The sequence below is a fragment of the Narcine bancroftii genome, chromosome 11, assembly GCF_036971445.1.
Source record: "Narcine bancroftii isolate sNarBan1 chromosome 11, sNarBan1.hap1, whole genome shotgun sequence".
Classification (NCBI taxonomy): Eukaryota; Metazoa; Chordata; class Chondrichthyes; order Torpediniformes; family Narcinidae; genus Narcine; species Narcine bancroftii.
Window position 1 is genome coordinate 51,063,458 of NC_091479.1, and position 72,089 is coordinate 51,135,546.

The window sequence follows — 72,089 nt, forward strand, 5'->3', positions numbered from 1 at the left end:
CTGTGACACCAGGTTCACAGTGGGGACAAGGTTTAACAGTGATGAACAGTGTCAGATACTGTTACACCAGGTTCACAGTGGGGAGAAGGTTTAACAGTGATGAACAGTGTCAGATACAGTGACACCAGGTTCACAGTGGGGACAAGGTTTAACAGTGATGAACAGTGTCAGATACTGTGACACCAGGATCACAGTGGGGAGAAGGTTTAACAGTGATGAACTGTGTCAGATACTGTGACACCAGGTTCACAGTGGGGAGAAGGTTTAACAGTGATGAACTGTGTCAGATACTGTGACACCAGGATCACAGTGGGGAGAAGGTTTAACGGTGATGAACTGTGTCAGATACTGTGACACCAGGTTCACAGTGGGGAGAAGGTTTAACAGTGATGAACAGTGTCAGATACTGTGACACCAGGATCACAGTGGGGAGAAGGTTTAACAGTGATGAACTGTGTCAGATACTGTGACACCAGGTTCACAGTGAGGAGAAGGTTTAACAGTGATGAACTGTGTCAGATACTGTGACACCAGGATCACAGTGGGGAGAAGGTTTAACGGTGATGAACTGTGTCAGATACTGTGACACCAGGTTCACAGTGGGGAGAAGGTTTAACAGTGATGAACAGTGTCAGATACTGTGACACCAGGATCACAGTGGGGAGAAGGTTTAACGGTGATGAACTGTGTCAGATACTGTGACACCAGGTTCACAGTGGGGAGAAGGTTTAACAGTGATGAACTGTGTCAGATACTGTGACACCAGGTTCACAGTGGGGACAAGGTTTAACAGTGATGAACTGTGTCAGATACTGTGACACCAGGTTCACAGTGGGGAGAAGGTTTAACGGTGATGAACTGTGTCAGATACTGTGACACCAGGTTCACAGTGGGGAGAAGGTTTAACAGTGATGAACAGTGTCAGATACTGTTACACCAGGTTCACAGTGGGGAGAAGGTTTAACAGTGATGAACTGTGTCGGATATTGTGACACCAGGTTCACAGTGGGGAGAAGGTTTAACAGTGATGAACTGTGTCAGATACTGTGACACCAGGTTCACAGTGGGGAGAAGGTTTAACAGTGATGAACAGTGTCAGATACTGTGACACCAGGTTCACAGTGAGGAGAAGGTTTAACAGTGTGAACTGTGTCAGATACTGTTACACCAGGTTCACAGTGGGGAGAAGGTTTAACAGTGATGAACTGTGTCAGATACTGTGACACCAGGTTCACAGTGGGGAGAAGGTTTAACAGTGTGAACTGTGTCAGATACTGTTACACCAGGTTCACAGTGGGGAGAAGGTTTAACAGTGATGAACAGTGTCAGATACTGTGACACCAGGTTCACAGTGAGGAGAAGGTTTAACAGTGTGAACTGTGTCAGATACTGTTACACCAGGTTCACAGTGGGGAGAAGGTTTAACAGTGATGAACAGTGTCAGATACTGTGACACCAGGATCACAGTGAGGAGAAGGTTTAACAGTGTGAACTGTGTCAGATACTGTGACACCAGGTTCACAGTGAGGAGAAGGTTTAACAGTGATGAACTGTGTCAGATACTGTGACACCAGGTTCACAGTGGGGAGAAGGTTTAACAGTGATGAACTGTGTCAGATACTGTTACACCAGGTTCACAGTGGGGAGAAGGTTTAACAGTGATGAACTGTGTCAGATACTGTGACACCAGGTTCACAGTGGGGAGAAGGTTTAACAGTATGAACTGTGTCAGATACTGTGACACCAGGTTCACAGTGGGGAGAAGGTTTAACAGTATGAACTGTGTCAGATACTGTGACACCAGGTTCACAGTGGGGAGAAGGTTTAACAGTGATGAACAGTGTCAGATACTGTGACACCAGGTTCACAGTGAGGAGAAGGTTTAACAGTGTGAACTGTGTCAGATACTGTTACACCAGGTTCACAGTGGGGAGAAGGTTTAACAGTGATGAACTGTGTCATATACTGTGACACCAGGTTCACAGTGGGGAGAAGGTTTAACAGTGATGAACAGTGTCAGATACTGTGACACCAGGTTCACAGTGAGGAGAAGGTTTAACAGTGTGAACTGTGTCAGATACTGTTACACCAGGTTCACAGTGAGGAGAAGGTTTAACAGTGATGAACAGTGTCAGATACTGTGACACCAGGTTCACAGTGGGGAGAAGGTTTAACAGTGATGAACAGTGTCAGATACTGTGACACCAGGTTCACAGTGAGGAGAAGGTTTAACGGTGATGAACTGTGTCAGATACTGTGACACCAGGTTCACAGTGAGGAGAAGGTTTAACAGTGTGAACTGTGTCAGATACTGTTACACCAGGTTCACAGTGAGGAGAAGGTTTAACAGTGATGAACAGTGTCAGATACTGTGACACCAGGTTCACAGTGGGGAGAAGGTTTAACAGTGATGAACTGTGTCAGATACTGTGACACCAGGTTCACAGTGGGGAGAAGGTTTAACAGTGATGAACAGTGTCAGATACTGTGACACCAGGTTCACAGTGGGGACAAGGTTTAACAGTGATGAACTGTGTCAGATACTGTGACACCAGGTTCACAGTGAGGAGAAGGTTTAACAGTGATGAACAGTGTCAGATACTGTGACACCAGGTTCACAGTGGGGAGAAGGTTTAACAGTGATGAACAGTGTCAGATACTGTGACACCAGGTTCACAGTGGGGAGAAGGTTTAACAGTGATGAACAGTGTCAGATACTGTGACACCAGGTTCACAGTGGGGAGAAGGTTTAACAGTGATGAACAGTGTCAGATACTGTGACACCAGGTTCACAGTGGGGAGAAGGTTTAACAGTGATGAACAGTGTCAGATACTGTGACACCAGGTTCACAGTGGGGAGAAGGTTTAACAGTGATGAACAGTGTCAGATACTGTGACACCAGGTTCACAGTGGGGAGAAGGTTTAACAGTGATGAACAGTGTCAGATACTGTGACACCAGGTTCACAGTGGGGAGAAGGTTTAACAGTGATGAACAGTGTCAGATACTGTGACACCAGGTTCACAGTGGGGAGAAGGTTTAACAGTGATGAACAGTGTCAGATACTGTGACACCAGGTTCACAGTGGGGAGAAGGTTTAACAGTGATGAACAGTGTCAGATACTGTGACACCAGGTTCACAGTGGGGAGAAGGTTTAACAGTGATGAACTGTGTCAGATACTGTGACACCAGGTTCACAGTGGGGAGAAGGTTTAACAGTGATGAACTGTGTCAGATACTGTGACACCAGGTTCACAGTGAGGAGAAGGATTAACAGTGATGTACAGTTGACTGAGGCAGATAATGTCACAGTGGGGAGAATGTTTAACAGTAATGTATGTTAGACTTTGGCAGATAATGTGACATTGAATTAACACTAGTGAGAAGGTTTAACAGTGATTTACGATAAGCTGTGACAGATACTGTGACACCATGTTCACCACCATAGGAAGAAGGTTAACGATGATGTGAAATGAACTGTGGTCGATAAAGTGACACCAGGTTCACAGTGGGGAGAGGTTTAAAAGTGATGTATGGAAGAATGAGGCAGATACTGTGACCCCAATTTCACAGTGGGGATCAGGTTTAACTGTGATGAACGATAAACTGTGTCAGATATTGTGACATTTGAACAGTCATATACGATAAACTGTTTGATACTGTGACACCAGGTTTAGTGGTTTAAAGGGGGAGAAGGTTTAACAATGATGTATGGTAGACTGAGGCAGATACTAAGATTATGGCTTCACAACAGTGAGAAGTTTTAACAGTAATGTACAATAAACTGTGGAAGATACTGTAACACTGGGTACACAGCACTGAGAAGGTTTAACAGTAATGTACAATCCTTGGGTCGTAGGTTTTATATCAGAGTATCCTTCTCCTATGCAGGTTGCTTAACCGGGCTGGAGAGGCCTGCCTCCCCTCTTAGGCCGAACGATACCTGGAGATCCACGGCCGCTGTCCTCAGTCATGGGGTGGAGCACCCTAGGCTCAGCCTGATTGCTCTATGCTTCCAATCTATATTGGCTCTGCTTCGTGTTCCAGGCATTAAATGAGCAAGATGGCAGGGCCGGGGCCGCTGCCTCCTTCTCTCTGCCCGGACCGGGGCCTCCGCCTGCTTCTCTCTGCCAAGGCCGGGGCCACCGCCTCCACCTCCATTCTGCCTGGACCGGGGCCGCCACCTTCCCTCTGCCCAGACCGGGGCCGCCGCCTTTCCCTGTGCCCGGACCAGGGCCGCCGCTTTGCACTGCACCCGGACCAGGGCCTCTGCCTGTTTCCTCTCTGCCGAGGCCAGGGCCGTTGCCTCCTCCTCCCCTCTACCCGGACCGGGGCCACCTTCTTCTCTCTGCCCGGACCGGGGCCTCTGCCTGCTTCTCTCTGCCGAGGCCGGGGCCACCACCTTCACCTCCCCTCTGCCTGGACAGGGGCCGCCACCTTCCCTCTGCCCGGACCGGGGCCGCCGCCTTTCATTACACCCGGACCGGGGCCTCCGCCTGTTTCCTCTCTGCCGAGACCGGGGCTGTCGCCTCCTCCTCCCCTCTTCCCGGACTGGGGCCGCCGCCTTCCCTCAGCCCGGACTGGGGCCGCCGCCTTTCCTCTGCCCTGACCGAGGCTGCCGCCTCTTTACCTCTGCCTGAACTGGGGCCTCTGCCAGCTTTCCCTCTGCCAAGGCCAGGGCCGCCGCCTCCTCCTCCCCTCTTCCCAGACTGGGGCCGCCGCCTTCCCTGTGCCCGGACCGGGGCCGTTACCTCCTTCCCGGCACAGGGAAGGTTTTAAGGCCAAACAAACTGCTTTACCTGCACGGACGGCTGCACGGGCGCCGCCATCGAACCATGGGTGTAAAGGGTGGGGCCAGTACTGCACACACTGCACTCCACCTAAAAGCTCCTTTGCGCAGGCCTGAGGACATGTCCACGTCCTCCCCCTCAATAGATGCACACAAGCTCAAGCTAGCATGCTGGAACATCAGAACCATGCTAGACAAGGCTGACAGCCACCGACCTGAATGTCGGTCTGCCCTCATCGCTCAAGAACTCCTCAGACTTGGCATTGACATAGCCACTCTCAGCGAAGTCCGCCTTGCAGATGCAAGCAGTCTCCAAGAATGCGGCGCAGGCTACACACTCTACTGGTCAGGCAAGCCTATGGCTGAACGACGCCTATCTGGTGTAGGCTTCATGGTCAAGAACTCCATTGCCACCAAACTCAAAAACCTCCTAACAGGCCACTCTGACTGGATCAGGTCCATGCGACTCCCCCTTCAAAACAAGCGACGCATCACCCTCATCGGGGTCTATGCCCCAACCCTCCAGGCGGAGCCAGCAGAAAAGGACAAGTTCGACACTGATCTGCGCAACCTCATCCAACACACCCCTACAGCCGACAAGGTTGTCATCCTTGGCGACTTCAACGCTCGCATCGGCAAAGAGTCAGAAACCTGGCCAGGAATCCTGGGCAAGCATGGTGTCGGCAAGTGCCATGACAATGAGCACCTCCTGTTGGAACTCTGCGCAGAACAGTGGCTTGTCATTACGAACACCCTTTTCCAGCAGAGGGACAGCCTCAAGTCTACCTGGATAGATCCCGGATCCAAACACTGGCACCTCCTGGACTACGTCTTGGTGCGAGAAAGAGACAAACAAGATGTGCTCCACACCAGGGTCATGCCCAGCACGGAATGCCACACTGACCACCGGCTTGTCCGCTGCAAGTTCAACCTTCGCTTCAAGCCAAAGTTCAGGAAGAGTAGAGCTCCCAGAAAGAGGTTCAATGTTGGAAACCTGCAGTCAGACGAGGTGAGAGGAAACTTCCAGGCAAACCTCCAAGCAAAGCTCGAGGGTGCAAACTGGCTAATGGACACGTCCCCTGAAACCCTCTGGGATCAGCTGAAAACGGCCATACTGCAATCCACTGAAGAGGTACTGGGCTTCTCCTCCAGGAAAAAAAACAAGGACTGGTTTGATGAAAACAAGCAGGAAATCCTGGAGCTGCTGGCAAAGAAGCGAGCTGCCCACCAGGCTCACCTTGCAAAGCCATCCTGGCCAGGAAAAGAATGAGCCTTCTGTCTCACATGCAGCCATCTTCAGCTCAAAGTCCGGGAGATCCAAATTGAGTGGTGGACTAGCCTCGCCAAACAAACCCAGCTTTGCGCTGACATTGGTGACATCAGGGGTTTTTATGAGGCTCTAAAGGCTGTGTACGGCCCCTCACCCCAAGTCCAAAGCCCACTGTGCAGTTCAGACAGCAAAGTCCTCCTCAGCGACAAGATCTCCATCCTCAACCGATGGTCAGAACATTTCCAATCTCTTTTCAGTGCCAACCGCTCAGTCCAAGAATCTGCCCTGCTCCAGCTCCCTCAACTGCCCTTAAGGCTGGAGCTAGATGAATTCCCTACCCAGGAAGAGACATGTAAGACAATTGAACAACTGAAAAATGGCAAAGGAGCAGGTATGGATGGAATCCCCCCAGAGGTCTTGAAGGCTGGCGGCAAAACCCTGCATACCAAACTGCATGAGTTTTTCAAGCTCTGCTGGGATCAAGGAAAGCTTCCCCAGGACCTTTGTGATGCCATCATCATCACCCTGTACAAAAACAAAGGCGAGAAATCAGACTGCTCAAACTACAGGGGAATCACGTTGCTCTCCATTGCAGGCAAAATCTTCGCTAGGATTCTACTAAATAGAATAATACCTAGTGTCGCCGAGAATATTCTCCCAGAATCACAGTGCGGCTTTCGCGCAAACAGAGGAACCACTGACATGGTCTTTGCCCTCAGACAGCTCCAAGAAAAGTGCAGAGAACAAAACAAAGGAATCTACATCACCTTCATTGACCTCACCAAAGCATTCGACACCATGAGTAGGAAAGGTCTTTGGCAAATACTAGAGCGCCTCGGATTCCCCCCTAAGTTCATCAACATGGTTATCCAACTGCACGAAAACCAACAAGGTCGGGTCAGATACAGCAATGAGCTCTCCGAACCCTTCTCCATTGACATCGGCTTGAAGCAAGGCTGCGTCCTTGCACCAACCCTCTTTACTATCTTCTTCAACATGATGCTGAAACAAGCCATGAAAGAACTCAACAACGAAGACGGTGATTACATCCGGTACCGCACAGATGGCAGTCCCTTCAATCTGAGGCGCCTGCAAGCTCACACCAAGATACAAGAGCAACTTCTCCGTGAACTACTGTTTGCAGACGATGCTGCTTTAGTTGCCCATTCAGAGCCAGCTCTCCAGCGCATGACATCCTGTTTTGCGGAAACTGCCAAAATGTTTGGCCTGGAAGTCAGCCTGAAGAAAACTGAGGTCCTCCATCACCCAGCTCCCCACCATGACTACCAGCACCCCACCCCACATCTCCATCGGGTACACAGAACTCAAAACGATCAACCAGTTTACCTATCTCGGCTGCACCATTTCATCTGATGCAAGGATTGACAACGAGATAGACAACAGACTCGCCAAGGCAAATAGCGCCTTTAGAAGACTACACAAAAGAGTCTGGAAAAACAACCACCTGAAAAACCTCACAAAGATTAGCGTATACAGAGCCGTTGTCATACCCACACTCCTGTTCGGCTCCGAATCATGGGTCTTCTACCGGCATCACCTACGGCTCCTAGAACGTTTCCACCAGCGTTATCTCCGCACCATCCTCAACATTCATTGGAGTGACTTCATCACCAACGTCGAAGTACTCGAGCTAGCAGAGTCCGAAAGCATCGAATCCACGCTGCTGAAGATCCAGCTGTGCTGGGTGGGTCACGTCTCCAGAATGGAGGACCATCGCCTTCCCAAGATCGTGCTATATGGTGAGCTCTCCACTGGCCACCGAGACAGAGGTGCACCAAAGAAGAGGTACAAGGACTGCCTAAAGAAATCTCTTGGTGCCTGCCACATTGACCACCGCCAGTGGGCTGATATCGCCTCAAACTGTGCATCTTGGTGCCTCACAGTTTGGCGGGCAGCAACCTCCATTGAAGAAGACCGCAGAGCCCACCTCACTGTCAAAAGAAAAAGGAGGAAAAACCCAACACCCAACCCCAACCAACCAATTTTTCATTGCAACCGCTGCAATTGTGTCTGCCTGTCCCGCTTCGGACTTGTCAGTTACAATAAACTGTGGCAGGTACTGTAACACCAGGATCACTGTGGGGAGAATATTTAACAGTGATGTACGAAGACTGAGGCAGATACTGTGACACTTGATTCACAAGGGGGAGAAAGTTTATCAGTGGTGTACGCTAAACTGTGGAAGATACTGTGATACCGAGTTCACATCAGTGAGAAGGTTTAACAGTGATGTACAATAAACTGTGGCAGGTACTGTTACACCAGGTTCACAGTGCATAGAAAGTTTAATGCTGATGTACAGTAGACTCAGGCAGATACTGTGACCCTGGGTTTACAGTACAGGGAATGTTTAAAAGTGATGTACAATAAAATGTGGCAGATATTGTGAAACCAGGTTCACAGGGGGAAGAATGTTTAAAAGTGATCCACATTACACAATTGCAGATACATTTACCCCGGGTTCAGAGTAGGGAGGAGATTTAAGGGTGATGTATGGGAGACTGAGGTAGATACTGTGACACTAGGTTTACAGTGGGGAGAATGTTAAACGGTGCTGGACGGTAGACTGAAGCAAATACTATTACACCAGGTTCACAGTGGGGAGAAGGTTTAACGCTGATGTACTATAGACTGAGGCAGAAACTATGAGACAGGATTCACATTCGTGAATGTACGATTAACTGTGTCAGATAATTTGACATCAGGTTCATATTGGGGAGAAGGTTTAACGATGATATATGGTAGAGGGAGGCAGATACTGTGACACCAGGCTCATTGTTTTGTTCATTTATCTTAATTATAACATTTAATTTATATCTCCATTTTTTTTTGTGGCAACTTCCAAACATTCCATAAACTTCTATTCTAATCAGATTTTGTTCATTTAAATAGGTCACCACGAAAAGCCCAAATCGTTTGGTCTCTTAAGTACACTGCACAAAATTAAATTCTTTACCTGGGTTTGGTTCAACGGCAATTCAGTCTGTTTCATTATTTTTTCAGTCCCTCGTTTTGTGCTTTCTGCTTTGCCCAGCCGATTCGCCAAATGAGCATCCAACTCTGTCTTCTCAGCTTGACCCAACATCTCCTCTGTAAACTTAAGCAAACCAAGAAGACCAAAGTTAAAATTTTCACATCTGCATTTTCAAAAACAAAAATGACGCTGTGACTTGCAGTTTCACATCATCATCCCACTTGCTAAACTTGCAAGCAACTACACCACATCTTACAGCTGGAAAATTGCAAGAGAATTGCTTGGTTAAAGCAAAGATTCCACCTAGTCACCCCATTAAAGGCCTCCAAGTGAACAACAGATAGCAACCTGAAAGTTAAATACAAAGATCTGTATCAGGAATATTAACAGGGTTTAAAAAAATCATTTCCACTATGGAAAGAAAACTCCTCAGGGAACACCAGGCTCTTGTTGAACAATTCCTGTGGTATTCCTCAAAATGGTTTGAATCTTGATTTCAAGCAGAGTCATTTGGTGAGATTGTTGGTCCAAAACAAACCCTGCCCACACACTCCCTTAAATATCTGCAAAGTCCTGGTTCAGCTCTGCTCCATGCTAAAGCTATCCGAGCTTTTCTGAAGAGATAACGGACTTCAGATCCTGGTACATTGAGTCACAAACACCCTAATGTTTCCCTGAACAACACACCTCTCTCTGAAAAACAACAAGAACCTTCCTGAGCAGTGCTCATTTACCTTTCAAGCACCAAAACCTGGTGAACTTTATACATATATTTTATATATATATATAATATATATATATATATATATATAATATATATATATATATATATATATATATAATATATATATATATATATATATATATATGTGTTAAATTCTGTACACAGTATAAGAATGGCCTGCAACCAGTGAACTTGGAGGAATGAGAAGTGAGATTGGACTGTGAACCAAAGAACTTTTCTGAACTTACACACACATTACACACACGTGCACTGAGAATTAGAAGGGGTGTAAGTTAAGTAAATTAAGTTAAAGTATTAAAATAGTGATAAGTTAAAGTGTAAATCGTGTTCATGTTTAATTAAAATCAGCTTTTGTTTAAGTCACCATTCTTGGTGAATATCTATTGCTGCTGTGTTTTGGGATCCTTTGGTCATCTTTTGAAAATTATTAATTGACTTTTCAATAATTATTGTAAATATTAACAAGACATAATATCATTTCACTGTTGTGTTTGTGTTGTTGGAGAATTCCCTTTCCATTCAATCAAAATTAGAGTTTTGGGTGCCGTATTTGAGAAAAGATGTGCTGGTGTTGGAGAAGGTCAGCGATGATTTACTGGAATGATATCAGGAATGAAAGGGTTAGTGTATGAGGAACAATTGTCGACTCTTCGATTGTACTAGTTGGAGTACAGAAGGATAAGGGGGACCTCAGCGGCATTTCAAATGCTGGAAGGCCTCGACACGGTACATATGGCAAAGAAATTTCCCATGGTAGGAGATTCTAGAACAAGGGACATAATTTCAGGATAAAAGGGTGTCAATTTAAAACAGGTGTGGAAACATTTATTTTGTCAGTGGGTCGTGAATCTGTGGAACTGAGGTCATTGGGTGTATTTCAGGCAGAGATTGACAGGTATTTGATTAGTCAAGGAATCAAGGGTTAAGGGGAGAGAGCTGGGCAGTGGGGGCTGAGTGGAAGAATGGTTGAACAGACTCAATGGGCCTACCTGCCCCTGTATCTTGTGATCTATATCCTGCGGAAGACCAAGACAACCCTCCTCTTGTATTCCATTATCAGAAAACAGTCTGCATCATGAGCTTATGTCATGTGAACCCATTTATTATTGAATCCCATGATACAAGTGACCCAATGCAAACTCTGCATTGAGAGGACTACAGCTTCCTCATTTTAAAAATTGTTTTCAAGTAGCTCAAATGAGATTTCTTGCTTCTTTTTTTGAAAGGGAAAAATTGCCATCAAATAAAATAGGAGAGAGAAAGCAGATGAATTTCTATACGTGGGATTCAAAATTAAAGGTTGGTGATAAAAATACACTATTGTTGAAACATATGATTAATATATGGAATAAAATAAATGATGAAATTGGTGTAAGTGGATGTACATCACCCAGAATGGCTTTGATTCAAAATCCTCCTATCTTTTTCCAAGGATCATCAATTTCTGGACAGCTGGTTTCGAAAGGGAATTATAAATCTTGAAGATTGTTATGAAAGGGGTCAATTAATGTCATTTGAACAACTGAGAAATAAATATCGTATAACTCATCGCAATCTTTTTTGCTATTTCCAACTAAGAGCATATTTGAAGGATAAGATAGGATCAACCATGTGGTACTGAGATAGAAATTCCTTATAAAGGAATTTACTTCGATGATGTCCTCTTTATTACAAGTAGGAACTTTTAAACGAGGAGTTCATAAGTCGAGACAAAGGTGGGAAGTGGATCTGAATATTTTAATTGATTGGCAAATAAGGGCAGGTCCATATAAGGATCTCAATGTAAGATATAAATTAGTTCAGTATAATTCTTTTTACACCCGTAACATAGCATATGTCAGAAAGGATTTTATCTGAAAGCTGCACCTGGAGTCAGGTGACTCAGGCAGTTGGATTTAAAAAGCTCAACAGGAAGCTGATTTGGGAATAGAGATCACGTGATCCAGGGGAGTTGTATTAATTCACTTCAACTCAGCATTTTGGATCGATTGACCAGAGTTCCACACTGCAGCAGCAGTGAGGAAGGAATTCACAACTAGTTTTTCTTCTGCAGTTACTTCTTACACCAGAGAAATTGAATAGAATGAAATCAGAATTATCAGATCAATGTTTGAGGTGTGGTGAAGATGTAGCAACTTTCTTGCATACAACTTAGCTTTGTCTTAATGCAAGATCTTTTTGGGGAGAATTACAAATTTTTTGGAACAAGTTATAGGAGCTGTTTTTCGACAAAATCCAACCTTATTTTTATTAGGAAATATTGAAGGAACAAGGCCCAAATTAATACTATTAAAGTATCAATTGAAATTTGTTTAATTAATGTTAGCGGTGATGAGGAAATGTATTGCATTTATTGGATATCAGATATAATTTTAGGGATGCCAAGATGACATGCAAAAATTCAAAGTTGTATTCCTTTAGAAAAAATTACTTAAAGCTTGAGAAATATATACTCTATGCTTTTGCAAATTTGGCACTGAATATTCAAATATTAGCCTTCAATTTGTAAAAATGCCCTTTCAATCCCTCTAGACATGCGAGATTCTCCTCTAAGTTGTAAAATTTTTATTTAGATGTGTTAGATTTCCTCGCCACCACGAACTCTGGAGAAGCGGAGGACCAACACAGGGGACCAGAAAACAGGAAGACCACACACCATCAACATCTGAGAAGCAGAGGATTCATTCCACGGGTCAGTGACCATGGAAGCAGAACAGTGAGGGGTCCTGCATCTGTAGGACCAACATATCTGTCAGGCTGTTGGTAATTTGAGGAGAGAAACCCACGCAGGCTATGGGCTTCTGGAGAAAGCAGTCAAGGAACTCACACTAGGCTGTGGATTGCTAGAGACGGGTTCAAAACTGGCTAAAAGGGTATCAGGTATCAGACTTGGGATACGAGTTGGTGCTAAATGGTTCCTAATTGTGTCAGAGGTTCAAAACTGGAGCTCGCATTGCCAATGACTTGGATGGTCTGTGACCATTGAAAGAGAATCCACAGACCCTCAGTGACTTGGCCCAGGGCTTGGGATAGTGGGGTGGGGGGGTGGGGAGAGAGAGAGCACGACTATCTTTTGCTTCTTTCTCTCACTGCAAAAGGCATGTCAGGCAATTTCTACCAATGGTGAATGTCTGCCTTAAAGCAGGAAAAAAACAATTTTGTGTGATATGACACTTTTAAATTACATGACAGTAAATTGTCTCCTGAAATAGAGATAGAGGTTCAAGTTTCAAACTATTACAAACTCCACTCACCAGAGCTACCTGGATAATACCTCTTCCCATTTTTTTTTTTGCAAGGACACCATTGATTTTATCACAACTCTTCTGCTGCATCTCTCCTGTGACAGATTATATATTTTACATTGTATATAGATATGTTTTTGAAAGAGATGGATTGTAGGAGTCGTGGAGGTTACAAACAAACACAAACACTTCACAAAACAGCTTATATAAATTGCAAGAGCTTTGCTGAGAGTGAGTCATGCAGGCGCCGAGAGTCTTTGCAAAGGCAAAACAAGGAGACTGCTTTGCTATAATTTCAAAATTAGGTATAAATGGATTATTGTTTTTAAAGCAACAGATGAATGGACTCAGAAGTTTGGGTCAGGTGCAGTCATCTGGCTGGTTCCAGTTTGCTGTTCTAATGTCATGTGGTTTTGCAAGCAGAGAGGAGAGGCCAAATAGGCTTTTTTTCTAAAAGAGAGAGTGAGATGGCAAGCTGACATCTTGTTGAAACCCCATTTTGAAGACGGGTTGTGAGTTCTCAGTTCAGCCTGTTGAAAAACTTTGTTGTCCATACAAGAGGAAATGGCTGGCTAGAAATGGTGTTTCACCTGAAATAAGGGAGAAAAAGGAACTCAATGGTGACCTGCAGAAAAGATTATCATTTGGAAAACTCTGATGGGGCTAGTTTCTTTGGCAAGACCCCAAAGTGAATGATCACAGGAAATCAGATTTTGTGTGTCCAATGAGCAAGAAATCCCTCTCTGAAACCAATAGGTGCCTTCCTGGAGCGTAAACGTTTACTTTTAAGCACCAGAGCTTGGTGAAAATTCATAAATGTTGAATCTGTGCACAGTATAAGAATTGATAGACACCGGTGAACTTGGAGTTGTGTCAAAGAACTTTATACATATTAAATACACCTGCACTTAGAATTGGAAGAGAGCAATGTAAGGCTGTTAAGTTAATAGTGATAAGTTAAAGTTTGAATCTGTTTTTTTGTTTAAAGAAATTTAAAAATGTTTGTTTAAATAACCATTTGTCTTGATGATTTACTATTGCTGCTATGTTTTGGGGTCCTCTGGGCCGGTAACAGTCCCAGGATGAGGTCTTCTACTCCAGGACACCCAAAATGTCTTATTTCTTCAATAAATGCAGATTCCCCCATACTGTCTTTGATAAAGCCTACACCCTTATCTCCAATTCTTTTTCTGCCCTTCCCCCACCTGTTCTCTGGCAGAACAAGGACAGAATCCCTCAGGTTTCTCACTTACCACCCATCAGCTGCCACATCTGACACGTTATCCTTGAATACTTCCAACTTCAGCACCATCCTCTAAACTGTTACATCTAACCTGCTCCACTCATATCCTCTTTTCACAGGGGCACGTCTTTCTGTGACTCCCTTGATGGCACTTCCCTCTCCACCCATCACCACCTCATGTAGTCCCCATTGGAACTGCAGAAATTGCCAAACTTGTCCCTACATCTCCTCTCACCTCCATCCAAGGCCACAATCAGACCTTCGAGGTGAGGCAATGTTTCACAATCATCCCATCCTACCTAATCTACTATATTTGGTAGACTCAGTTGACCTCGATATCAACAAGACCAAATACAGACTGGGTGGCCATTTTGCTAAACACCTGTGCTCTGTGGATCGAAACTTGAGCTTCCTGTGGCCTAACATATCAATTCTCGAACCCTTCCAGCAACATGTCTGTTGGCCCCATCCTTCGCCAGGGTGAGGGCAAACAAACTTATAGAAAACACATTATATTCCTCCTGAGCAGCCTTAAACTCTATAGCATGAACACGAATGTTTCTAATTTTAAGCAGCGACTCACCTCTGTCTGATTTCACTGTTTCCATCTCTTGATCTACTGCCCATTTGAATATTTTACTCCTTTAAGGTAGAAGAGTTGACAGTGGTGTTTTCTCCATATAGTTTACCTTTGAACAACTGGCAAAATTAAGTGGCAGTTGTTGCAGAATGAATGGGGTTATTGTTCAAAATCTGCCTGTGATGGAAAGTATTTCTTGGACTGAATAGACATCTGGGCCAAATGGCTATTTAAGGACAATCTGTACATGATTGTACATCCTAAAGTACAATGACTACTTCTATCCACTAAAGATTGTTAAAGAGCAAGAATAGACAATGCAATCACATAAAATTCCCATCCATACAGCACACGTATTAATACACAAAACAATCACACCTCCTTATTGGTCAGGAAGTGCCTACACTTCCAAAGGAGACCGAGGAGGTCAAGGCCAACAGCTCTATTCCTGAGATTTTACAGGAGTGCAGTTGAGTCTCCTGTCTGGCTGCATCATTCGATGGTCTAGTAGCTGGCAAGCATCAGACAGGAATGATGCAAAGAGTTGTGAGTATCACTGGGGTCTCCCTTTCTCCTGTAGGTGACATTTACTGGGAGTCTTGTTCAAATAGGGCTCAAGGAATTGTAAAAAGACCATTTCCATCCAATGCACAGCATATTTAACCAGGTCCTTCATCAAAATCAGGACCGCCAGGCTGGGTAATAGTTTCTTCCCACAGGCTGTGAGATGGATGAAAAGTATCCTGTAAGTACAATAATCATCCAAAATATTTATATACGTAGCAGCTACTTCGATAGAGCTACTAAAGCAATACACACACACACGCACACACACACACACACCAGGTTAGTCAACACAAGATTGCTTTATTCAGACTTTACAGGCTTATTTTATTTACAGCGTGTCCCGGGCTCCATGGGACATCATTATGTATTTGCTGCCGATCCACGGGACCGCAGGTTTATATTAAGCCCTGTGAGTGTCCCGCACCTTCTGTCAGGAGAATCCACAGATCAACGTGTCGTTCCTCGGCATGCAGCACCACGCGAGGATGGTCAATTAAATGGATGCCTGTTTGTCTTATGATTTCACACGCCCGCCAAAGAACCGTGCCCACTCAGCCCATTACACAGCTGCTACCCGCCCCCCAAGAACCATTACCAGAAACTAAAGCACCTGCTGCATGCACCTTAGGTGGACGCCCTCGCCGTCTGTGCAGGGGGCACTGAATGGGTGAAGTGGGATCTACATGGGCAGGCTTGAGTCTGTCCACATGAAACAGCTACAATGTCCCCCAATGTCCATAGTATACACAACCCCATCCTTCTTCACCACACGACAATGGCCCTCATATGGTCGTAACGGCATTCGTGGGACCAGTCTGAACACAAAAACAAAATCAGTGTCCAGGAGTGATGGGGGTACATTCTGTTTAGAGGTTCCATGCCAGTGGGTAGGAAAAGGTGATCGCAACACCACGTCGAAGCTGCTGAAGAACGTTCAGATCAGAGTTCGTTGTGAAATAAATGTCCCAAGAAACTGTAAGGACCGTACCATAAACCAACTCTTCGGACAATGCAGACATGTCTTCCTTTGGAGCCGGGCGCACTCCAATAGAACCCATGGCAACTCATCGACCTAATTTAGACCGGTGAATCGGGCCTTCAGTTGCCGGTGGAAACGTTCCACAAGGCCGTTGGACTGTGGGTGAATTGTGTTCTGCGGACTGAAGTAATTGTGGGTCGGGAAACCAAATCTAGCCATCCAATTGATGATGAATGTTCTTTCTTTTCTTTTTCAATCTTTTTATTATTATTATAATTTATAAACACATACAGTTCAAAGAGATATAAAAAATACATAGTAAGTAATGAATTAATACAGAGATATTAAACAATAATATTACAGAATAAAAATATATCATAAAAAAAAATTAGATCAGTTTAGGGTGTGAAGATGATGAATTTTTTGGCCCTTGTCTCAGTGTCACTGGATGGCAATGGGATGGCCTCTGGCCAGCACGTGAAACGTTCTATGACTGTTAGAATCTATCTCATGTTTTGAGATACTGGCAATGGTCCGAGCAGGTTCACTTGCACGTGTTACAACAACCTGTGTACCGCCAGGAAAGGTTGAAGAGGTGCCTTAGTGTGGCACTGAATTTTGGCAGTCTGGCAGGAGGAACATGTGCAGACACATTGCGCAATGCCTTTTTTCAGACCATGCCATACATATTTATTTGACGTGAGCTTGACAGATGTTCTGATGGACGGATGAGACAAGCTGTGTATCTGGTCAAAAAGGCATTGCCTCCAAGATGGCGGAATCACTGGTCTAGTGTAGCCCAAAGACATGTCACAAAGTAAGGTTGGCAGCCCAGTTGTGCTGCCACCTGCTGTATGTCCAGGTTAGTCATGGCCGTACTGTATGCCTGAACATCGGGGTCCATTGCCTTGTCACTGGCTAATTCCGGAATATCAATGTCACCCTGAATATGATATAGTCAGTCTGATCAGCATATTCGTGACGCCATTGTTTTTACCAGAAATATAGTGCACATCCATGGTAAATTCTGAATTGTATGACAGTGACCCTGCTGTCTTGCCGACCATGGATCCGTTATTTTGATGAAGGCAAAAACGAGTGGCTGGTGGTCTGTGAACACAGTGAAATACTGACCCTCCAAAACAAATCGGAAGTGCCGTGTCGCTTGATACAATGCACTGTATTTCATCTCCAATGGCTATAGATGTCGGCTAAAGAAAGCGAGGGGTTGGCAATGGCCATCGACGTACTGCTCAACAACCACACCCAGGGCCGTACTCGAGGCATCAGAACTAAATGTCAAGGAAGTGTCGGGGTTAGGATGGGGGAGCGTTGCTGCATTGGCTAAAGCGTCTTGAGCATCACAAATTCAACCTCTGTTGTCCAGGGAACGTCCCTGTGCTTTGTGGTGAGGATCGGAAACTGTGGACAAAGAATGTCAGCAGCTGCTGGAATGAACCGGTGATGGAAGTTTCTCCTGCCCAAGAATTTCTGCAGGCCCTGATCCATGGTAGGTGTTGGAAAAGCAGGGACTGCCTTTACCTTGCTGGATAAGGGAAAGACACCGTTGGCTGTGATCTTGTGTCCCAGGAAGCTGATGGTGGATTTGCCAAATTGACATTTGCTAGGGTTGATGGGAAGACCAAATTCCCCCAGCCCTTGGAACAGGCAGAGTAAATGCAGTTGGTGATATCCTGACTGGCTATGAGGACATTATCCAAGTAGATGTCAGGGAACTCTAAATCTCTGCCCAAAGTGCCAATAAGCTGCTGGCAGGTTTGAACGGCATTCTTCAACCCAAGTGGCATCCTATGAAATTCAAAAAGCCTGCGCAGTTTATCAGGTGGAAGAGGACGAGACCTGGTGTAACTCGGCAGGCCTGAAGTGTCTCTGTAATGGGACACACCCTGGGCCATTTAGGAGGGATTGGAATTTGGGGAGAGAGTACAGGGAAATTCATTGAGGAGAGCAGCATGTGCATCTTTGTGCAGGGTCTGGACCCCGAGATGGGAAACACTCCCTTTGCTGCAGACCAGTGGGTATGTTTGAAAAGTGGTAACATGAGCCAATTTCCTCCACCTCACGTCTACTAGAAAGTCACGGGACCTTAAAAAATCTGCACCCATAATGGGCTGTGTAATGGAAGCCAATACACAATTCCAATGGAATGTCACATCTATCCAAATCGTGACTCGTCGTGTGCCAAAGCAGGGAATTTTCATCCCATTTGCTGTTTGAAGAGCCAGGTGTTGTTATTTACGTGGTTTTTATTTCAAAATCGGTTGGGTGGGAGCAAACGGACCTCAGCACTCGTGTCTACAAGAAACTTGTGCTTACCAGTGTCGTCTTGAAGACACAATGGGCCCGTACTTGTGCCAGATGCCGAGGCCATTAATGGTAGCCGGGTTTTTCATTTCCTACCATTTTTCTGTAATAGGTACATGCAGGACACATTTATGGGCTTTTATCCCCATTGGCGATGGTAAAAACAGCATTCTCGCTGCCCATCAATGTGTTCATCCTTCTTTGACTGAACTGTAGATACAGGAGGCTCATAGGAAATGGGATATAGATCTGCTGCAAAAACAGTCTGGACGTGAGCAGACTCTTGCATGGGAGTATGATGGAGCCTATCAGCCTCCCGCGCTACATGGAAATCCATGTTACTGATTGGTATTGCAACACGACCTGGGAGTTTGGACAGGAATTGAATCTCAAAAAGTATACAATGAGAATGACCATCTGCTAATGCAACCATCTCATCCATTAGATCAGATAGATTCCTCTCACCCGAGCCCTCCATATTTAAAAGCCGCAAGCTGCGCTCATGTCTAATCAATTCCAGTGTGTCCAGGAGAAATTGGCTAAACCTGGTGTACTGGTTTTCCACCAGGGGATTGGCAACAAATTCTCTTACTTGAGATCCTGTAGCAGCGTCCAATGCACCTACTATGTACCAGAATGTCATGTCCTCTGCCATTATGCCACAACACAAAACTAGGTTTCAGCCTGATTAAGTTATACGCAAGGTTGATGGGTCCAGAAAGGAGGCAAGTGAAGTCCTAACATCGATTGGGAAACAGAGTCAGTGAGAGGTCAGGATGGCTTAGAGTTTAGATAACGTGTTCAGGACTGCATTTTGCAGCAGCATGTGGAGATGTCCACGAGATGGGGTCAGTGTTCGATCTGTGGGAAGAGAATGAAATGGGGCAGGTGGCGGAGGTGAGCGTTAGGGAGAACTTCAGATCCAGTGATCATGGGTCCTTTAGATTTAGCTTAATTATGGAAGGGGATAGGTCGGGTTCAAAGTTGAAGATCGTCGAGTGGGGGTAGGCCAGATTTGAAGAAATGAGAAGAGATTTGCAGAGAGTTGTGTGGGCTGATCTTTTAGTCGAAAATGATCTAGAAGAAAATTGGAGGGTATTTAAAAGTGAGATTTTGAGAGTAAGGGATCTTCATGTTCCAGATCGGCCGAAAGGCAAGACTCCAAGGAAGCCGTGGTTTTCTAGAAAAATTAGGAACGGTTCAGGATAAGAGGGAGGCCCATGCTAAATATAAGAAACAAAAGATTGATCCTTACTTAGATTGCAGAAAGAACCTCAAAAGGGAAATTAGAAAGGCAAAAAGATGGTATAAGGTGTCAATAGCTAATAAGGTGAACGTGAATCATGAGGGTTTTTACAGATACATGAACAGTAAAAGGAGGTTGAAGGATAGAGTAGGTCCACTGGAAAATGGTAACGGTGGGCGATGTGTATGTCAAGAGCTGTATGAGATGGGGAAGATATTGAACATTTTTTTTTCTCTTCTCTATTCACGAGGGAAAGGGACACTGGACTATGTGAGATAAATGAGATGAATGCTTTAGTTATGGAAAGGATAAGGATTATTAAAGAGAGGGTTTTGGATCTTCCAGGGTCAATGGAGGTGGATAAGTCTCCTGGTCCTAATGGTACTTTTCTCAGGACGTTAAAGGAGGTCAGGGAGCAAATAGCCGGGGCTCTGATGGTGATTTTACAAAGATCACTGGAAGTGGGTGTGGTGTTGCGGGATTGGAGGGTTGCAAATGTAGTTCCGCTGTTTTAAAAAGAGCTCAAGGTGTAGGCCAAATAATTATCGGCCAATAAGTTTGAGTTTGGTGGTGGCAAAAGTTATGGAGGGTATTCTTCGAGATAGTATGTACAAATATCTGGATAGGCAGGGAGGGATCAGGGGCACCCAGCATGGGTTTGTGAAGGGAAAATCATGTTCGATGAATCTTGTTGAATTTTTTGATGAGAAAAGTAGATCAGGTGATGAGATCTATTTGAATTTTAGTAAGGCTTTTGATAATGTTCCGCATGTAAAGTTAGTTAGGAAGGTTCAGTCACTAGGGATTAATAGATAGTGAGATGGGTTCAGAGGTGGCTGTGAAAAAGACAGCAGAAAGTCATGGTGGACAACTGTCTGTCAGGATGGAAGCCTGTGACGAGCAGTGTGCCTCAGGGATCGGTGCTGAGTCCCCTGTTGTTTATCATTTATATTCATGATTTGGATGTGGGGGTGGTTAATTGGGTGAGAAAATATGCCGAAGATACGAAAATAGTGAGGAAGGTTTTCTTGGTTTGTTTGGAATAGTAGACTGAAAGATGCCAGATGGATTTTAATGTTGACAAATACAGTTAAGGGGAATGAAGAGGAACAGGGGGATCTTGGAGTTATGGTACATGGTTCACTGAGGTTGGATTCCCATGTAGACAGGGCATGCTGGCCTTCATAAATCCTAGCATAGTCTAGAGTATAGCTGTTTAAGGCATTGGTGAGGCCAAGTTTGGAGAATTGTGTTCAGTTCTGATCTCCATTTATTGGAAGGATATAGATAAGGTGGAAAGGGTGCAGAGAAGATTTACAAAAATGTTGCCTGACTAACAACATCAAGAGCACAGAGAAGGATTAAGGAGATTGCGACTTTATTCATTAGAATGTAGATGGTTGAAGGGGGTTATGATAGAGGTATTTAAAATTTTGAAGGGAATAGATAGACTAGATATGAGTAGAGTCTTTCCCCTGAGGGCAGGGGAGGTTGGAACAAGAGGGCATGAGTTAAGGGTAAGGAGTAAAGCTTTAGGAGAAATGTTGGAGGATGCTTCTTCACTCAGAGAGTGGTGGCAGAATGGAATGATCTTCCAGAAGAGATAATTGCAGCAGTGTCCATTCTGTGACTTAAGAGAAGGTTGGATGTGTACATGTATATGAAGGGGTTGGAGGGATATGGGCAGAGTGTGGGAGGGGGAAACTAGTGGAGTTGTTCATGTGAACTGGCACGGACTCGAAGGGCCGATATGGCCTGCTACCGTGCTGTAAACTGTCATATGGGTATAGTGTGCCGGGCTCCACGGGACAAGGTGGGACATCATTAAGAGTTTGCTGCCAGCAGGTTTAAATTAAGCCATGTGAGTATCCCGCGCTTTCTGGCCCATGTATCAAGGACTTCTCCGAGAGGCGGAGTCTCAAGAAAACAACCTCTATCCTCAGGGACCCTCACCACCCAGACCAGGCCTTCTTCACACTGTGATCACCAGGAAAACAGGTCCAGGAGCCTGAAGATGAACACCCAAAGGTACAAACATAGCTTCTCCCCCACTGCCATCAGATTTCCGAATGGACAAGGAAACACAGTCACTCTCACTTACTCTTCATTTTGCACAAATGAATTTCTTTTTTTAAAATGTAATTTAGAACAATATTTGCACCTGTTTTGTTGCCACAATATGACAAATTTTGAGACATGTTCATCACAAAAAAATTTAATTCTGAACACTGTGCATACATCAGAAAACAATCATAGCTCCAAAATCAATTTGAAAAGATTAATGAACAATTTCCATGCACCCTCCACTTTTACGTCTATTTTTCTAAATTCACTCCATGATCGAGACATCTCAACTTAACCCAACCCACATTTCTTCTCCCATTCAAAGCACTCAGTAATACACCAAGAAAGTAAAATAAAATCTCAATGCTGGAAATACTCAGCAGGTCATCTACTGGAAAAATAATCGGAGTTAAAACATTCAGGTCGATAACCTTTCACTGGGATTCTGAAAGATATTCAAACAAACCTGATTCTCTTTGCTGAGAAAAAGAAGAGGAGAAATAACAAACTGAATACGTGGGATGAAAAGCCCGAGCAGCAGAAATGGCAGTGGTGCTGGATGAGTGGAGTCGACTTGTTGATCAGCACATCTGTCTGGATGGAGGGGTAAAGGATAAACAAGACAAACATGATGCCGTCACTGTGAGGTTCAATACGACAGCTGCAGAGAATCTGAAATGAAGGAATGGTGAAAATATTTGTTTTTGGATCAATGTGACAAAATTTGACCTGACAAAAGAAAACAAAATTGCTTTGTTCTGCCAGAACTCTCTAGATCAAGGGGCACAATAAAATAGTCCAGAAGCCAACATTATGAAATTGAACAGCCAAGTTATAGAAATCGGCAGCAAGAGATAAAACACAGTTGCATAATTCCATGAAAGTGGTGTCACAGGACGACAGGGATCTAAAGCCAGCTTTTGTCATCTTGGCCTTCATTAATTAACAAAAAGAAAATAGGAGTTGGGAAGTTATGGTGAGGTTGTATAAGATGATGGTGTTAGAAATTAAAGTACCTTTAAAGAAATTGCTCGAGACAAAAATTGAGAACGAAGAACATTTATTACTACAACAATGCAAAGTTGGGTGCTTCCCCTTACCCTGGGAATACACACACACACTGGGGCTCACCCAACTTTTATACAGTCAATTTCAGTATCAGAGTGCCCTCCCCCCTTACATTCTTCTGCCCCCTGGATGGGTTGGGCATAGGTAATCCTTCCTGCCTACGTGCAGTTTCAGTACACTTGGAGGACCAGGGGTATCCTGTCGGTGTCCCTTCATGTTATTGTCCTTATTCACACCTTCCTGATTCTCGGGGCTACAATCTCTTGGTATGCAGAGTTGACTCATTCTATCTAGGGTTGGCTAATTTCATATGTATAAATCTGTGTATGGTTAGCTAATTAGAAATGTATGACTTGGTACTTCTGTCCAGGGCTAGGAGACCCTTATCTGATCCAGACTACCTCAACTTCCTACATTCTATTGTTCCTTACCACTCCTTATCTTAGTCTTATGGTCTTGTCACAAAGACTAGAAGATTCTTATGTTAATCGTGCTGACTCTGCTTTCCTGCATCCTAATCCCCAAGTTCATCCTGTTTGTACTGGTTACAGCCATTTACTGATGAACTTTAGTTTCTTCCATGTTCATAATTTTAGATCAATTTTCCCATCTCTCACAATCCTCACTTTTCTTTTAGATCAGTAATACTGATCTTTCACCATGATCAGTGTTACTGATCTTTGGTTACTAGTGTCAGTGTGACTGATCCCCCCCCCCCCTTCCTCACTTTTCTTTTAGATCAGTAATACTGATCTTTCAAGTGTAAGGTGTAGTTTTACCCAGCTGGTCAATAACCGAAATGTAACACCTGTGTAAAGTCTTTAGGTAGGGGAGCACCATGAAAGTCAGAGTAGCGAGTCCAGCTGCTTATTAGGGTTGTGAGTATCAGGCTCCAGTTCTCAGTAAAGAGTCTAGTCCATCCCACATCAGTCCGAAGTTGCCACGTCTGGACATGGGCATGGGCAGATTCACGTTGAAACATTGAAGCAGTGTCTTTGAACCACCCGACTTTTGTAAGCGTTGTCCTGACGAAGTCTGTGAGAGACGCTGCCTTCAGCAGCGAACGAGTAGCAGTAGTCAGGCGGTTCCGTTGAATTGTGGCTAGTATCTGATGTCCTCTTCAGCCCCGAACCCTAGGGCCACCAATCTCCGAAGGCTGTCTGGAGCCTGATATTAAAGTGTTGTTAGGAATTAAAGTACCTTTAAAGAAATTGCTCGAGACAAAAATTGAGAACAAAGAACATTTATTACTACAACAATGCAAAGTTGGGTGCTTCCCCTTACCCTGGGAATACACACACACACTGGGGCTCACCCAACTTTTATACAGTTGATTTCAGTGTAGGAATACCCTCCCCCTTACATTCTTCTGCCTCCTGCTGGAGAGGTTTGGCATTAGGCAATCCTGCCTGCCTACGTGCAATTTCAGTATACTTGGAGAACCGGGGGGGGTATCCTGTCGGTGTCCCTTCATGTCATTGTCCTTATTCACACCTTCCTGATTCTCGGGGCTACAGTCTCTTGATATGCAGAGTTGACTCATTCTATCTAGGGTTGGCTAATTTCATATGTATAAATCTGTGTATGGTTAGCTAATTAGAAATGTATGACTTGGTACTTCTGTCCAGGGCTAGGAGACCCTTATCTGATCCAGACTACCTCAACTTCCTACATTCTATTGTACCTTACCATTCCTTATCTTAGTCCTATGGTCTTGTCACAAAGACTAGAAGATTCTTATGTTAATCGTACTGACTCTGCTTTCCTGCATCCTAAGCCCCAAACTTATCCTGTTTGAACTGGTTTCAGCCATTTTACTGATGAACTTTAGTTTCTTCCATGTTCATAATTTTAGGTCAATTTTCCCATCTCTCACAATCCTCACTTTTCTTTTAGATCAGTAATACTGATCTTTCACCATGATCAGTGTTACTGATCTTTGGTTACTAGTGTCAGTGTGACTGATCCCCCCCCCCCTTTCCTCACTTTTCTTTTAGATCAGTAACACTGATCTTTCAAGTGTAAGGTGTAGTTTTACCCAGCTGGTCAATAACCGAATTGTAATGTCTGTGTAAAGTCTTTAGCTAGGGGAGCACCATGAAGGTCAGAGTAGCGAGTCCAGCTGCTTATTAGGGTTGTGAGTATCAGGCTCCAGTTCTCAGTAAAGAGTCTAGTCCATCCCACATCAGTCCGAAGTTGCCACGTCTGAACATGGGCATGGGCAGATTCACGTTGAAACATTGAAGCAGTGTCTTTTAACCACCCGACTTTTGTAAGCATTGTCCTGACGAAGTCTGTGAGAGACGCTGCCTTCAGCAGCGAACAAGTAGCAGTCTCTGAGAAACGCTGCCTTCAGCAGCGAACGAGTAGTCAGGCGGTTCCGTTGAATTGTGGCTAGTATCTGATGTCCTCTTCAGCCCCGAACCCTAGGGCCACCGATCTCCGAAGGCTGTTTGGAGCCTGATATTAAAGTGTCAAGCAGCTCACGTTGTTGGAAACTGGTGCTCCCCTTCACGGGGTGATGAAAAGAGACCAAGCTGGGGGGGGGATTGTTTCTTGTGATTTAACTGTGTGTTGCAGCTTGTCTGCTAACATTAGCATATGTATCATTGAACTTATGAGTTGCAGCCTGTCTGTGTACATTAGCATATGTATTAACTCTCTCTCTCTCTGTTACATGTACAATCCTGACTACCATTCTGTCTGTCTTTGTCCCACCATGTCCTTTGTGCTATCGCTTCAAAACTCCTGTCTTTAATACCTGTGTAGGCTAAGATACAAATTAGATGTACTCCACTAAAGCTGTTTAATTCCCCTGGTCCGTATTGGGATCCCTTATATCCCATTATGACTATACATTAAATCTATGCCCTGTCTACATTCTAAAGGAGCTGAATTGTAACCTCTGCTGCCCCTATTCCAGGGGGGCTTAAAACATTAACGAACAATATTCCAAAGAAATTAGTAAACAACAATGAACAATACATGTAAAGCTCATTAAAAACAGCATTAAAATACAATAAGAACTGAATAAAGCACAATAAATGTAAAGCTCATTGAAAACTGCAATAAAATACAATAAGAACTGAATAAAACACAATAAATGTAAAGCTCATTGAAAACTGCAATAAAATACAATAAGAACTGAATAAAACACAATAAATGTAAAGCTCATTGAAAACTGCAATAAAATACAACAATAACTGAATAATCAAAAGACAAGTAAAATACAACAATAACTGAATAAACCATTAAAGAAACGAAAAAAAATGTTAAATTACGGCACTTTGTAACAATCTGACTTTCCTTTGTGTTAGTGTAAAAATTGTAAAATGAAACACAAACCATATTTGCATGGGTTTTGAATATGTTAGACCTTATTAAAATGCAGTTGGAGCTGCTTGTCTGTATGGGGCACAACCCTCCAATTTGTTAGAGTACATAACAGACATTGCAGCACAAGAGCCCCTGCAAGAGAACTTGAAACATATTCAACCTTTAGTTCTGCCTTAAGTAAAATGCCTTGTGCCACAGCTCACAGGAGCTGGCCTTATTTAAAACAGTCTGTAAAACAGGCACCAAAAAAAAGTTAAAAGATGTTCTTATGAAGATTGCACACACAATAATTTAAGTACAGGCTAGTTTCTATTATATTCCACTTAAAAGTTCTGCTGCATGAATCCTGGAGCTTGTGGAGTCATTATTGAATCAAGAAATATTGGTGCCATGCCAATCTCATTCTAACATGCCAATTTCTCCAGTCCTTAAGTCAAGATGTACTGAATAGCATCCGGTACAAGATCTGTGAGTTATTAATGATATTATTATTCTTATGCACCCAATTGTTCTGAACTATGCCACCAATTTAAATCATATTCCACCTATTGCAGTACTCACACACCACCATAGACCAGTTCGCAGGTTTATTTCTCCATTAAGCTGAATCCAGTCGCGCAGGGTTTACCTCCGTGATTATTTACAATGTAACTTCTGCACTACCGGATTTAAATATAAACCTGATGAATGGGGAGGGGGGGGGAGAGTTATCATGAACTAAATTACAGCGGCAATACAGAGAAATTGTGCTGAGGCATTAATTTCACTCCGGAGGAAAATGCACCAGAGAAATTAATGATTAAACTTACGGGAATCCCCAGAGGTATCTTTATTCTCCAGAGGTGGGTGTTCTTTAAACTCACGGACCTTGACTGCTGAATGTGTAGAAGAAATGTACTAAATCTATTGATAGGGCTCCATACCTCTAACTGCAAGAGAGGAGCCTGGAGCCTCAGTTTCAAGTGCCACAGTGCACTTAAAGGGACATGCACACTCCCCCTTCAACTGGCTGATCCAGCCACTTTACACATCAGATCCTTTCTTTATCTCACATACACTTAAAGTTAAGATGTATAGAACTCACCCTATTTGCGCAAACATTTCTCCCTGCAAATGTTATAACATCACTCAACTCTCAGGTACTCCCTGTGCAAAATCACATTTAAATACAATTTATTTCATAAATTGGAATTAACTGGTAGTTAAATTCGCTAATTCTACAGTATTGAAAAACGATCATTTATGACATTTAAATTTTAGCATGAATTTTAATCAATATTGGTCAGTGACTGAAGTGGGAAGTCATGATTTATGAAATTATCTCTGGTCTCTACTCTCCCACTCCCTGCACTTCTCCCAACATTCAGGAGCTGGCACACAGTCCCTGCCTTTTCCATGTTACTCATCTACTATTACTTTAACTGCTTGCATCAAAATGTTAGCCTTTGCTTTCTGCTTATCCTCAGATGTCTGGACAAATGCTTTTTGTGTGATCTGTAGAAGCTGGGTTATTCCCTGCTCATGCCAATTTTCTGTCTTTTGTAATTTTCTCCTAATATCTGGGGCTGAGTTGGTAACAAAACCTGTTAGTACCAATTGTTCCCCTGCTGGGGATTCTATGTCGAGACCCCCATATTGTATATATATATGGTCCCAAAAATTGGTCTAACTGTTCAGCACATCCCTGGGGATCTTCTATCAGGGAGGTCAGTTCTTTCTTAAAGTTACACACTTCAGTACTGGTCAGGGGCACATTTACGAAACCGAGACCCTCTCCCATGGGAACTTCCCGCAGTGGTCTCATCCAATTGGTTTCTGGCTTATTAGGTCTGGGTTCCTGCTCCCTGGGAAATGAATCAATGGGTTCTGCCCTATCTTCCTGAAGAGTCTCATGCTGTTCTGAATTAAAGTTACCTCTCTCTCCTGCCAACAGAGGTGGTAATCGAGTGCTTTGTGAGCAAGTTATCATACCACTCCTGCTCTCTTCTCTCTTCTCTAGTGGTGGGGGAGGTGGGGAAGGTGCAGAAGGGTAGGTCATAGGAGGGGAAGGAAAGATAGGAGCCGGCATAGGAGGAACATAGGGTGGAGGGAGGGAATGTAACACATCCCAACCCTGTGATTCAGGGACAAGAGGTTCCTCCTCTCTCTTATCCCTGGATTCTTTCTCATTCAAAACCAGCTGTTCAATGGATCCCTTGAGCCAGCAGGCTGCATATTCCCTGCTCTCAACATTGTCTGGCTGGTTTTGATAGAGCCATAAGTTCAAAGCTTCACACATCCATTCATCCTCGGATCCGAATTTTGGCCAGTACACGGAGCTCCCTTTAACCGGGTATCTCACCCATTCATTACAACAATACCTGACCGTCGTCAGTTTGTCTTTACCGCGGGTCTTTCCTGTGCCCCACTCAGATAACATCATCCCAAGCGGGCTGTACGTAGCTATCTGGTGGTCACGTCCTGTGTCAGGACTCTCATCTCTACTGCCCGCTATTCCCATACTTAGGAACAAGTAAAATACTCTTACCGAGTTCTGGCAGTACTGCTCTAGCGCGCGTCCTTCCGCCGTTTGTTCTCAATGCCTCTTCTCGGATATCACTCGCTTCTTCCACTGACCAGCCACCCGTCGCCCGTGAGTCCAGCTGAATCAGCCGGGGTGCACCTACTCTCGTCGTCGGGGTACTCTGTCAGTGGAGGGAGTGTGATCCCGGACGAGCCCCCATTTGTTAGGAATTAAAGTACCTTTAAAGAAATTGCTCGAGACAAAAATTGAGAACAAAGAACATTTATTACTACAACAATGCAAAGTTGGGTGCTTCCCCTTACCCTGGGAATACACACACACACTGGGGCTCACCCAACTTTTATACAGTTGATTTCAGTGTAGGAATACCCTCCCCCTTACATTCTTCTGCCTCCTGCTGGAGAGGTTTGGCATTAGGCAATCCTGCCTGCCTACGTGCAATTTCAGTATACTTGGAGAACCGGGGGGGGTATCCTGTCGGTGTCCCTTCATGTCATTGTCCTTATTCACACCTTCCTGATTCTCGGGGCTACAGTCTCTTGATATGCAGAGTTGACTCATTCTATCTAGGGTTGGCTAATTTCATATGTATAAATCTGTGTATGGTTAGCTAATTAGAAATGTATGACTTGGTACTTCTGTCCAGGGCTAGGAGACCCTTATCTGATCCAGACTACCTCAACTTCCTACATTCTATTGTACCTTACCATTCCTTATCTTAGTCCTATGGTCTTGTCACAAAGACTAGAAGATTCTTATGTTAATCGTGCTGACTCTGCTTTCCTGCATCCTAAGCCCCAAACTTATCCTGTTTGAACTGGTTTCAGCCATTTTACTGATGAACTTTAGTTTCTTCCATGTTCATAATTTTAGGTCAATTTTCCCATCTCTCACAGTGTCAAGCAGCTCACGTTGTTGGTAACTGGTGCTCCCCTTCACAGGGTGATGAAAAGAGACCAAGCTGGGGGGGGATTGTTTCTTGTGATTTAACTGTGTGTTGCAGCTTGTCTGCTAACATTAGCATGGGTATCATTGAACTTGTGAGTTGCAGCCTGTCTGTGTACATTAGCATATGTATTAACTCTCTCTCTCTGCTACATGTACAATCCTGACTACCATTCTGTCTGTCTTTGTCCCACCATGTCCTTTGTGCTATCGCCTCAAAACTTCTGTCTTTAATACCTGTGTAGGCTAAGAAACAAATTAGATGTACTCCACTAAAGCTGTTCAGTTCCCCTGGTCCGTATTGGAATCCCTTGTTAACCCATATCCCACTATGACTATACATTAAATCTATGCCCTGTCTACATTCTAAAGGAGCACAATTGTAACCTCTGCTGCCCCTATTCCAGGAGGACTTAAAACATAGCGAGTAATGAAGTGACATAAACAGTTAACAAACAATACCCCAATAAATGAATAAACAGTTAAAAAAATAAACAGTTAAAAATACAACAATAAATGTATAAACAGTTAAAAAATACAACAATAAATGTAACATTACGGCACGTTGTCACGGCGCAGTGTAAGTTTCAGGTCTGAAGGATGAGGAACTGCACGCCAGGTTGAGGGTTGAATCTGTGTGTCGTGATGTTGTGGTTCAGAAGCTGGTTTAATTCTTTGAATGTGGGTCCAGCCTTTCTCTCTTGTTCTTACTGCGGTGTCTGTAATTAAAAGTACACAGCAGGGACCATCCCAGGCAGGTTTTAGTTGATCCTCTTGCCATGCTTTTACATATAACCAATCACTAGATTTTAATAAAATGAATAACAATCTGACTTTCCTTTGTGTTAGTGTAAAAATTGTAAAATGAAACACAAACCATATTTGCATGGGTTTTGAATATGTTAGACCTTATTAAAATGCAGTTGGAGCTGCTTGTCTGTATGGGGCACAACCCTCCAATTTGTTAGAGTACATAACAGACATTGTAGCACAAGAGCCTCTGCAAGAGAACTTGAAACATATTCAACCTTTAGTTCTGCCTTAAGTAAAATGCCTTGTGCCACAGCTCACAACCATATTCCATATAATAACCATATAGCAATAACAGTACTGAAACAGGCCATATTGGCCCTTCTAGTCCGCACCGATTTACATGAAACTCCAACTAGTTCCACCTACCTACTCCCTGCCCATAACCCTCCAACCCCCTCACATCCATGTACTCATCAGTGCCACTGTAATATAGTTGAACTAACCGCTGCACTACCCAAAGTGAGACAAGAGCCCATGCATTTTCTGACTAAAGGTCACAAGTGCAGCCAACAGATTACTTCAAGGCATTTTCAGCCTTGCTCCTCTGTGCAGCCATGTAATCTTTGAGAAGAGGCAAACATAACCAAGGGCATTAAAAGGGTAAAAATCTGGCAATTTTCTCTCCACAGAGAGCATTGGGGAGCCTGGAACCGATTGTTGATTTTGTAAAATGAAGTTGAACAGGCTTGTACACATTTTCAGACTGCTTGTGCAGTGAGTGCCATACACCATGGTCTCCTGATTCATTGGTGAGGAGGTGATCAGTAAGATGCAGCAGTGGAAGCGCTTGCTCAAAGGCTGGAGGAAAATTAGACTTAGACCTGGATTTGTCAGAATGATAAGAGTTTATCTAAAGCTGGCTTTAGATAGAAGAACATCACAGGTGCTCCTCAATTTACGATAGGGTTGCGTTCCAGCAGACCCAGCTTAAGTTGAAAAAAAATCTTAATTGGAGACGTACCTTGTCTAACATTAACAGCACTGTATCAGTCCTCATACTGATCTCACTACCCTGCTCTCTCCCAACAGTCCCTGTAAGCTTTCCGAAAATGTGATTAACCAACGAGGCTACAAAAAATTCACCTTAGAGAAATTATCAAAGTTTATTGGAAAAATCAATGATGCTTGTGATGACCTTTAACACATTATATGAAAGTAAATGACAGTCATGCTATTGTGTCATCGTAAAATCATAAGTAGGGGAGCACCTGTATTACCTTTCATATTTTTCCAATGTTGATTGCACACATAATCATTTAAGTACCGGCTAGTTTCTATAATATTGCACTTAAAGTTTAGCTGCATGAATCCTGGAGCTTGTGGAGTCATTAGTGAATCAAGAAATATTGGTGCCATGCCAATTTCTCTGTACCATGCCAATTTCCCAGTCCTGAAGCCGGGACGTAGTGAATAGTATCAGGTACAAGATCTGTGAGTAATTAATGCTATTATTATTCCTATGCGCCCAATTGTTCTGAACGATGCCACCAATGTAAATCATATTCCACCTATTGCAGTACTCACACACCACCATAGACCAGTTCGCAGGTTTATTTCTCCATTAAGCTGAATCCAGTCGCGCAGGGTTTACCTCCGTGATTATTTACAATGTAACTTCCGCACTACCGGATTTAAATATAAACCTGATGAATGGGGAAAGTTATCATGAATTAAATAACAGCGGCAATACAGAGAAATTGTGCTGAGGCATTAATTTCACTCCGGAGGAAAATGCACCAGAGAAATGAATGATTAAACTTATAGGAATCCCCATAGGAATCCCCAGAGGTATCTTTATTCTCCAGAGGTGGGTGATCTTTAAACTCACGGACCTTGACTGCTGAATGTGTAGAAGAAATACCTCTAACTGCAAGAGAGGAGCCTGGAGCCTCAGTTTCAAGTGCCACAGTGCACTTAAAGGGACATGCACACTCCCCCTTCAACTGGCTGATCCAGCCACTTTACACATCAGATCCTTTCTTTATCTTACATACACTTAAAATAAGATGTGTCGAACTCACCCTATTTGCGCAAACATTTCTCCCTGCAAATGTTATAACATCACTCAACTCTCAGGTACTCTCTGTGCAAAATCACATTTGAATACAATTTATTTCATAAATTGGAATTAACTGGTAGTTAAATTCGCTAATTCTACAGTATTGAAAAACGATCATTTATGACATTTAATTTTTAGCATGAATTTTAATCAATATTGGTCAGTGACTGAAGTGGGAAGTCGTGATTTATGAAATTATCTCTGGTCTCTACTCTCCCACTCCCGACGCTTCTCCCAACATTGAGGAGCTGGCACACGGTCCCTGCCTTTTTCATGTTACTCATCTACTATTCCTTTAACTGCTTGCATCAAAATGTTAGCCTTTGCTTTCTGCTTATCCTCAGATGTCTGGACAAATGCTTTTTGTGTGATCTGTAGAAGCTGGGTTATTCCCTGCTCATGCCAATTTTCTGTCTTTTGTAATTTTCTCCTAATGTCTGGGGCTGAGTTGGTAACAAAACCTGTTAGTACCAAATGTTCCCCTGCTGGGGATTCTATGTCGAGACCCCCATATTATATATATATTTGGTCCCAAAAATTGGTCTAACTGTTCGGCACATCCCTGGGGATCTTCTATCAGGGAGATTAATTCTTTCTTGAAATTACGTACTTCAGTGCTGGTCAGGGGCACATTTACGAACCCCAGACCTTCTCCCACGGGAACCTCCCGCAGGGGTCGCATCCAGCTAATTTCTGGTTTCTTAGATTTGTGTTCCTGTTCCCTGAGAAGTGAATCGCAGGGTTCTGCCACTTCTTCCTGAGGGATCTCACGCTGTTCTGAATTACAATGTTCTACCTCTACTGTCAACGGAGGTGGTAATCGAGCGCTTTGTGAGCGAGTCACCATACCACTCCGGTTCTCCTCTTTCTTCTCTAGTGGTGGGGGAGGAGGGGGAGGTGCAGAAGGGTAGGTCATAGGAGGGGAAGGAAAGATAGGAGCCGGCATAGGAGGAACATAAGGTGGAGGGAGGGAATGTAACACATCCCAACCCTGTGATTCAGGGACAAAAGGTTCCTCCTCTCTCTTATCCCTGAATTCTTTCTCATTCAAAACCAGTTGTTCAATGGGTCCCTTGAGCCAGCAGGCTGCATATTCCCTGCTCTCAACATTGTCTTTCTGGTTTTGATAGAGCCAGATGTTCAAAGCTTGACACATCCATTCATCCTCGGATCCGAACTTTGGCCAGTACACGGACCTCCCTTTAACCGGGTATTTAACCCATTCAATACAACAATACCCGACCATTGTCAGTTTGTCTTTCCCACGGGTCTTTCCCGTGCCCCACTCAGATAACATCAACCCAAGCGGGCTGTACGTAGCTATCTGGTGTTCACATCCTGAACCAGGACTCTCTTCCTTGCTACTCATTATTCCCATACTTATAAACAAGTAAAATTACTCTTACCGTGTTCCAGTAGCAATGCTCTAGCGCGCTTCCTTCCGTCGTTTGTTCTCAATGCCTCTTCTCGGATATCACTCGCTTCTTCCACTGACCAGCCACCCGTCGCCCGTGAGTCCAGCTGAATCAGCCGGGGTGCACCTACTCTCGTCGTCGGGGTACTCTGTCAGTGGAGGGAGTGTGATCCCGGACGAGCCCCCATTTGTTAGAAATTAAAGTACCTTTAAAGAAATTGCTCGAGACAAAAATTGAGAACAAAGAACATTTATTACAACAACAATGCAAAGTTGGGTGCTTCCCCTTACCCTGGGAATACACACACATACTGGGGCTCACCCAACTTTTATACAGTCAATTTCAGTATCAGAGTGCCCTCCCCCTTACATTCTTCTGCCCCCTGGATGGGTTTGGCATAGGTAATCCTTCCTGCCTACGTGCAGTTTCAGTACACTTGGAGGACCAGGGGGTATCCTGTGGGTGCCCCATCATGTCATTGTCCTTATTCACACCTTCCTGATTCTCGGGGCTACAATCTCTTGGTATGCGGAGTTGACTCATTCTATCTAGGGTTGGCTAATTTCATATGTATAAATCTGTGTATGGTTAGCTAATTAGATATGTAGGACTTGGTACTTCTGTCCAGGGCTAGGAGACCTTTATCTGATCCAGACTACCTCAACTTCCTACATTCTATTGTTCCTTACCACTCCTTTTCTTAGTCTTATGGTGGCTCTTGTCACAAAGACTAGAAGATTCTTATGTTAATCGTGCTGACTCTGCTTTCCTGCATCCTAACCCCCAAGCTTATCCTGTTTGTACTGGTTACAGCCATTAACTGATGAATTTTAGTTTCTTCCATGTTCATAATTTTAGATCAATTTTCCCATCTCTCACACTACCCTAACCTAGGGGAAGGAGTGGTAGGGGAATGGGGGTAGGAGAAAGGGGGTAATGGAAGTGGGGTGAGTAAGGGGTAGGCTTGGGGGTGTGGGTATGGGATAGGGGTAAGGGGTATGTTTTGAGGAAGGAGTTAGGTGTAGGGGATAGGGGTAGGGTTTAGGCTTGGGTTGGATGAGAGTAAGGGCAAGGACCGGGATAGAGGTAACATTGTGAGAGATGAGGAAACTTGACATAAAATATGAAAGATGGGGAAACTAGTGCAGACATGTGGAGTGATGGATTAAACCAGTATGAACAGGCTAAGCATGGAAATTAGAATGCAGGAAGCAGAGTCAGCCTCTGTCAGATAAGAATCTTCTAGTCTTTTCAACAGGATCAGTGAGCCCACCGTATGAATAAGATAAGGAGAGGTAAGGAATAATAGAATGTAGGAAGTAGAGGTCGTCTGGATGAGATAAGGGTCTCCTAGCCCTAGACAGAAGTACCAAGTTCTACATATATAATTAGTTAACCTTACATAGATTTACAAAGTTATACATATTAAATTAGTCAACCCTAGACAGGATTAGCGAACTCTGCATATGAAGGGACTGTAGCTCCGAGAATCAGGAAGGTGTGAATAAGGACAATAACATGATGAGACACTGACAGGATACTCCAAGTGCACAGAAACAGCACGTAGGCAGGCAGGATTGCCTTATGCCAAACCCATCCAGGGGGCAGAAGAATGTAAGGGGGAGGGTATTCCTATACTGAAATTCACTGTATAAAAGTTGGGTGAGCCCCAGTGTGTGTGTGTGTATTCCCAGGATAAGGGGAAGCACACAACTTTGCATTGTTGTTATAATAAATGTTCTTTGTTCTCAATTTTTGTCTCGAGCAATTTCTGTTAAGGTACTTCTATTTCTAACAACATCATGGTTAGGGTTAGGAGACATGGGCTAGGATTAGGTCTAGGTTTAGGGTTAGGTTTAGAGTTCAGGGAAGTGGGTTTGTATTAGGTTTAGGGGAAGGGGGTAGGAGTAGGAGGTAGAGGTGGGGTGAGTGTTTGGGGTAGAGGAAGGTGGGTAGTATTAGGGTTGGGGTTAGGGGACGGAGTAGGGGTAGAGATAGAGTTAGGGGACGGGGTAGGGGTAGAGTTAAGGGACGTGGAGTAGTGATAGGGGGTATCGGTAGTGTTAAGGTTAGGGTTTGTTAGGGGTTAGAGTTAGGAGTAGGAGAATGGGAAGAGGGAGAGGAACCGGGAGGTGAGCGGGGGAAGGAAATGGGGAGGGGAATTGGGAGGGGAATGTAATGGAAGATTTAAACCGTGTTTTTTTTTACTTTTGCAACCTTTGCTTCTGCAAGACTGAGAACCTGCTTGTTTTTTAGAATCAGCAGACTTAAGCTAAATTCCACCGAGGGGCCAGAGATGCAGTTATCTGACAACAGGACATCTGTAGACCAAGAACATTTAATCTTCCTGCTTGTTTTGGTCACAGACTGTCAGAGGTCTAGCCTTGATGCAAAATAACCATTGTATTCAAAGTGATAAGCTGAAAATTATGTTATTTGCTAGAAGCCTAGCATGCTAGCTTGCTCGCTTATCTTTCTTACTGTGCTGGGAATAGGTGCTTGGGTAAGCAGTTTTTGGGTAATATAAGCCATGGTCCCGCTGCTGAAGAGAGAGACTCTCCGAGAGGTGGCAACATCTTTCAGCAAGAAGAACTTCTAGAGTCCAGCTAACGTCCCGGTCGAGGGAGGTGGAGAAGCTGCTATCGGTTCCCCGACAACCTATGACACGTGTGCAGTCATTGCCTTGCTTCGGCAGTTGGGACCAGTCCAGGCGTTGATAAGTATAATTGGGAAGGGCTTGCATAATTTAGTTTGAAATCAGCTTTTGAATTTGTAATAAACATTTGTTTAAACTGAACTGCTCTCAGTGTGGGTGTCTATTTTCTTATGGTAGCTCAAACACTGTGACCAATCTCAAACGAACAAAGTGAGAGGTACAAGTTTACCCAGGACAGGGAACAGGGTGGAGGAAAGGGGAGGTGAATGGAGGAAGGTATCTCTACCCCCTCCCTTCCCCACCCCTTCCCCTACATTATCCCTGCTTCTCCTCTCCTCCTTCTAGCAGAAGTCGGGCCTCATTCCAGCCAGAATCTCCCTGTGGTTTCAGAGCCTCCGTTTCAGAAAGTGCCTTCGATGCTTGCTGCTGGACAGACATCTTGTCTCTTGATTCATTCTGTACCATTATTATTAAATTAAAAAATGGTTGGGTTTTTTAAGCTTGAACTCAAAATGCTGGTCCAGATAGACAACACAGAAACAGGCCCTTCAGCCCCTCTCTCCTGCTGGCTGAGCTGTTGTAATCAGTCCATATTCCTCTCCCCCTTTTCATTCTTTGCTCCCAGCCAGCTCATGTTGCCTTGTCAATCTCATGGCCTGTGGGAGGAAGCTGCCTGGCTGTCCCGATTTTATTCCTCCATATCTCCTTCCTGATGGCAGGGGGACAAAGAGGCTCTGTGCTGGATATCTATTTACAAATCCCATCCTTGCAAACAATCAAGGGTCCCTTGCCTTGAGGTTCCACCCATGTTGCCTCTCCCTCAGCACTCTCTCGTCAGAATACTACTGCACCCTCCTTCCCCTCCTCTCCCAGGTCTCAGTAACCCGCTGACAATTCCAGTCAGCTGCCATGTCTATACCCTGCCCCACCTAAACCGATGGATCGATCCGCACCTTCTCCCCTCAAGAGTTCGAGGAATCCATTCTCTCACAATGTCCTGCTATCGAATGCCCTGCATCCTCCTTCCCACTTAGTTCTGACGTCTGTGGTGGGTAAGTTAATGGTAAGTGTTCTGAGGGATGGCATTTACAAATATTTGGAAAAACAGGGATTGATAGGTAGTAGTCAGCATGGTTTTGACAGGGGTAGATCATGCTTAACAAACCTTATAGAGTTTTTCTAGGGGCTTACAAAAAAGGTTGATGAAGGGAAAGCTGTGGATGTTGTCTACTTAGACTTTAGTAATGCTTTTGACAAAGTTCCCCACAGGAGGTTAGGTGAAAAGGTAGAGGCATTAGGTATAAATAAGGAGGTAGTGAAATGGATTCAGCAATGGTTGGATGGGAAGTGTCATAGAGTAGTGGTAGAAAATTGTTTGTCAAATTGGAGGCCGGTGACTAGTGGAGTTCCTCAGGCATCGGTCCTGGGTCCACTATTGTTTGTTATATATATTAAAGATCTGGAAGAAGGGGTGGTGAATTGGATAAGTAAGTTTGCAGATGATATAAAGATTAGTGGTATTGTGGACAGTGAGGAAGATTACCATAGCTTAAAAAGAGATGTAGGAAAGCTAGAGGAATGAGCTGAGAAATGGCTGATGGAATTTAATACAGATAAGTGTGAAGTGTTGCATTTTGGAAAGGCAAATCTAAATAGGTCATATACATTGAATGGTAGACAATTGAGGAGAGCAGAGCAACAAAGGGATTTAGGAGTTATGGTAAATAGTACCCTCAAAGTTGATACTCGGGTAGATAGAGTGGTGAAGAAGGCATTTGGAATGTTGGCCTTCATAAATTGGAGTATTGAATTCAAGAGTTAGGAAGTTATGATGAAATTGTACAAAGCATTGGTGAGGCCAAGTTTGGAATACTGTGTGCAGTTTTGGTCACCAAATTATAGGAAGGATATAAACAAAATAGAGAGAGTGCAGAGAAGGTTCACGAGAATGTTGACAGGATGTCAGGGTTTGAGTTACAGAGAAAGGTTGAGCAGCCTGAGGCTTTTTTCTCTGGAGCATAGAAGATTGAAGGGGGGATTGATGGAGGTGTTCAAGATTTTAAAAGGGACAGAGTCAACATGGATAGGCTTTTTCAATTAAGAGTGGGAGATATTCAAACCAGAGGCCATGGTTTGAGTTGACTGGGGAAAATTATATGGGGAATATGAGAGGGAAATTTCTTCATGCAAAGGGTGGTTGGGATGTGGAATAAGCTTTCGGCGGAGGTGGTTGAAGCAGGGACATTATTTACATTTAAGGAAAGACTGGATGATGACTTGGAGGGTATGGACCAGGTGCTGGTCAGTGGAACTAGGAGGGTGGAGATTTTGTTCCGGCATGGATTAGTAGGGCCACACTGGCCTTTTGTGTGCTTTATATGGTTATATGGTTATATAGCAATGAGAGGTTTAACAGTGTTGTATGATAAAATGTGTCAGATAATGTTTCATGAGGTTCACAGTGGGGGGAAGCTTTAATGCTGATGTACAGTGCATGGAGACAGATTTATGACACCCGGATCACAGTGGGGAGGTTTATCAGTGATGTATAATAAACTCGGGCATATACTGTTTTAATGAATTCACAGAGGGGAGAAGGTTTAAGTGTGATGTATGGGAGACTGAGACGGATGCTGTGAAACCGGGTTCACATTAGTGAGAAGGTTTAACAGTCAGGTTCAATTAACTGTGGCTGGTACTGTGACACCAGGTTCACAGTGCGGAAGAGGTGTAAAGGTGACACGCTATACAATGTTGCAGATACAGAGACATAGAGTAAACAGTGGGGAGAAATTTTAATGGTGTTTTCTCGAGAATGAGGCAGATATTATTTCACTGGGTTCACAGAAGGGAGGTTTAATGGTGATGTATGGTTGACTGAGGTAGATACTGTGACACCAGATTCACAGTGGGGAGAAGGTTTAACAGTGATGTACAACGAACTCTGGCACAAAATGTGACACAGGTTCACAGAGGTGAGAAGGTTTAATGGTGATACACGGGAGACTAAGGCAGATACTGTGACACTGGGTTCACAGTGTGGAGAAGGTTTAAAAGTGATGTACATTAAACTGGGTCAGATAAAGTGACACCGCATTCACAGTAGTGAGAAGGATTAACAGTGATGTATGGTAAACTTTGGCAGATACCATGAAAATTAGTTCACAGAAGAGAGAAGGTTTAAAACAGATGTGCGAACGGTGCTATACAGAAGAATGAGGAAGATACTGTGTGACTGGTTTCACAGCAGTAATTAGTAGGTTTAACAGTGATGTACAATAAACTACAGCAGATGCTGTGGCATCAGGTCATCAGTGGGGAAAAGGTTTAACGGTGATGTACAATATAATGTGGTAAATACTGTGACACTGGATTAACAGTTGAGAGATAGACCAACAGTGATGTACGGTAGACTGAGACAGATACTGTGACACTAGGTTCACACTGGAGAGGAGGTTCATCAGAGATGTACGATAAACTGTGGCAGATACTGTAACACCAGGTTCACAGCAATGAGAAAGTTTATCAATGATGTACAATAAACTGTGGTGGATAATGTGACACCAGGTTCACAGTGGGGAGAATGTTTAACAGTGATGTACAGTAGATTGAGGCAGGTAATCAGACACCGAGATCACAGTAATGAGATGGTTTAACGGTGAGGTACAGCAGACTGAGGCAGATACTGTGACACCTGGTTTCCAGCAGTAGTGAGAAAGTTTAACATTGATGAACAATATAGCAGATGCTGTGGCACTAGGTTAACAGTGGAAAGAAGTTCTAATGGTGATATACTGTAGACTGATGCAGATACGGTGACACTGGGTTTGTAGTGGGCAGAAGTTTTGTCAGTGATGTTCGATAGAGTAAGGCAGATTCTTTGATGCCAGGTTAACAGTTTTGAGAATGTTTAACAGTGTACGATAAATTGTGTCAGATACTGTGAAACCAGGTTCACAATGGGAAAAGGGTTAATTGAGATATACGGGAGATATATGGTAGACTGAGGCAGATACTGTGACACCGTGTTCACAGTGAGGAGAAGGTTTAACGGTGATGTACGATAAACACTGGCAGAAACTTTGACAAATGGTTCACATTGGGGATAAGGTTTAATGGTGATGTATGGTAAATTGAGATAGATACTGTGACACCAGGTGCACAGTGGGGAATAAGGTTTAACAGTGATGTACGGAAGACTGAGACAGATACTGTGACACTGTGTTCACAGTGGGGAGAAGATTTAATGATGATATATGGTGAATTGAGGTAGATACCATGACTCTAGGTGCACAGTGAGGAGAAGGTTTAATGGTGATGTACGATAAACTGTGGTAGGTACAGTAAAACCAGCCTCACAGTGGGGAAAAGGTTTACTGGTGATGTACGAGAAACTGAGGCAGATGCTATGACACTGACGGGGTTGACGTTGGGGAGAACGTTTAACAGTTCTGTATGATAAACTGTGGCAGAGAAAGTGACACTGTTTTCACTGTTGGGAGAATGTTTAATGGTGATGTACGATAGACGTACGCAGATAATCTGACACCAGCTTCACTGGGGGGAGAATTTTATCGGTGATGTACGGTGGACTGAGATAGATACTGAGACAATGGGTTCACGGGAGTGAAAATGTTTAACATTAATGTACGATAAACTGTGTCAGATACTGTGACACCAGGTTCACAGTGAGGAGAATGTTTAACGAGATGTACAATAAACTGTGGCATATAATGTGACACTGAGTTCACAGTGTGGAGAACGTATAATGCTGATGTCCAGTAGACTGGGACAGAAACTGTGACACCGGTTTCAGAGCAGTGAAAAGGTTTAACAGTGATGTATAAATAAACTCTGGCATATACAGGATCACAGTGGAGAGAATGTTTAATGGTGATAGATGGGAGACTGAGGCAGATACTGTTACATCAGGTTCACAGTGGAGAGAAAGTCTATGGGTGATGTAAGGTATATTCAGGCGGATATTGTGACTCCAGGTTCACAGTGGGGAGAAGGTTTAAGTGTCCTGTATGGGAGACTGAGGCAGATACTGTGACACTGCGTTCAAAGTGGGGAGAATGTTTAACATTGATGGAGGATAAATTGTGGCAGATCGGGTGACACCGGTTTCTCAGTTGAGAGAAGGTTTTATGGTGATGTTCGGTAGACTGAGGCATATTCTGTGACACTGTGTTCACAGTAGGGAGTTGTGTCAGTGATGTACGATAAACTGTGGTAGATACTGTGGACACCGGGTTCACAGTGGGTTGAAGCTTTAACGGTGATGTATGGAGGTGTGACAAGGATAATGTGACACCATTTTACATTAGTGAGAAGGTTTAACAGTCAGGTTCAATGAACTGTGGCAGGTACTGTGACACCCGGTTTACAGTACTGAGAAGGTTTTAAAGTGATATACGATAAACTGTGGCAGATATTGTGAAACCAGGCTCACAGTGGGAAGAAGGTTTAAAAGTGATGCATATAACACTATTGCAGATACATTTACACCAGGTTCACAGTAGGGAGGAGATTTAAGGGTGATGTATGGGAGACTGAGGTAGATGCTGTGACACCAGGTTTACAGTGGGGAGAATGTTAAACGGTGATGGACGGTAGACTGAGACAAATACTATTACACCAGGTTCACAGGGGGGAGAAAGTTTAACGTTGATGTCCGATAGACAGAGACAGAATCTATGAGACAGGATTTAGATTCATGAGAAGGTTTAACAGTCAGGTTCAATGAACTGTGGCAGGTACTGTGACACCAGGTTTACAGTACTGAGAAGGTTTAAAAGTGATGTACGATAAACTGTGGCAGATACTGTGAAACGGGGTTCAGAGTGGGAAGAATGCTGAAGGTGGTGTACAGTTAACTTTGACAGATACTTCTGACACCGGATTCACTGTCATGAGAAGGTTTAACAGTGATGTACAATAAATTCTCGTCTATACTGTGATATCAGGTTCATATTGGGGAGAAGGATTAATGGTGATATACGGTAGAGGGAGGCAGATACTGTGACACCAGGCTCATTGCATTGTTCATTTATCTTAATTACAACATCTAATTTATATGCTCCATTTTGTTGTGGCAACTCCCAAACATTCCATAAACTTCTATTCTAATCAGATTTTGTTCATTTAAATAGGTCACCACTAAAAGCCCAAATCGTTTGGTCTCTTAAGTACACTGCACAAAATTAAATTCTTTACCTGGGTTTGGTTCAACGGCACTTCAGTCTGCTTCATTATTTTTTCAGTCCCTTGTTTTGTGCTTTCTGCTTTGCCCAGCCGATACGCCAAATGGGCATCCAACTCTGTCTTCTCAGCTTGACCCAACGTCTCCTCTGTAAACTTAAGGAAACCAAGGAGACCAAAGTTAACATTTTCACATTTGCATTTTCAAAAACAAAAATGACGCTGTGATTTGCAGTTTCACATCATAATCCCACTTGCTAAACTTGCAAGCAACTGCACCGCATCCTACAGCTGGAAAATTGCAAGCGAACTGCTTGGTTAAAGCAAAGATTCCACCCAGACACCCCATTAAAGGCCTCCAAGTTAACAACAGATAGCAACCTGAAAGTTAAATGCAAAGATTTGTATCAGGAAGATTAATGGGCTTTAAAAAAAAATCATTTCTACTATTGAAAGAAAACTCCTCAGGGAAAACCAGGCTCTTGTTGAACAATTCCTGTTGTATTCCTCAAAATGCTTTGAATCTTGATTTCAAGCAGAGTCATTTGGTGAGATTTTTGGTCTAGAACAAACCCTGCACACACACTCCCTTAAATACCTGCAAAGTCCTGGTTCAGCTCTGTTCCATGCTAAAGCTATCAGAGCTTTTCTGAAGAGATAGCGGACTTCAGATGCTGGTACATTGAGTCACAAAAACACTAATGCTTCCCTGAACAACACACCTCTCTCTGAAAACCAACAAAAAACTTCCCAGTGGTAATCATTCACATTTTGAGCACCAAAATCTGGTGAACTTGATAAATGTTAAATTCTGTGCACAGTATAAGAATGGCCTGCAAACAGTGGACTTGGAGGAATGAGAAGTGAGATTGGACTGTGAACCAAAGAACTTTTCTGAACTTACACACACATTACACACACGTCCACTTAGAATTAGAAGGGGGGTAAGTTAGATAAAGTAAGTTAAAATAGTAAAATAGTGATAAGTTAAAGTGTTATCTGTTTTCATGTTTAAAGATAATTAAAATCAGCTTTTGTTTAAGTAACCATTTGTCTTGGTGAATATCTATTGCTGCTGGGTTTTGGGATCCTCTGGTCTCGTAACACAGAACCAAGCTTCAGAACAACCCTCATTCTTTAGGTTATGATAATAGTCCATTAATGGGCTAGAATTATAGGCCAGAATTTATTGTACATCACTGTGAATTGACTCTTCAATAATTTTTGTAAATATCAACAAGGCATAATATCATTTCACTGTTGTGTTTGTGTCGTTAGAGAATTGCCTTCCCATTCAATCAGGTTTAGAGTTTTGGGTGCCGTATTTGAGAAAAGATGTGCTGGTGTTGGAGAAGGTCAGAGATGATTTACTGGAACGATATCAGGAATGAAAGGGTTAGTGCATGAGGAAAAATTGTCGACTCTTCGACTGTACTAGTTGGAATACAGAAGGATAAGGGGGACCTCAGAGGCATTTCAAATGCTGGAAGGCCTGGACAGAGTACATATGGCAAAGATGATTCCCATGGTAGGAGATTCTAGGACAGGAGAGAATAATTTCAGGATAAAAGGGTGTCAATTTAAAACAGATGTGGCAAAATTGATTTTGTCAGTGGGTTGTGAATCTGTGGAACTGAGGTCATTGGGTGTATTTAAAGCAGAGATTGACAGGTAGTTGATTAGTCAAGGAACCAAGGGTAATGGGGAGAGAGCTGGGGAGTGGGGGTGAGTGGAAGAATGGTGGAGCAGACTCAATATGCCTACTTTTCCCCATTATCTTGTGATCTATATCCTGTGAAAGACCTAGACAACCCTCCTCTTGTATTCCATTTTAAGAAAAAAGTCTGCATCATGAGTTTACATCACGTGAACCCATTTCTGATTGAATCCCATGTTACATGTGACCCAAACCAAATCCTGCATTCAGAGGATTGCAGCTTCCTCATTTTAAACATTGTTATCGAGCAGCTCAAATGAGATTTCTTGCTTCTTTTTGTGAATGGGAAAAATTGCCTTTAAAATGTATAAAATAAGAGAGAGAAAGGCAGAAGAATTTATATACAAGTGGGAATTGAAAAAGATACACCATTGTTGAAACATTTGATTAATATATGGATTAAAATAAATGATGAAATTGGTGTAAGTGGATGTACATCACCCAGAATGGCTTTGATTCAAAATCCTCGTATCTTTTTCAAAGGATCATCAATTTCTGGACAGCTGGTTTCGTAAGAGGATTATAAATGTTGAAGATTGTTATGAAAGGAGTCAATTAATGTTATTTGAGCAACTGAGAAATAAATATCGTATAACTCATTGCAATCATTTTTGCTATTTCCAACTTAGAGCATATTTGAAGGATAAGTTGCGACCAACCATGTTGTATTGAAATAGAAATTCCTTATAAAGAGGAATTGTTAAAAAGTTTACTTCTATGATGTCCTCTTGATTACAAGTAGGAACTTTTAAATGAGGAGTTCATAAGTATAGACAAATATGGGAAATGGATCTGAATATTGTAGTTGATTGGCAAATATGGGCAGATCCATATAAGTTTCTCAATGTTTGACACAAATTAGTTCAGCATAATTGTTTTTACATTAGTAATGTAGCAAATGTCAGCAAGGATTTATCTGAAAGCTGCATCTGGAGTCAGTTGACTCAGGCAGTTGGATTTGAAAAGCTCGACAGGAAGCTGATTTGGCAACAGAGATCACTTGATCCAGGGGAGTTGTATTAATTCACTTCAACTCAGCAGTCTGGAACTATTGACCAGAGTTCCACACTGCAGCAGTGAGGAAGGAATTCACAACTCGTTTTTCTTCTACAGTTACTTCTTACACCAGAGAAATTGAATAGAATAAAATCAGAATTATCAGATCGATGTTTGAAGTGTGGTGAAGATGTAGCAACTTTCTTGCATTCAACTTAGCTTTGTCCTAATGCAAGATCTTTTTGGTGAGAATTACAAATTTTTTGGAATAAGTTACAGTTGTTTATCTGCAAAATCCAACATTATTTTTATTAGTAATATTGAGTGAATAAGGCCCAAATTAAAACTAGTAATATATCAATTGAAATTTGTTAAATTAGCATTAGCAGGGATGTGGAAATGTATTGAACTTACTCGGAAATCAGATAAATTTTTAGGGATGCCAAGATGACATGCAAAATTCCAAAATTGTCTTCCTTTAGAAAAAATTACATAGAGCTTAAGAAATATATACTCTATGCTTTTGCAAATTTGGCACATGAATATTCAAATATTAGGCTTCAATTTGTAATAATGCCCTTTCCATCCCTCCACACATGTGAGATTCTCCTCTAAGATGTAAATTTTTTAATTAGGTGTGTTAGATTTCCTTGCCACTGCGAACTTTGGGGAAGTAGAGGACTAGCACAGGGCACAAGAAAACATGAAGACCACACCCCATCAACATTTGAGAAGCAGAGGATTCAATACACGGGTCAGTGACCATGGAAGCAGACCAGTGAGGGGTTCTGCAACTGAAGGACCAACATAGGTGACAGGCTGTTGGTAACTTGAGGCTGTGGGCTTCTGGACAAAGAAGTCAAGGAACCTACACTACACTGTGGATTGCTAAATACTGGTTGGAAATTGGCTAAAAGGGTGTCAGGTATCAGACCTGGGATAAGAGTGGGTCCTAATGGGTTCCTAATCGTGTCAGAATATCAAAATTGGAGCTCACATTGCCAATGACTTAGATTGGTCTGTGAGCATTGAAAGAGAATCCACAGACCCTCAGTGACTTGGCCCAGGGTTTGGGGTAGTGGGGGAGAGCATGACTGTGTGTTTTGCTAAATAATTTCAAAAGCAGGTGTAAATGAATTATTGTTTTTAAAGCAACAAATACATGGACTCAGAAATTTTCTGTTCTAAGGTCATGTGCTTTTGCAAGCAGAGAGGAGACACCAAATAGGTTTTTTTCTAAAAGAGAGAGAGAGTGAGATGGCAAGCTGGCATCTTGTTGAAACCCCATTTTGAAGATGGGTTGTGAGTTCTCAGTTCAGCCTGTTGAAAAACCTTGTTTTACATACAAGAGGAAATGGCTGGCTAGAAATGGTGTTTCACTTGAAATAAGGGAAACAAAAAGAACTCAATGGTGACCTGCAGAAGAGGTTATCATTTGGAAAACCCTGATGGGGCAAGTTTCTTTGGCAAGACACCAAAGTGGCTGATCAGAGGGAATCAGTTTTGTGTGTCCAATGAGCAAGAAATCCCTTTCTGAAACCAACAAGAGCCTTCCTGGAGGGTAACCATTTACTTTTAAGCACCAGATCTTGGTGAAAAGTCATAAATGTTGAATTCTGTGCACAGTATAAGAATTAATAGATACCGGTGAACTTGTAGGAGTGTCAAAGAACTTTATACACTTTAAATACACCTGCGTTCAGAATTAGGAGGGGTTAATGTTAGGCAGTTACATTAATAGTGATAAGTTAAAGGTTGATTGTTTTTTTTGTTTAAAGAAAATTAAAAATTACGTTTGCTTAAGTATCCATTTGTCTTGGTGATTTTCTATTGCTGCTAGGTTTTGGGGTCCCCTGGGCCTGTAACAGTCCCAAGATGAAGTCTTCTACTCCAGAACACACAAAATGTCTTATTTCTTCAATAAATGCAAATTCCCCCATACTGTCATTGAAAAAGCCTGCACCTATATCTCCAATTCTCTTTCTGCCCTTACCCCACCTCCTCTCCGGCACAACAAGGACAGAATCACACAGGTTTCTCACTTACCACCCATCAGCTGCCACATCTGACACGTTATCCTTGGAAACTTCCAACTTCAGCACCATCCTCTAACCTGCAACATCTAACCCGCTCCACTCATATCAACTTTTCACAGGGGCACATCTTTCTGTGACTCCCTCGACGGCACTACCCTCTCCAACCACCACCATCTCATGCACTCCCCATTGGAACTGTAGAAATTGCCAAACTTGTCCCTACATCTCCTCTCACCTCCATCCAAGGCCACAATCAGACCTTCCAGTTGAGGCAGAGTTTCACATGAACCCCATCCATCCTAATCTCCTACATTTGGATGACTCAGTTGACCTCGATATCAGCAAGACCAAATACAGACTGGGTGGCCATTCTGCTAAACACCTGGGCTCTGTGGATCTAAACTTGAGCTTCCTGTGACCTACCATATCAATTCTCGAACCCTTCCAGCAACATGTCCGTTGGCCCCATCCTTCGCCAGGGTGAGGGCAAACAAACTTATAGAAAACAGATTATATTCCTCCTGGGCAGCCTTAAACTCTATAGCATGAACACAAATGTTTCTAATTTTAAGCAGCCACTCACCTCTGTCTGATTTCACTGTTTCCACCTCTTGATCTACTGCCCATTTGAATATATTTACTCCTTTAAGGTAGAAGAGTTGAAAGTGGTGTTTTCCCCATATAGTTTACCATTGAACAACTGGCAAAATTAAGTGGCAGTTGTTGCAGAATGAATGGTGTTATTGTTCAAAATCTGCCTGTGGTCGAAAGTATTCTTGGACTGAATAGACATCTGGGCCAAATGGCTATTTTATGACAATCTGTACATGATTGTACATCCTAAAGTACAATGACTACTTCTATCCACTAAAGATTGTTAAAGAGCAAGAATAGTCAATACAATCACATAAAATTCTTATCCACACAGCACACGTATTACTACACCAAACAATCACTCCTCCTTATTGGTCAGGAAGGGCCTACACTTCCCAAGGAGGCTGAGGAGGTCAAGGCTAACGCCTCTCATCCTGCGATTTTACAGGAGCGCAGTTGAGTCTCCTGTCTGGCTAAACCTTTGGATGGTCTAGTAGCTGTAAAGCATCAGTCAGGAATGATGCAAAGAGTTGTGAGGATCACTGGGGTGTCCCTTCCTTCTGTAGATGACATTTACTGGGAGTGTTGTTCAAATAGGGCTCAAGGCATTATGAGTTTGCTGCCAATCCACAGGACCACAGGTTTAAATTAAGCCCTGAGAGTGTCCCACGCCTTTCGGCAGGAGAATCCACAGATCAATGTGCCATTCCTCAGCACACAGCACCACGCGTGGGCAGTTAGGGCAGTGAATTAAATGAATTAGTTCCAAGCTATCTGTCTTATGACTTCACGCGCATGCCAAAGAACCTTGCCCACTCGGCCCACAAGACAACTGCTATATCCCCCCCACAGAACCGTCACCAGAAACTAAAACACCCACTGTCTTGCTGACCATGGATCCGTTATTTTGCTGAAGGCAAAAATGAGTGGCTGGTGGTCTGTGAACACAGTGAAATGCCGACCCTCCAAAACAAATTGGAAGTGCCGTGTGGCTCGATACAATGCACGATATTTCATCTCCAATGGCCATAAAGGACGGCTAAAGAATGTGAGATGTTGGCAATGGCCCTCGATGTACTGTTTTCGAGGTATTGAAATTCGGAGAGATAATACCGGGAAATTCATTGAGCAGGGCAGCGTAGGCATCTTTGTGCAGGGTCTGGACCCCGAGATGGAAACTCTCCCTTTGCTGCAGACCAGTGGGTATGTTTGAAAAGTGGTAGCGTGAACTAATTTCCTCCACTTCACGTCTACTAGCAAGTCATGGGAGCTTAAAAAATCTGCACCCATAATGGGTTGTGCAATGGAAGCCAATACGCAATTCCAATGGAATGTCACACCTCCTATCCCAAACATGACCCGTCATGTGCCAAAGCAGGGACTTATCGTCCCATTTGCTGTTTGAAGAGCCAGGTGTTGTTATTGATGTGGTTTATATTTCAAAATAGGTTGGGTGGGAGCAAACGGACCTCAGCACTTGTGTCTACAAGAAAAATGTCATCTTGAAGATAAAATAGGCCCATTCTTGTACCAGCTGCCGAAGCCAATAATAGAAGCTGGTTTTTCATTTCCTGCCTTTCTTCTGTAATAGGTACATGGCAGGACACATTTATGGGCATTTTCTCCCCAATGGCGATGGTAAAAACACCATTCTTGCCGCCCGACAGCGTGTTCATCCTTCTTTGACAGAAATGCTTTTCGAGGGAGGCAGTGTGGGTAAAACTAAAAAATAAGAAGGGTGAGGTTATTATTATAAGGGTATAGTATAGGCCGCCAAATGGGAAGAGGGAACTAGAAGAGCAAATGTGCAATGAAGTAGCTGAGATGCCCAACAGGAATAGGCTGGTGTTGGTTCGGGAAAAAGAAAGAGCCCCATTGAAAGTTGTCTCATATCGACCAATTTCTTTTTTAAATGTAGATTATAAGATAGTAGCTAATAGACTTGCAAAGTATTTGACACGTTTAATACGTTGATCAAGCAGGTTTCATTAAGAATAGATTTTCTTCTGAAAATATTGTTTGACTTTTGACGTTGATTAATGTGTCAAGACATTGTTTGTATCAATCAGTGATAGTGGCATTAGATGCGGAAAAAGCCTTTGATCGAGTTGAAAGGTATTTTTTATTTAAAATACTTGAAAGGTTTAAGTTTGGACCTTTTTTACCTTTTTTGGGCTAAAGCCTTGTATAAAAATCCTTTGGCGAGTATGGTGACGAATGGACAAATTTCAGATACGTTTAATTTAACACGCTCCACAAGGCAATGCTGTCCTTTGTCGCCATTGGTGATAGAACCGGTAGCCCAGGCTAAAAGATAAAATGATAAAATTAGTGGGATTAAAATAAATGAAGAGGAATGTAAGATTCATTTGTTTGCAGATGACGTACTAATATATTTAACAAATCCTCAGCAATCATTATGACATCTGCAAACCTGTTTGGTACAATATGGAGAAATGTCTGCTTATAAGGTTAATTGGGATAAGAGGAACATATTATCAATTACAGAGGAAGATTATACTGCTGGTAAACAGATTACACAGCTTAGATGGACTAAGAAAATTAAATATTTATGGGTATTGGTTGATGCAGCTTATCAATATTTGTGTACGTTGAATTATGTTTTACTAAAGACAAAAATTAAAGCTGATTTAATTAAAAGGAAAGGTCTTCCTTTGACATAAATGACACATGTGAAGTGTGTTAAAATGAATATTTTTCCTTGTATTCAATATCTTTTTCAATCAATTCCATATTCACTTCCAAACATATTTTTTTAAAGAGTTATGCAGCAATCAGAATATTTTTATAGAAAAGTATATTGACTAGAGTATTATTGCAAACATTGACAGGGAAATATGCTTTGAGACGACAATGGCCTCATGTTCAGAATTATTCATTAAACTATTAGTTAATTATCAGTTAACATAACATAACATAACAATTACAGCACGGAAACAGGCCATTAGGCCCTTCTAGTCCGCACCGAACCAAACACCCCTTTCTAGTCCCACCTCCCTGCACAATGCCCATAACCCTCCATCTTCTTCTCATCCATATACCTGTCCAACCTTTTCTTAAATAATACAATTGACTCCGTCGCCACTATTTCTCCCGGAAGATCATTCCACACAGCTACCACTCTCTGAGTAAAGAAGTTCCCCCTCATGTTACCTCTAAACCTCTGCCCCTTAATTCTTAACTCATGTCCTCTTGTTTTAATCTTTCCTCCTCTTAACGGAAATAGTCTATCCACATCCATTCTGTCTATCCCTTTCATAATCTTAAATACTTCTATCAAATCCCCTCTCAACCTTCTACGCTCCAAAGAATAAAGACCCAATCTGTCCAATCTCTCCCCATACTCCAGATGCTTAAACCCAGGCAACATTCTGGTAAAACTTCTCTGCACTCTCTCCACTCTGTTTATATCCTTCCTATAATTAGGCGACCAGAACTGCACACAGAACTCCAAATTAGGCCGCACCAACGTCTTATACAATCTCAACATCACCTCCCAACTCCTATATTCAATGCAATGATTGATAAAGGCCAGCATACTAAAAGCCTTCTTCACCACCCTATTCACATGAGTTTCTACCTTCAGGGAACGATGTACCGTTACTCCTAAATCTTTCTGCTCTTCTGTATTCCTCAATGCTCTCCCATTTACCACATATGTCCTATTCTGATTCTTCTTACCAAAATGAAGCACCTCACACTTATCAGCATTAAATTCCATCTGCCATTTTTCAGCCCACTTTTCTAAGCAGCCCAAATCCCTCTGCAATCCTTGAAAACCTTCTTCATTATCCACTATTCCACCTATCTTAGTATCGTCTGCATATTTACTAATCCAATTCACCACCCCATCATTTAGATCATTAATGTATATAACGAACAACAATGGGCCCAATACAGATCCTTGAGGCACACCACTGGTCACCGGCCTCCAACCTGACAGACAATTATCCACTACTACTCTCTGGCCTCTCCCTTTCAGCCAATGTTCAATCCATTTGACTATCTTAAAATTTATACCTAAAGACTGCACCTTCCTAACTAACCTTCCATGTGGTACCTTATCGAAGGCCTTACTGAAGTCCATATAGACAACATCCACTGCGCTACCCTCATCCACATTCCTAGTCACCTCTTCAAAAAATTCAATCAGATTGGTCAAACATGACCTTCCTCCCACAAATCCATGTTGAGTGCTCCTGATCAGACCCTGTCTATCCAGATGTTTATAAGTACTATCTCTAAGAATTTTCTCCATTAATTTACCTACCACAGACATCAAACTTACAGGCCGATAGTTGCCAGGCTTCCTCCTTGAACCCTTTTTAAATAACGGAACCACATGCGCAATGCGCCAATCCTCCGGCACTATCCCCATATCTAATGACATTTCGAAAATTACCGCCAGAGCCTCTGCTATTTCCTCCTTCACTTCTCTCAATGTCCTGGGGAAGATCCCGTCTGGTCCCGGAGACTTATCCACCTTTATATTCTTCAAAAGCCTTAAAACTACACCTTTTGTAATCTCTATATTCCCCATATTTACCCAATTTGCTTTTTTTATCCCACATCTCCCAATATCCTTCTCCTTAGTGAATACCGAAGAAAAGAAACTGTTCAATATCTCCCCCAATTCTCTAGGCTCCACACACAGTTTTCCACTCTGATTTTCTAAGGGACCAATTTTGTCTCTAGCTTTCCTCTTACCATTAACATATTTGTAGAACTCTTTTGGATTAGTTTTCACCCTGCTTGCCATAGTTTTCTCGTACCTTCTTTTAGCTTTCCTAATTCCTCTCTTAAGATTCCTCTTACATTCAATGTATCTTTCAAACATCTCCTTAACTCCATGCTTCTTATATCTAATGTACGCCTCCCTTTTTCTTCGAACCAAGTTTCCAATATTCCTTGAAAACCACGGCTCTCTCAAACCTTTTGCCCCTCCTTTTAACCTAACAGGAACATAAAGCTTTTGCACTCTCAAAATCTGATCTTTAAAAGACTTCCATCTCTCTACTACATCCTGCCCATAAAACAAATTGTCCCAATGCACACCCTGCAAGTCCTTTCGCATCTCCTCAAATCTAGCTTTTCCCCAATCAAAAACCTCAATCCTTGGCCCTGATTTCTCTCTTTCCATAATGACATTGAAGCTGATGGCATTATGATCACTGGACCCGAAGTGCTCGCCAACACTAACCTCCGTCACTTGACCCATCCCATTTGCCAACAGTAGATCTAACACTGCTCCTTCTCTGGTCGGCACCTCTACATATTGTTGTAAAAAACTATCTTGCACACATTTCACAAACTCTAACCCATCCATTCCTTTCACAGAATGTGTTTCCCAATCTATATGTGGAAAATTAAAATCTCCCATAATTACAACCCTGTGCTTATCACAAATATCTACTATCTCCCTACAAATTTGCTCCTCTAGGTCTCGGTCCCCTCCGGGTGGTCTATAATACACCCCTACAAGTGTAACCTCTCCTTTCCTACTCCTCAGTTCCACCCAAATAGCCTCCGTGGATGTGCCCTCTAATCTATCCTTCCTAGGCACCGCTGTAATATTTTCCCTGACAAGCAATGCAACCTCACCTCCTCTTGCCCCTCCGACTCTATCACACCTAAAAAAACGAAACCCAGGGATATTCAGTTGCCAATCACATCCCTCCTGCAACCATGTCTCACTAATCGCTACCACATCATACTTTCAAGTATCAATCCACACCTTCAGCTCATCCACCTTTTTTACAATACTCCTGGCATTAAAATATATGAATTTCAGGGATTTCCCAATTTTTAATCCCTGTTTTCCCTCATCTTTAAGAACAACATTATTTACTTTTCCTGCCAATTGCCCTTCATCTTCTTCCAGAGCATTTCCCTTCTCTATCACCTGCCCATCCATATTCAAATACTTACTACAAACTTTCTTTGTTTGCATTCTAACCTTCTCCTTACTGCTCTGTACTATTTTGTTCCCTCCCCTCAATCATTCTAGTTTAAAGGATCCTGAGTAGCCCTAGCAAATACCTCTGCCAGGATTCTGGTCCCCCTGGGATTTAAGTGTAACCCGTCCTTACTGTACAGGTCACATCTCCCCCAAAAAAGGTCCCAGTTATCCAGAAACTTAAAACCCTGCCCCTTACTCCACCCCTTCAGCCACGTGTTAATCCTCCACCTCATTCTATTTCTATTCACACTGTCACGTGGCACAGGGAGTAATCCAGAGATTACCCCCTTCGCGGTCCTTCTTTTTAACTCCTTACCTAACTGCCTGTACTCACTTTTTAGGACCTCTTCTCTAATTCTCCCTATGTCATTGGTACCTACATGTACCACGACCTCTGGCTCCTGTCCCTCCCACTTTAGGATATCTGGGACACGAGCAGCAACATCTCGGACCCTGGCACCAGGGAGGCAAACCACCATCCGGTTCTCCTTGCAGCGTCCGCAGAATCCCCTATCCGTCCTCTTAACTATGGAGTCTCCTACCACAATTGCCCTCCTCTTCCTTTCCCTCCCTTTCTGAGCTACAGGGGCTGACCTCGTGCCGGAGGCACAGCCACTGTCACTCCCCCCAACCTTGATGTCCCCCTCAACAGTGCTCAAAGAGGCATACTTATTGCTGAGGGTTACATTCACAGGGCTCCTCTCTGGCACCTTACGTTCTTTTGTCCCTCTCCTAACAGTTACCCACCTTTCATCCTCCCGTGGCCCTGGCGTGACCACCTGGCTGTAACTCCTGTCTATGACTTCCTCTGTTTCCCTAACCAGCCTGAGGTCATCGAGCTGTAGCTCTAGTTCCCTAACACGGTCCCTGAGAATCTGCAGCTCGACACACCTAGTGCAGATATGGACATCCGGGAGTCTGGAAGACTCCAGGACCTCCCACATCCGGCACTCCCGACAACACACAGCCTTAACACTCATCCCTTACCCCAATGAAGTAGTAATAAAGACTATCTTAGCTTTCTCTCCGCCTGCTTTCGCCGAAGCCTGAGGAGCCAAAGCCTGGAAGTCCCACTCCTTCACTGTGCCACTCACTCGCTGGGCCGCTCGCTGTCCCTCTTATTTATTGGCCTTTTACCAATTAACCCCTACACACTCTCCTGTACGCTCGCTCGACCAATGGCCGCCTCCGACGCCGACTCCTCCCCGCAGACCCTGGTAAGAGACTTTTAAAAAAGTTTTCTTACCTGCCCCGGACTCTTTTCTTTTCTGTCCTTCTCCTCTCTCCTTTTCTCTCCTTTTCTCTTCTCTCCTCTCCTCTCCCCTCCCTACTGCTAGGCTCTGTCCCCAGTACGAGTCTTTAAAAAGACCTTATCTTCCCGTCACACTCTCCTGTACGCTCGCTCAACCAACGGCCGCCTCCGACGCCGACTCCTCCCCGCAGACCCTGGTAAGAGACTTTTAAAAAAGTTTTCTTACCTGCCGCAGACTCTTTTCTTTTCTGTCCTTCTCCTCTCTCCTTTTCTCTCCTTTTCTCTTCTCTCCTCTCCTCTCCTCTCCCTGCTATGAACTAACAACTGAACCAGAGCTCTGTTAAGCTTTATTCTTATGCTGTGTAATAAACTGATTCTCCTATCACTTCATTTAACGAGCATGCTGGACTCAGACGACACATAGACTAAATTAAGGGTAGGGTAAAGCCAGAGTCCGACAGATGGAAGCAGATTATGAATGGGGGGGGTCACGGTTCTCAGTCAATACACACCGTGGGGCTGCACAGAGAACCACTGGTAAATTTAAGCATAGAACCCCACAGTGACAAGATGACCTTTTTAGTAGATTCTGGGGCAGCCCAGTCTAGTATTTTACAACCACCCGAGGGTGTTAAGATAGAGGGGACCGTGATGATTTCGGGAGTAGGAGGAAGGGACTTTACAGTCCCTGTATTAAGAGATGTAAGAATACAAATGGGAGAAAAGGTAATAACAGAGGATATTTTACTAGTTCCCCAAGCTGGAGTTTGTTTGTTAGGACGAGATTTACAGGACCAATTGGCTATCGGCACCAGACCGCAGGAATAGGGTATCGGGGTTCAATTGTATGTATTAAGCGAGGAAGATTGAGAAGTAATAAATCCTGGCGTATGAGCAGAAAGAGGCAATAGAGGAGTGTTAGATATTCCTCCCCTGCAAGTTACTTTAAAAGATTCTGAACAAGTAATTAGACGAAAACAGTATCCAATTCCTATAACTGGCCGAAAGGGGCTGCAGCCAGTAATTGACCAGTTGGTGAAAGATGGTATACTCGAACCTTGTATGTCACCTTTTAATACCCCAATTTTACCTGTCCAAAAACCAGATGGTACCTATCGATTAGTGCAGGACTTGAGGGAGCTGAACAAAATTATTCTCACCCGTCACCCAGTTGTACCTAATCCCTATACGATAATGGGTAAAATCAATCCCCATAGTAAATGGTTTAGTGTGATTGACCTCAAAGATGCTTTCTGGACCTGCCTGTTAGCAACAGAGAGCAGAGACATGTTTGCCTTTGAATGGGAAAATCTTTTACTGGACGCAAGAATCAATACCGGTGGACAGTCCTTCCCCAGGGCTTTACAGAATCACCAAATTTATTCGGTCAGGTCTTAGAACAAATACTAGATGAGGCTCCTCGGAGAGAGAATTGTCAGTTGATACAATATGTTGATGATTTGTTAATTATGGGAAAAACTTACGAATTAGTTAAACAGTATACTGTTGAACTTTTGAATTTTCTGGAGAATAAGGGTCTCAGAGTGAGCGAATCCAAATTACGATTTGTTCAATCAGAAGTTAAATACTTAGGTCATCTGGTAAGTCAGGGAACTAGGAAAATAAGTCCAGAGAGGATACGTGGTATTCTACAGATCCCCCCTCCCAAGAATGCCCAAGAACTTAGGAAATTCCTTGGTTTAGTGGGATACTGTAGAATCTGGATTGAAAATTATTCTAGCCTGGTCAGATTTCTCTATGATAAACTCACGATTCTAGGGGGCGAAGCTGTTGTCTGGACAGAGGAAGAGATTAAAGATTTTAACTTGGTGAAACAGTGCCTTATTAGTGCCCCAGTGTTGGCTTTACCCAACCTAAATAAGCCATTTGACATATATACCAATGCGAAAGGAGGTGTAGCCACCGGAATACTAACACAAGAGAGGGCAGGCTATAGACAGCCAGTTGCTTTTCTGTCAAAAGTTTTAGACCCTATTTGTCGTGGTTGGCCAGAGTGTGTGCAAGCCATCGCAGCCACTGCTATTTTAGTTGAGGAAGGACGAAAGATTATGTTTGGTGCCCCGATGATAGTTCACACCCCTCACACAGTCCGCAATATTCTCTTACAACATGCTGGAAGGTGGCTCACAGACTCTAGAATTTTAAAATATGAAGCGATCCTAATGGATAGGGATGATTTGACCCTGATTACGAATAAAGAACACAATCCAGCAGCTTTCTTGGTTTCTCCAAATTCTAACAATACCATAAATGAGTTAGAGCATGTATGTTTAGAGGTAATAGATTTACAGACTAAAATTAGAGAGGATTTAAGTGATGAGCCTGTTAGAAATAGAAGTACCTTAAATTCCTCTTACTGGGATCCAGTAGCTAATCCTAGCGTGCTTCCTTAACGTCCTCCCGTTGTTTGTTCTCAATGCCTCTTTTCAGATATCAATCGCTTCATCCACTGACCAGTCACCCTCTGTCCATGAGTCCAGCTGAATCAGCTGGGGTGCAGCTACCCCTGTCTTTGGGCACTCTGTCAGTGGAGGGAGTGTGATCCCGGACGAGGTCCCATTTGTTAGAAATAGATGTACCTTCACAGAAATTGCTCGAGACAAAAATTGAGAACAAAGAACATTTATTAAACAACAATGCAAAGTTGGGTGCTTCCCCTTACCCTGGGAATACACACATACACTGGGGCTCACCCAACTTTTATACAGTTGATTTCAGTATAGGAATACCCTCCCCCTTACATTCTTCTGCCTCCTGGATGGGTGTGGCATTAGGCAATCCTTCCTGCCTACGTGCAGTTTCTGTGAACTTGGAGGACCAGGGGGTATCCTGTCGGTGTTTCATCATGTCATTATCATCACAACCTTGCCCTTGTCCCCATTCAAACCTTTCCAACTCTCAGAGCTACAGTCTCTTCATATGCAGAGTTCGCTAATCCTGTCTAGGGTTTACTAATTTAATATGCATAACTTGATAAATCTGTGTAAGGCTTACTAATTATATATGTAGAACTTGGTACTTCTGTCTAGGGCTAGGAGACCCTTATCTCATCCAGACTATCTCAACTTCCTACATTCTATTCCTTACCTCTCCTTATCTTATTCATACGGTGGGCTCACTGATCCTGTCGAAAAGACTAGAAGATTCTTATCTTACATAGGCTGACTCTGCTTCCTGCATTCTAATTTCCATGCTTAGCCTGTTCATACTGGTTTAATCCATCACTCCACATGTCTGCACTAGTTTCCCCATCTTTCATATTTTATGTCAAGTTTCCTCATCTCTCACAAGCCTTTACAGGAGGGTGAAAGGTGGTTTATTGATGGATCTTCCCATTGCATTGATGGCACTTGCTATAGCGGGTATAGTGTAGTGGATGGGAAAGAAGGAATGATGATTGAAGCCGGTCACCTTCCCGGTCATTGGTCAGCACAATCTTGTGAATTGTATACCCTCTGTAGAGATCTCCAGGGTCTAGAGAACAAGGTGGGCACGATCTACACAGACTCAAAGTACGCTTTTGGTGTAGTGCACACCTTTGGGAAGAACTGAAAAGAGCGGTGAATTATAACTGGAAAAGGACAAAAGTTGATCCATGAAAACTCAATTGTCCAATCTCTAGATACTCTTACATTACCTGAGGAAATAGCTGTAGTTCATGTACGGAGCCATCAAGGTGGTGACAGTCCTGAAGCACAGGGGAACAGACAGGCAGATGCAGCTGCCAAACAGGCTGCGCTCACGGAGAAAATAGACATGCAGCTGTTACTGCCCACCCCTGGAGTATCCTATTCATTCTATTAAACCTGGTGATTGGGTACATCTAAAAGCATGGCAAGATCACCAACTAAAACCTGTCTGGGATGGCCCCTATTGTGTACTTTTGATTATAGACACTGCCGTGCGAACAAAAGAAAAAGGGATGGAGCCACATCCAACAAATTAAACGAGCTGCTGAACCACAGACTAACAACATTGATAATCTACCCTCCACCTGGCGTGCAGTCCTTCATCCTTCTGATCTGAAAGTTACATTACGCCGGGAAAAAGTGCTGTCATGTTGTTTTTACCATTTGCTGTTTTGTTTACTTGTTGGTTCCCAATTTTTGGGAAATCACCAAATTGCTCACAGTGTATTAAGTCCTCCTGGAACAGGGGCAGCAGAGGTGACAATTATTTACCTTTAGAATGTAGACAGGGCGCAGGTATAGAGTCTAGTCATAGTGGGGTATGGGTTAATATAGGATCCCAACATGGACCAGGGGAACAGAACAGCTCTAGAGGAGTAGATTTGATTTGTATTTTGGCCTCTACAGGTATTAAAGAGAGGAGTTTTAAAGGGATAGCACAAAGGAGATGGTGGGACAAAGACAAACAGAATGGTAGTCAGGATTGTACATGTGGCAGAGATAGAGTGAATACATATGCTAATGTTCACAGACAAGCTGCAACTCACAGGTTAAGTGACAAGAAACACCCCTCCCCAACTTGGTCTCCTGTAAATCATCTTTTGGGTCACACAGACATTCGGAATGTTAAAAAACCACCACTGTAAGGGGAGTTTCAGTTGTAAAGGACGTAAGCTGCTCCAGAATAATAAAGCTGCTTGGCATTTAAATCGTTTAATCAGACTCCAGGCAGCCTTGGAGATCATCACCGAACAGATAGCGATGGCCCTGAATTTATGGGCTGAAGAAAGACGACAGATACGAGCCACAGTTCAACAAAACCGCCTGGCTCTCGATTACTCGTTGGCTGCTGAAGGCAGCGTTTGTGAAAGACAGTTTAATGACGATGCTCACAACGGTCAGGCGGTTAAAGACACTTCTTCAGGAGTTCGAAAATATTCCCATGCCCAGATTCAGACTTGGCAACATTGGTCCGGTGTGGGATGAACTAGACTTTTTATTGGTAACTGGAGTCTGATACCCACAGCCCTTAGAGCAGCTGGACTCGCTATTCTGGCCATTATGGTGCTCCCCTGCCTAAAGACTTGTGTGCAGTATTTAATTAATCGAACCCCTCATCAGAACACTATAACCCAAAGGATGTATGTTTCCCTAATTCTGTCTAATGATACTGAGACTGCAGTTCGTTTACTGACCAGCTGGGAAAAAGACCAAGTTTGCAAGTAATACATTTCAGTTGAGAGATCAGTATCACTGATCTAAAAGAAAAGTGAGGATTGTGAGAGATGAGTAAAACTGATATAAATATATGAAGAGGAGGAAACTAATATAGATATATGTGTAAATGAATAAAGCCAGTATGAACAGGATAAGAAATGGATATTAGAATGTAGGAAGCAGAGTTAGTCTGAGTAAGATAAGAATCTTCTAGCCTTTAGACAGAATCAGCAAGTTCACTGTATGAATGAGATAAGGATAGACAATAGATAATAGAATGTAGGAAGCAGAGTTAGTCTGAATAAGATAAGGGTCTCCTAGCCCTAGATAGAATTAGCAGGTTTTGCATATGTAATTAGTAAGGCCTAGACAGTATTAGCAAGTTCTACATATGAAGAGGTTGTCGCTGAGAGTTGGGAAGGTGTAAATTAGAACAAAGACAGGTTTGTGAATAAGGGCAATGAGGATAATGACATGATGAGACACCAACAGGATACCCCCTGGTCCTTCAAGTTCACAGAAACAGAATGTAGGCAGGCAGGATTGCCTAATGCAAAACCTATCCAGGAGGCAGAAGAATGTAAGGGAGAGGGTATTCCTATACTGAAATCAACTGTATAAAAGTTGGGTGAGCCCCAGTGTATGTGTATATTCCCAGGCTAAGGGGAAACACCCAACTTTGCACTGTTGTATAATAAATGTTCTTTGTTCTCAATTTTTGTCTCGAGCAATTTCTGTGAAGGTACTTCTGTTTCCAACACTTTGAATACAATGGTTATTTTGCATCAAGGCTAGGCCTCTGACAGCCTGTGACCAAAACAAGCAGGAAGATTAAATGTTCTTGGTACACAGATGTCCTTTTGTCAGATAACTGCATCTCTGGCCCCTCGGTGGAATTTAGCTTAAGTCTGCAGATTCTAAAAAACAAGCAGGTTCTCAGCCTTGCAGAAGCAAAGGTTGCAAAAGTAAAAAAAAAAGGTTTTAATCTTCCATTACATTCCCCTCCCCATTCCCCTGCCCATTACCCTCCCCATTTCCTTCCCCCTTCACCTCCCAGTTCCCCTCCCCCTTCCCATTCCCCTACTCCTAACTCTAACCCCTAACAAACCCTAACCTTAACACTACCGATACCCCCATCACTATTCCACGTCCCCTAACTCTACCCCTACCCCATCCCCTAACTCTATCTCTACCCCTACGCTGTCCCCTAACCCCAACCCTAATTCTACCCACCTTCCTCTAACCCAAACACTCACCCTACCTCTACCTCCTTCTCCTACCCCCTTCCCCTAAACCCATCACAAACCCACATCCCCAAACTCTAAACCTCACCCTAAACCTAGACCTAATCCTAGCCCATGTCTCCTAACCCTAACCATGATGTTACCTCTATCCCGGCCCTAACCCTTACTCTCACCCAACCCAACCCTAAACCCTACCCCTATACCCTACACCTATCCCTTCCGCAAACCATACCCCTTACCCCTATCCCATACCCACACCCCCAAGCCTACCCCTTACTCACCCCGCTTCCATTACCCCCTTTCTCCTACCCCCTTCCCCTACCACTCCTTCCCCTAGGTTAGGGTAGTAAGGGGAAAGGGGGAGGGGGAAGGGGAGGTGAAGGGAGGAGGGCTGGGATTAGGGCATAGGTGTGAGGGAAGGGGAAGGTAAGCAGGAGGGTGTTGGGATGGAGGAGGGGTAGGGAAGAAAGGGGGCGTGGGTGAAGGGACATGGAAGATGCAGGGAATGGGGTTGGCAGGCCCAGAGGGAAAAGAAGGGGAGAGATTCAGGCCATCATGATGTTGTCCGACCTCTGTTCAGCTGGGATGCGAGGTTCTTCTGGACTCGTGTCTTGTCTCTGAGATCGCTCCTTCTCCTGGGAAGAGAAATACGAGTGATAGAGATGCTGTCTCCGAGGCCTGATCATAATGATTTTGGAGGGTCCCAACTCTTCCCCCATCACCCCCTCCCTACCCCTACACACTTCCTCTGCTTTACCTGAAGAAGTGTGTTTTCGAGAAAAGCACAGTCTATCGGTGCAGAGCTCAGAGGACCGTGTCCCCATCAGGCAAAGCCCTGGTTCACCACTATATGGCAGGAAGATGCTGGACAAATCATGGATGGATCGGTCGAGTCCCTTCAGCTGACCCATCTGAACCTACCCCACAACAATATTACCCTTCCCTCCCTCACACTAGTACCCTCTGTTTTTCTTTTATTCCTGTCCCCATATTAAAATCTTTTTTATGCCTTTTTTGGACCAGCCTCCTTTAAATCAAATATTATAACAATTAATATAAAATCACAATGTTACAGTGTTTACAAATATATGTTGATAACATATAAAAGAGAAAAGAAAGGAAAAGAAATTAAGATACTACTGTAGCGGCGGCTACTCTGTTACTGAATGACCTCACAACCAGATGGATTGAGTTCAGTGAGCAAAAACTCCTTTATTCAGGTCTGCCTGGCTGGTCTTATGCTCCCAGCCCGGACCTGACTGAGAAGCACACCGGGGGACCGGACGTCGCTGGGGGGGTCACGTGGGCTGCAGGATGCGGGCTTCTGAGTCTGGTGCCGAGGTCAGGGAGAAACCCCCGACAGCGCCACTTTGACTGGCTGCCCCGCCACGTGCGTGACATGAGGGGCTGGATTGCCTGCGTCATGGCTTGCCGCCACACAGACCCCCAGAACCGGCACCAATGGCCTTTTTTGCCAGGCAGCCTCACTTCTTGGGTTGAGCCGCGACCACTGGCTCGTTGGGGTCGAGGTATGCTGTCTTTAATCTGTCCACAGTAAACAGTTCCCTCTTACCACTGATGTCTGGTGTGAAGGTTGATCCCGAATGATGGATGACTCTGTACGGCTCTTCATATGGTCTTTGAAGGAGTGCTGTGGAAGGGCCTCACTGGGGATGTAAGAGGCCTGTGTGCCATGTCTGGGCGGTGGTGGGAGTGTGAATGAGTCAAACTGGGCCCGGAGTCGGAGAAATAAATCGTGCGGTGACTGTTGCAGGTTGTGAGGTGCATTGATAAAGTCACCAGGTAGGGCTAGTGGTTTACCGTAGACCAGATCAACAGATGACATCTGCAGGTCTTCTTTGGGTGTCTAACGGATTCCCAGGATTACCCAAGGCAGCCTATCCACTGAGTTGGGGCCGGTGACGCAGGCCACAAGTGCCGACTTAAGGTGGCGATGCAATCGTTCGATCAGTCCATTGGTATGTGGGTGATAGACCGTTGTGTGATGCAGCTCAATTCCCAGTCTGTTGATGAGCTGTGCCCAGAGTGCAGAGGTGAACTGCGTGCCACATTCGCTGGTGAGGTGGGCCAGGACGCCAAACCAGGTAACCTAACCGGTCAAAAGTGCTTGGGAGTATGAGTCCGTGGAGGCATCTGGCATCGGGTTCACCTCAGGCCAACGAGTGGTGCAGTCTACCACTGTGAAAAGGTAACAGTTACTTCGGGAAACGGGTAAGGAGCTGGCAATGTCCACATGTATGTGGCTGAAACGTTCTCGGACGTGTTCAAAATCCTGCACGGGCATTCTGGTGTGCCTGTGTACTTTGGAAAGCTGGCAATGGGTGCAGGTTCTGGCCCAGTCCACAATCTGCTTTCGAAGCCTGTGCCAGACGAAGTGTTCTGCCACCATATGAACCTTGGACCTGATGGAAGGGTGGAAAAGCTCGTGGATATGGTAAAGACTTGCCTGCGCCACTGCTAGGGAACCATTGGTCGCAGGGTGCTCATCACTGAGAGGATTCGGGAGGATCTGGAACCGCAGGCCCATGATGGCAGTCCTGAAGGCCTGCATCTCCTCATCGGACTTCTGATCTGGGACAAGCTGGTCATAGTCTAGGCTGGGTATCAGCGAGCAAATGGCCGGTTGGGAGAGCGCTTCAGTCACCACATTGTCTTTCCCTGCCTTGTGCTGAATGTGGGTGGTGAACTCCGATACAAAGGACAGGTGACGGTGTAAGTGGGCCGACCAGGGATCTCTAGCTATAGCGAGAGCTTGAGTGAGGGGTTTGTGGTCGGTATAAATTGTGAAAGGCCTCCCCTCCAAGAAATAGCGAAAATGAGGCACACAAAGGTACATGCCCAGCAACTCACGGTTGAAAGCACTATACTTGCGGTCTGGCGGATGAAGAAGTTGGCTAAAGAATTCCAGTGGTTTCCACTGTCCCTTAACCTGCATCAATGGCAGTGGCAGAGGCATCGATGGAGAGCACCATAGGAAGGTCGGTGCGTGGGTGGAGGAGCAGGGTAGCCTTCATGAAGGCAACTTTCGTGGCTTTGAATGCCCTGTTGGCCTCTGGAGTCCAGGCGAGTATCTTGTCCTTGGCGAAGAGTGGCTGCATGATGTGTGCAGCTCCTGGAATGAATCGGTTATAGAAGGTGACCATACCTGCAAACTCTTGTAGCCCCTTGTGGTTGTCCGGGCATGGAAAATCTCTGATTGCAGTGACCTTCATAGCAGCTGGTGTAGCTCCTTCGGCCATGATGATGTGGGCCAGAAACTGCATGGACTCTTTCCGGAACTGGCATTTGGCCAGGTTGATTGTTAGGCCAGATTCGGCCAGTAGGGAGAAGAGGGTGTGCAGGTGAGACTTGATTTGTGCCCAGTCTCTGTTGGCGACAAGAATGTCATCCAGATAAATGAACATGAAATTCAAATCCCTGCGCCACGTATTTATGAGGTGCTGGAATGTCTGGGTGATGATTTTGAGCTCCAAAGGCATGCGTAGAAATTTGAACAAGCCGAAGGGGGTGATGATGGCTGTTTTGGGGATGTCCTCAGGCGACAATGGGATTGATGACACACGCGCAACAGATCGACCTTGGAGAATAACCTCGCGCCATGCAGATTGGCCGTAAAATCCTGAATGAGAGGGATGGGGTAACGGTCAGATACTGTCATGTCATTAAGCCATCGATAATCTCTGCAGGGGCGCCAGCCACCAGAGGCTCTGGACCAGGTGGAGCGGCGAGGCCCCAGTTGCTGCAGATGCTCCACTATCTGGAGCTTATCCGGCAGGTTTAACAGTAATGTACAATAAACTGTGTCAGATACTGTGACATGAGGTTCACAATGGGGAGAATATTTAACAGTGATATACAGTAGAGTTTATCAGATACTGTGACATCAATTTCACAGTAGTGAGAAGGTTTAACAGTAATGCATGATAAGCTGTGGTAGATACCGTGATACCAGGTACACAGTTGGAACAATGTTTTATGGTGATGTAATATTAACTGTGGCAGATAAAGTGACACCAAGTTCACATTGGGGAGAAGTTTATGGTGATGTACGGAAGACTGACGCAGATACGGTGACACTGCATTCACAATGAGGAGAAGGTATATCAGTGATGTACAATAAACTGTGGAATATACTGTGACTCCAAGTTTACAGTGGGGAGAAGGTTGAACTCTGATGTACGATAAATGGTGGGAAAAACAGTGAAAAATGGGTCAACATGGAGTGAATGTGATGTACAGTCGACTTTGGCAGACACTGTGACACCGTGTTCACAGTATTGAGAAGGGTTAACAGAGATGTGCGGTAGAATAAGGCAGATTATATGACTCCTGGATTACAGTAGTGAGAAGGTTTGAAGGTTTTAAAATGATGTACAATAAACTGTGGCAGATACTGTGAAATCTGGTGCACAATGGGGAGGAGGTTAATGGTGATGTACGGGAGACTACGTAGATACGTTGATACTGGGCTCAGAGTAGGAAAAAAAAGCTTTATTGGTGATGTATGGGAAACTGAGGCAGTTACTGTGACACTGGGTTCATAGTGGGGAAAATGTTTTACAGAGCTGTACGATAACCTTTCGTGAACACAGTGACACCAGGTTCACATGGTGGAGAATGTTTAACGGTGATGTACAATAAATTGTGGCAGATACAATAACACCAGGCTCACATTTGGGAGAAGGTTTACTGATGATGTAAGGTAGACTTTGGCAGACTCTGTAACACCAAGTTCACAGTAGTGAGAAGGTATAACAGTGATTTACAATAAACTATGGCAGATACAGTAAAAACGGTCTCACACTGGGAAGAAGGTTTAATGTGGTAAACTTAGGCTGATACTTTAACACCAAGTTAACAGGGGGAGAATATTTAATGTTGATTAAAGGTAGACTGAGGCAGAAACAGAGGAATGAGAAGGTTTAACAGTGATTTACTATAAACTATGTCAGATACTGTGACAAGATGGCGCAGAGGGTAGACATGTGGTTCCAACCTTCCCCAGTTAGACTATTAAATGCTCAATTTTAAAAGTTGTAAAAGTGATTAAAAATACTGTTTATAGACTTGGGAATAGTGGAGGATCGAAATAGCTGCAAATGTGAAAAAAAGTGAAAACACAGTTACAGAAGAAATTACCTTACAAAATTGTTGAAGAATCGAGGCCAAGTTCAAGTTGAAGCAACGGAGTCGTTCACTGGAGTCCACAAGCCTCAGAAGACTCCTGCCCGGCTTAGTATTATGCCAGCGCCATCTTGTGCAATCGCAAGATGGTGCAGGTTCAGCGATGAGTTCGGCCGGTTTCAACTCATACGCTCGTTAACTCGGGCGTGAGGGCGGGCCAGCTGAGTGAGGACAGGCCTGCGTGCCTGCAGCATTGCCTGGTGGTCCGGGGGTGCACAGTATAGCGTCGGAAGATGCACCTGCACGGTGGGTGGCCCTACCAGGCATGCTCCATGCGTCGAGTGTCCACGAAACTTTGGAGAAGGTGTGGGCTATGGGGGAGCCCGAGTGATGCCAGCTGATGAGGTAGGCATGCTGTTGTCGGGTGTCCAGACCTGCAGCCGCACTGGAAGAGGACCTACTGCTTTGGAGGAAGAAGAGTGCTCAACTTCATTTGAGTTTGAAGAACTGGGGACTAAGGCAAAAGATGTTCGGCCTCAAAGGGAGGTGATGGATCCTGGACTGGATTCTGTGTTTCCAATTCTAGAAGGGATTGATCAGCTCATGGAAGATATGGCAAATATATCAATGCAGATGACTCATCAGATGAGTTAAGGATTTTCAGAAATGAAAACTAAAATGAACACTGTGTTTGAAAAGATAACTTTTATGAAGCAAGATATTAATGTAGTTAAGAGTGATGTTACGAGATGGACACGATCAGTGGATACTGTGCAAGATCATGTTAAAAAGATTGAGGAGGCTTTCTTGAATGCAAGTGTCAAGTGGAGCGTAATAGAGAAAAAATGGAAATAGTGGAAGATCCTTTTGTAGATTAGGGGATTCAGAAGAAGGAATTATTGAAGAAGTTTGACTTATTAGCAAACCAAAGTCGTAGAAATAATGTTAAGATAGTGGGTCTTCTGGAAGATATGGAAGGTTCGGATCCGATAAAGGTTTTGAAGAAATGGATCCCAGAAGTGTAGGGCAGGTAATTCGTTCCAGATGGACTGGAATTAGATCGAGCAAACAGAGCGTTAAGGAAGAAACTGTTTCCAGGCCAATTACCACGAGCAGTTTTGATTCGCTGTTTTAAATATCAAGATAGAGAGATGATCCTCCGTTTGGTGGTGCAGAAAACACGGCAAAATCAAGCTCCACTGATGGTTCAAAATAATAGGGTTTTTTTTAATGCAGATCTGAGTCAAGAAATTATCAGAAGAGACCGAGAATTTAATTCAGCCTAAGAAGTATCGTGGCAAAAGGGATATAAATTTGCTTTTCGTTATGCGGCAGTATTGAAAGATTTTTATGGGAATTTTCAATCTCAGTTTTTTGAAAATGACCATGATGCTTTAATATTTGCTAATTCATTGCCAGAAGTACGAGGAAATGGGCGATCGTCACCATTGTCATCGAAGGGAAGGGTCAATGGGAATGGAAATGGGAAGATTGGAAAATATGGAAAGAATGGGAAAAAAAGTTGAATTGACGCAAAGTCTTCTCGATATTGAAGATCCGGAAAAATCATTGGGACTGGAATCACTGGGTTGAATGTTTTTGTTTCAGGACTTTGTGAAAGTCTGACTGGGGGTGGGTGACACTGAGTCCTTTAGTCACCTCCCACTTATGGACTTTACCACACCCAGATTTTTAGGGGGCTACTACTTTTGATTAGTTTGTTTTGGGATTGATTTTTCTCTTTTTTTTGGAATTTTTAAAATAGGTGGGGATTCGAATACAGCGAGACTTAGAAGGGGAGTATTATTTTATAGTAGGATTCACATTTGTGAGAAGGTTTAACAGTGATATACTATGAACTGTGTCAGATACTGTGACACCAGGTTCACAGGGGGATCAGATTTAACAGTGATGTACAGTATGTTGAGGGAGATAATGTGACACCAGATGCACAGTGAGGATAAGGTTTAATGGTGATGTACTGTAGACTGATGCAGATACAGTGACACCAGGTTCAGAGTTGTAGAGGGTTTAACGATGATGTACAGTAGACTGTGTGCCGTGGCCAAGCAAGCTGGGACGTGGCAGCGAGGTCCTTGGGTCGTAGGTTTTATATCGGAGTGGCCTTCTCCTATGCAGGTTTCTTACCCGGGCTGGAGGGGCCTGCCTCCCCTCCTAGGTCGGTCCATACTGCCCGGACCGGGGCCGAGGCCGCCGCAGTTCACCCTGTGCCTGGACTGGGGCCACCGCCTCCCACTCCCTGCCCGGACCGGGGCCTCCGTCTGCCTCACTCGACCGAGGCCGGGGCCGCTGTCTCCCCCTTGCTCCTGCCCGTATCGGGGCCGCCGCCGTCTACCCTTCGCCCGGACCGGGGCCGGGGCCGCTGCTGCTCTCCCTGTGCCCGGACTGGGGCCGCCGCCTCCCCCTTGCTCCTGCCCGTATCGGGGCCGCCGCCGTCTACCCTTCGCCCGGACCGGGGCCGGGGCCGCTGCAGCTCTCCCTGTGCCCGGACTGTGGCCGCCGTCTCCCCCTTGCTCCTGCCCGGATCGGGGCCGCCGCCGTCTACCCTTCGCCCGGACCAGGGCCGGGGCCGCTGCTGCTCTCCCTGTGCCTGGACTGGGGCCGCCGCCTCCCACTCCCTGTCCGGACCGGGGCCTCCGCCTGCCTCACTCGACCGAGGCCGGGGCCGCCGTCTCCCCCTTGCTCCTGCCCGTATCGTGGCCGCCGCCGTCTACCCTTCGCCCGGACCGGGGCCGGGGCCGCTGCTGCTCTCCCTGTGCCCGGACTGGGGCCGCCGTCTCCCCCTTGCTCCTGCCCGGATCGGGGCCGCCGCCGTCTACCCTTCGCCCGGACCGGGGCCGGGGCCGCTGCTGCTCTCCCTGTGCCCGGACTGGGGCCGCCGTCTCCCCCTTGCTCCTGCCCGTATCGGGGCCGCCGCCGTCTACCCTTTGCCCGGACCGGGGCCGGGGCCGCTGCTGGGTGTAAAGGGTGGGGCCAGTACTGCGCGCACTGCACTCCACCTAAAAGCTCCTTTGTGCAGGCCCGAGGACAGGTCCACGTCCTCCCCCTCAACGTCCTCCCCCTCCACGTCCTCCCCCTCCACGTCCTCCCCCTCCACGTCCTCCACCTCCACGTCCTCCCCCTCAAAAGATGCTCACAAACTCAAGCTAGCATGCTGGAACATCAGAACCATGCTAGATAAGACTGACAGCCATCGACCTGAACGTCGGTCTGCCCTCATTGCACATGAACTCCTCAGACTTGACATCGACATAGCCGCTCTCAGTGAAGTCCGCCTGGCAGATGTAGGCAGCCTCCAAGAACGCGGCGCGGGCTACACACTCTACTGGTCTGGCAAGCCTTCGGATGAACGACGCCTATCTGGTGTAGGCTTCATGGTCAAGAGCTTCATTGCCTCCAAACTCGAAAACCTTCCGACAGGCCTCTCGGACCGAATCATGTCCATGCGACTCCCACTTCAAAACAAGCGTCACATCACCCTCATCAGTGTCTATGCTCCAACCCTCCAGGCGGAACCAGCAGAAAAGAACAAGTTCTACACCGACCTGCGCAACCTCATCCAACGTACCCCTACAGCCGACAAGGTTGTCATCCTGGGCGACTTCAACGCTCGTGTCGGCAAAGACTCAGAAACCTGGCCAGGAATCCTGGGCAAGCATGGCGTCGGCAAGTGCAACGACAATGGGCGCCTCCTGTTGGAGCTCTGCGCAGAACAGCGGCTTGTCATTACAAACACCCTTTTTCAGCAGAGGGACAGCCTTAAGACCACCTGGATGCATCCCCGATCCAAACACTGGCACCTCCTGGACTACATCCTGGTGCGAGAAAGTGACAAACAAGATGTGCTCCACACCAGGGTCATGCCTAGCACGGAATGCCACACTGACCACCGGCTGGTTCGCTGCAAGCTCAACCTTCACTTCAAGCCAAAGCCCAGGAACAATAAAGCCCCCAGAAAGAGGTTCAATGTTGGAAAACTGCAGTCAGACGAAGCGAGAGGAAACTTCCAGGCAAACCTCAAAGCAAAGCTCGACGTTGCAACCCGCCTCACGGACCCGTCCCCTGAAACCCTCTGGGATCAGTTGAAGACTACCATACTGCAATCCACTGAAGAGGTACTGGGCTTCTCCTCCAGGAAAAACAAGGACTGGTTTGACGAAAACAGCCAGGAAATCCAGGAGCTGCTGGCAAAGAAGCGAGCTGCCCACCAGGCTCACCTTACAAAGCCGTCCTGTCCAGAGAAGAAACAAGCCTTCCGTCGCGCATGCAGCCATCTTCAGCGCAAACTCCGGGAGATCCAAAATGAGTGGTGGACTAGCCTCGCCAAACGAACACAGCTCAGCGCGGACATTGGCGACTTCAGGGGTTTCTACGAGGCTCTAAAGGCTGTGTACGGCCCCTCACCCCAAGTCCAAAGCCCGCTGCGCAGCTCAGACGGCAAAGTCCTCCTCAGCGACAAGATCTCCATCCTCAACCGATGGTCAGAACACTTCCAATCTCTTTTCAGTACCAACCGCTCAGTCCAAGATTCCGCCCTGCTCCAGCTCCCTCAACAGCCCCTAAGGCTAGAGCTGGATGAGGTTCCCACCCTGGATGAGACATATAAGGCAATCGAACAACTGAAAAGTGGCAAAGCAGCAGGTATGGATGGAATCCCCCCAGAAGTCTGGAAGGCTGGCGGCAAAACTCTGCATGCCAAACTGCATGAGTTTTTCAAGCTTTGTTGGGACCAAGGTAAACTGCCTCAGGATCTTCGTGATGCCACCATCATCACCCTGTACAAAAACAAAGGCGAGAAATCAGACTGCTCAAACTACAGGGGAATCACGTTGCTCTCCATTGCAGGCAAAATCTTCGCTAGGATTCTACTAAATAGAATAATACCTAG

The 72,089-nt window shown here is 44.3% G+C and overlaps 1 long non-coding RNA gene across 1 annotated transcript; it reads right to left on the reverse strand.

Annotated features, from left to right (window-relative positions):
- Positions 1 to 28,349: 28,349 nt before the first annotated feature.
- LOC138745767 (uncharacterized) lies at positions 28,350 to 58,281 on the reverse strand. The gene is made up of 4 exons (XR_011346495.1): positions 55,871 to 58,281; positions 50,578 to 50,719; positions 43,085 to 43,225; positions 28,350 to 30,641 (listed from the first exon to the last, which is right to left on the reverse strand). It is a non-coding gene; the product is annotated as an uncharacterized lncRNA (long non-coding RNA).
- Positions 58,282 to 72,089: the final 13,808 nt, after the last annotated feature.